Source organism: Orcinus orca, chromosome 19 (genome assembly GCF_937001465.1).
Source record: "Orcinus orca chromosome 19, mOrcOrc1.1, whole genome shotgun sequence".
In the NCBI taxonomy this organism is placed as follows: domain Eukaryota; kingdom Metazoa; phylum Chordata; class Mammalia; order Artiodactyla; family Delphinidae; genus Orcinus; species Orcinus orca.
In genome coordinates, this window is record NC_064577.1 from 46,647,375 (window position 1) to 46,719,463 (window position 72,089).

General features: G+C 41.1%; 2 protein-coding genes and 1 long non-coding RNA gene across 3 annotated transcripts; 1 reads left to right on the plus strand and 2 right to left on the minus strand.

Moving 5' to 3' along the window:
• Positions 1–14,127: 14,127 nt before the first annotated feature.
• LOC101271066 (leucine-rich repeat-containing protein 37A2) lies at positions 14,128–55,109 on the minus strand. The gene is made up of 13 exons (XM_049702353.1): positions 53,450–55,109; positions 51,003–51,074; positions 44,017–44,088; positions 40,705–40,776; positions 39,994–40,074; positions 33,997–34,068; positions 33,382–33,456; positions 24,672–24,790; positions 20,850–22,660; positions 20,337–20,441; positions 15,727–15,776; positions 14,297–14,351; positions 14,128–14,215 (listed from the first exon to the last, which is right to left on the minus strand). Exons 1-13 carry the CDS (start codon positions 54,964–54,966, stop codon positions 14,165–14,167), a joined length of 4,152 nt encoding a protein of 1,383 aa, XP_049558310.1. The 5' UTR covers positions 54,967–55,109; the 3' UTR covers positions 14,128–14,164.
• A 140-nt stretch (positions 55,110–55,249) lies between these two features.
• On the plus strand, positions 55,250–55,986 carry LOC125962140 (uncharacterized). Its single transcript, XR_007473615.1, has 3 exons — positions 55,250–55,361; positions 55,782–55,901; positions 55,962–55,986. It is a non-coding gene; the product is annotated as an uncharacterized LOC125962140 (long non-coding RNA).
• Positions 55,987–55,988: 2 nt separating this feature from the next.
• Positions 55,989–57,222, minus strand: LOC125962188 (leucine-rich repeat-containing protein 37B-like). The gene is made up of 2 exons (XM_049702524.1): positions 56,059–57,222; positions 55,989–56,000 (listed from the first exon to the last, which is right to left on the minus strand). The coding sequence occupies exons 1-2, from the start codon at positions 57,220–57,222 to the stop codon at positions 55,989–55,991; spliced, it is 1,176 nt and encodes a 391-aa protein (XP_049558481.1).
• Positions 57,223–72,089: the final 14,867 nt, after the last annotated feature.

Consider the following 72,089-nt stretch of genomic DNA (forward strand, 5'->3'; position numbering starts at 1 on the left):
TTTCTTATCCTATTGGGAAGACTCCCTGTGCATTCTCTGACTGCTTCTCTTTATTTCGAACCCTGGGTTCTCCCTGAAGATCCTGGGTCTCCAGTGGACCTCTGTCTCCTCTTTGATGGATCTGTCCATCCACCTCGTTCCCCCTCTCAGTTTGGGGAGAGAGAATGCTACAGCTTCTCTTTTTTCTTAGACAATGCTCTAATAAAGGGATGGAGAAATCACTTTGTCTTATTTCCAAGTTTTGGATCACTTTTCTTATCATAACATAAAGCAGTTTAGCAGTGGGTCAAGCACAGAGTAAATTCTTGATATATGTCATATTAATGCTATTACTATTTTATTTTATTTTTTATTTTTTATTTTTTTGCTATTACTATTTTAAAAAGACTCTGACAGTACATTGCCCATAATAAGGACTTCATAAGTAATGAGTCCCTTCCTCCATCCAAGGGCGCCATGGCCCAGGCAGAGCAGAGAAGATAGGGCTGTAGGAATCAAGCTTGGTAGGGACCTTAGAGGTCATCTGGTCTTGACAGTGGAGTGATTTATCCAAGGGCACACAACCTGTCAGTGTTGGAGCTAGACTTAGGATCCAAGTTTTGATACTCCAACCCAAGTGTCCTGACTTGTACTTTAATGCTGTTTCTACTACAGTACCCCATGCTCTTCATTCTCCGTGGGGATGCTCAGTGGGGCTCCCTTGTCTGTTTTCACCGGAAGACCTTGAGTCTGTGCTCTCAGAAGCCTCCTCTTGTCTCCTCTACAAAAAGAGGACTGTCCTGTGCAACCTTGGAAACTCCCAGGACCTCTCTCCAGTGCGGGGAGCACCTCTGGCTGTCTCACAGGGATGGGGGTGGGGTAGGAGAGGCTACAACACCCCCTCCTGCTATTTCCAAGTCTCTCTTGTCTTGAGGGTTTGAAGGACATATTCCTGAATCTCCCTACCTTCCTCAGTCTTCACTTGGAGGTGTCCTTGAAGCATCCCTTCTGCTTTGCTTGGGGAGATGTTGCATTATAGATGGCATTTGGTACCTACTGTGTGTCTTCCTGTTGTACAGTTTTAAGGACACAGGGTCCTTTTAGTTATGCTGTATGTACTCCAGGGGGCAGTACAGCATCACAGTTAAGAGCATAGAACCCAGAGTCAATCTACTTGCTTTAGAATGTCAGCCCCAACTGGGGCAAATTATTTACACTCTCCAAGTCTCAGTTTCTTCACCTGTAAAAGAGGGGCAGTAATAGAGGCCACTCCAGAGGCTTGATGGAGAATTAAGAAGTACTGAAGCATATAAAACGTGTGGCCTGTTGCCTGGCATATAGCAAGCAGTCAGTAAATGCCAGCTGTTATTATTGTCTCATCAGCCTGGGGAGGTAGGCAGGGCAGTTTTTATTAACCCTTTTATGCCCCTGGGAAGGCTGAGTTTCAGAAATGTTAAATGACTTGGTCTGAGGTCACAAATCCAGTAAATGACAGTCAGGACCCCAGGTGTCCTGACTCTGAGTCCAGTGCTCCTTCTGTTCTCAGAGTGGCCTCTGGAATGAGTGGTATTTCCCTTGGGGACCTGCCTTTCATGTCTGTGAATTCTCTCTCCTTCCTGCTGCTCCTCCTCTTACCAAAATTCTGCCTGGTGCTTTCTCCAGAAACCCCGGGGCCAAACTTCTGCCTGTCGCTCAGAGGCTCTGGGATGCAGGTCTCTCTCGGGAGGGACCAGGAAGGGCACTCAGCGGCTGTGAGGCTGGTGGGTTCATCCATGCAGTGTGAGCACTGAGCCTTCAGCTGGGTGTTCACCTAGATGTCTACTGAGTAGAATTACTTCAAGTCCCTCCAACTTGAAATAAGACCTATCATATGTTTATGCATTTGAAAACTGCAGAATCATTTAATTCTTTCTTTTTAAAAACACTTGTTTTTAAAAATTATTTTATTTTATTTTATTTATTTTTATTTTTGGCTGCGTTGGGTCTTCGTTGCTGCGCACGGGCCTTCTCTAGTTGCAGCAAGCGGGGTCTACTCTTCATTGCAGTGTGCAGGCTTCTCATTGTGGTGGCTTCTCTGTTGGGAGCACGGGCTCTAGGCACGCGGGCTTCAGTAGTCGTAGCACACGGGCTCAGTAGTTGTGGCTCGCGGCCTCTAGAGCGCAGGCTCAGTAGTTGTGGCGCACGGGCTTTGTTGCTCCGCGGCATGTGGGATCTTCCCGGACCAGGGCTCGAACCCGTGTCCCCTGCATTGGCAGGCGTACTCCCAACCACTGCGCCACCAGGGAAGCCCAGAATCATTTAATTCTTATAACAGGTATTGTAATATGATATTGCTGAAAAGATACTAATGTGTTTTTACACTGTTACTCTTTCTACAAAAGATTATTTCTCATCCAAGGCCTCTGGGCTTCTTGCTTTTATATATCAGCAAGAATATTCCATTTTCTTCAGTGAAAGCACTGGGTTTCATTCTTCTTTGATGTCCAATGAATTGTCAGGGTAGATGCTAGTGCTTCCCTATTCTCTTTCCTCTGGAGTAGTATTTCTGAAGTGAAAGCTCTTTCCCTTGTTGGCTAGGTAACTCTGGGTAGGTTACTAAACCTCTCTGAGCCTTCGTTGCCACATCTGAAATGATAATTATCTGACAGAGATTATAAAGGGTTCAATGAGATGATATGTATAAAGGACTTAGTATAGCACTCTCCCTGACATTTACGAGGTGCTTGATCAGCCTGAGTTTGTCTTTACCTTGTGTTTCTATAGTCCTTCACACTTATCCATCTGTAGTCACATTTATTATTTCATTTTCTTCTGACCCTGTGAAGCACATGGGACCAGTATTAATTTGAAATATGGATAGATATGGCTAAATTGCTTTACAAAACCCTTATCAGTTTATACTCCCATCACCCCTGTGTGAAAAACCCAATTTACTATCTTTACTTAAGCATATCACACATATTTATTTATTTTTCTTTTTGCTGTACGCGGGCCTCTCACTGTCGTGGCCTCTCCCGTTGTGGAACACAGGCTCCGGACGCGCAGGCTCAGCGGTCATGGCTCACAGGCCCAGCTGCTCCGCGGCACATGGGATCTTCCCGGTCCGGGGCACGAACCCGTGTCCCCTGCATCGGCAGGCAGACTCTCAACCACTGCGCCACCAGGGAAGCCTGAACTAGCATATTAATGAATGATGCCCTCGTAACCATTGGGGACTTTAGTCCTGGACCCCAAGCCTTTTCCTCTACCACAATACTTGCTATGCCAACAACCCACAGATTTTCCCGGGCACAAAATTCCTCAACCTCCTACTGTGCAAATATACAGTAGGGTTTTATTGTTCGGGGGCGGGGGGAACTTAGAAGCAGAGCAATAACGGAGTGCACTCAATCCCCCAAGCTTTCAGAGAAGGGGATTAGATCAGACTTAGCCGGATTGTGTGTCCCATGACCTGTAGAGTTCCCGTAGAGGAGGAGACAGCCAGGAGTGCGTCACAGTCACAGGGATGGTGAGGCAGGGAACGTCTATACTACTAACAGTGGCAACTGCTTGGTGACAGAAATGGTTGCAGTAGGAGGGGGAGCCTATTTTTTCCATCGAGCTCGCTGGTAGCTGCTGAGCTAGCTTTTTGCTGAGCTACTGAAACGGGAAAGGGATGAGTGTCCAGGACTATCTGAATTATTTCTCATCACCTCCTGGATTCGTAACACCTCACTGATCTCCATTCCCAGGTTACATTTGGACTTTATCATCATCTGGAATTTGTCATAAAAAGTCTTAAAAGTACAATCTTTCATTCTCTGAACGTAAGCTCTTGTCCTTTCAGTTCTCACTCACGTGTATCCACCGTACATGCTCTTCAGTTGCATCAAAACCTCTGGTCTGGTGCCCCATTTTCTCCCAGTTCCTACTTGGTCTAAACACCAAGTTGACCTCTCGGCCTCTCTATTTTTAGGCCACCATCAAAGTACTCTTTGTAAAACTCAAGCTTGGTCATGTCTCTTCGCTGTTGAAAACGTTGTAGTTTGTGCTCTGTTCGCTCGAGGCCATGTGCCTTGACCAGGCCCTTTGGGATCGGTTCTCTGCTCGCCCGCTCAGCCTCACCTGCTGCCCTTTCCTCCTTGTGCGTCATGCTTGGGAACACCAGACTGCACACGCTTCAAGCCCACCCAAGGCTTCTTGCCTCTTGCCTCTGTACTGTCCTCCGTCTAGAATCCTTTCCTTCATCTCGTCCTCCCAAGAAACTTCTGTTTGGCTTTCTTCTTCTTCCCCTCCTCTAAGCCATCCCTCACATTTACTCCTTTCCAGCGAACCAAGAGCTGAACCACTTCTTGGTACACTGCCATTGTCATGTCAACACACTGTCTTCTATGTATAATATGTCTTCAGGTGTCTGTGCCTCCTCTCAGTCTCAGGGCTCCGCAAGAGCAGGGACTTTGTCCTAATCATCTCTTTCTCCAGCACCAGGCACATTGTCTGGCATATAATCGAGGCCCAGAACAAGTTCTACATTCTTCATGGACCCTCCCCAGTTTCCTAACCTTCCCTCCTCTGAATCCTACATTTTTGTATCATTTTTGCCCTAATCATATATTGTCTCATTTCATTATCTTTCAAAAAGTGGCTCATTTCTCTGATAGATTTCATCAGAATCAGAATTTTCATTCATTTAGTAGCTGTTGGCCTTGTATCTCCCTCTCTCCTTCTATCTCTCAGGTCTCAGTAAGGATTTGGGCTCTGAGCTAGTTTGTCCATCATAAGATGGCGACAGAGGCAGCCCCAGGCAGCCATGTTTTGTACTACCTGACCCTGGGCACCCCTCCTGCTTCTGGGCCACAGCCAGGGATGAGTCCCTGATCCAAGGAGAGACAGCTCACTCACAGGCTGGCCAGGTGAAGTCTCTGGCAAAAACACTGCCCAATCTAGGTCAAGCTGGGCAATGCAGAATCTTACTCTTGGGAATTTTAATTTACAAATACGGTAGGGTAGCATTTGAGACTAATAAAAAATTGTACAAATCTGAGGTAGTAAGATACCCAAAATATTATCTAAGCCTCATTTATGTACCAACTTTGAAATAATGGAAATCTCCCAAAATAGGAACCTGGAGCTACCTGGAATGCTGGTCCACACTTTGGGAAGCCCAGCAGTACAAGGATCTCTACCCCTGGCTTCTCGTCAGCTCCCTGTCTTTGTGACCACCTCTCTTATTGAAATCAGACCCCCACTCATTACACAGTTTGAGCGGGCAGGGGGACCTTCCGCTCTTGTGACCTAATAGTGTAACCAAAGTGCCTAGTACTGTACCTGGCCCATAGCAGGTGCTCAATACACAGCAGCTGCCTCCTTCTCCTCATTATTACCGTTGTTATCAACTCTTTGGTGGCAAACACAGCTTATACTTCTCTGCATCCCTGTTGGAGTCTAACAGTTCTGGGCTCCAACCTTAACTCACACTTTTGGATGTGGGGCCTTGGGCCCTTGAGCAGGTTACCTACATTCTTTAAACCCTGTTTCCTATCTGTCAAACGAGGATAACAAGATATGCTTCCATGGACTGTTGGCCTAAATTAGACCATAAGATGCCTAACCCAGGGCTTGGCACCAAGCAAGCAAGTGGTAAATGTTAGCTGCTGCTGCTTCCTATTGTTACTAGTATTAGTCATGCGCCTTAAACACAGTAAATACTTGTTGCCTCACTGAAGTCACCGCCCAGAGAAAAACACTTGTTTTTCATTCTCAGTAAGAAACTTTGGGAGGTGACTTGGGCAGGCGCTGAGAGAACAGATATCTCTCATGCAGCATCAGCAAACTAATAAATCAGAAGAACCGATGGGCCGTTCACTTTGCTTGGAACCCCACCCAACCGGCAGAACCTTCTGGGCTGTCTCCCAGGCCCACTGATCCTCTGGGGACCGTGTGCTATCACCCCATGGCTTGCACCGTTCTTCACCTCACATTACTAAACCACCAGCACTATCTGTGGTCATTTAGGTACATTATCATATCTTGTTCATCCAGAATTTCTTTTACTCATTACTGTATTTAACTCTCACTGACTTAATAAATGTGATTAATGACTTAATAAATGTGATTAATGACTTTCTTGGCAGGAGTGGAAGAGCCTTTGCACCTTCTGCAGGTGGCACTGTCATTATAGAATCACTTGGAATCGTGCAGCCCGGGGCCTGTGCTGGCTGAGGCAGGAGGTGGTAGGTTTGGTGCTGGGCTGAGCTGGAGGGAGCCGAGCGGCACACAGCTGACCCGCAGCGGGGTCAGGAGAGGCCAGGGCCTGAGGAGGGCCGTCTTGGGCAATGGCTGCTCTCACACGTTCTTCTTTACCCTGTCTTTCTGGCACCTCCCTGCTAGTTATCCAAGGGTTGGGATTTTTTTTTAAAGGAAAAAAACAACTCAAGGGGAATTTTCCACCAGCTTGAAATGGTGGAGAACCCCCTACCAAGACAGGGTACACATTTGTACCTGAGTTTGAGAACCTGGAATAAAAGTCAGGCCTTGGCTCCACAGTGGAGGGAGGCCCAGTGATGCAAGTATTCTCGCAACCCCAATGACCGTACGTGAGGGGCCAGAAGTAGATGATCCTCTATGGGCAGGAGGTCGAGCATGTTGTAAATAACTGGTACTTGATGAACCAGGAGAGAGAGGGCACCAGAATAAATTGTTATTTGATTTAATGATCTATGCCCCTTGCGGATGGTATGTTTTCCAGTTCCCAGGGACGGATGATGCTGGGGAAACAAGGGAGGGAAGCCCCTCTTCATCCTTCTACTCATCCTCCTTTGCCCACATTTCCTCTTGTGGAAGTACTGGCTACATGAGGGATTCTAGTTTCAGCCCTGCTTCTTCTTGCAGGCCCTTGATATTGGTATATAAATATTCAACTATTTACATTTTAATTCCTTTACCACATGGTTAAACTTGGTTATGAATTTATACATTTTAATATGAGAAAAATAAGTATTTTACAAGCAATGCTGAGGAGCCAATATTAGAAAATAACATTTGCAGGTGGCCTGAGGCAGAACAGGGCTCACTCTATGGCAGTCTCGTGTGCTGTCTCACTTTCTTCACCCGCCTCTTCATCAATCCAATATGCAGCCAGAAGCTTCTCTGCGGGGGCTTTGATGACTTCCCTGGGGTAAGAAGACTAATGCCAAGGCTTTTACTTTTGAAAGGAACAATTATAGTTTCATTATTTCCTCATTTTAGATGAGAAATTTAAATTGTATCCTATCATTCACGTTGCATCCTTATAGAATATCTCATCCTCATCAGAAGACTCCCCGTCATGTAGCTTTTGTGCCATGTTTTCCTTGCGTGTGGCGTTGAGAGGTCTATACATAACCCTAAGCCAAAGTTGTGGGAAACGTTCAGCCTTGAGAGCCAGCTGCGGACATGCCAGGCATGCCGCCGCTGCTCGAAGGGACCATCCCTACTTGTTCCCCTCCTTGTTCCGTTCCACGGGAGATAAACCACCAGGGCCCAGGGATCAGAAAGAATGGAAACTGAGACGAGCAAAGCTGTCTCCCCCCTGCACACGCAGGTTATTCTGCATGATTCTGGGCTTATGGGTTTCCTCCCAGGGAAGTTAACCTTGAAGCCGAGACAGTCTCTAGATGATGTAAACCACCATCTGGCAACCAACCTCCCTTTTTCTAGCCTATATAATCTGCAACTGTAGCATAATAAAATTTGCCTTGCCACCATCAGTTGTCTTGGTCCTTCTGACCCCATTCGTAGGTGCTACCTCAGTTCCTTACCCCTTCTCTTCTGACCCTGGGCGGTGAAACCCTCTTTCTCCGGCTGGTCCAGCGGCGCCTGAACGGGGACCTGAAGCGTGAAGGCAATTAAAAGAAAGTGCAGGTAAGAGAATCCTTATGCAAAGTATGTGTGGCCACGAGTAAAAGTGAAACTAATAGAGGCATAAGGCAACAGTCAGAAGTAAAAGAAGATGGGACAAAAGTGCTCAAAGGAGCATGAATTATTTGCTCAGGTTTTACTTTCGATGCTTAAAGCTCGGGGTAGTAAGGTTTCTACCTCACAGTTGACTGAATTTTTGCAGCATATCCATGATGTATCTCCCTGGTTTCCTGATGGCGGCTCTGTTGTTATAGAAATCTGGCAGAAAGTTGAAGAAGATTTAAAAAATTACTATGAGTCTCGAGGGCCTACTCATACTCCTGTTGTTACATTTAGTTTGTGGAATCTGATAAAAGAATGTTTAAATTCTTCTCATGATAGTGGTGATTTGCATGTAAAGTCAGAAGAGCCAAAGCCTTCTTCAGGAGATAAAACTGCCTTAATGGCTTCTACACCGCCACTTCCTAAATCTAGGGAACTTATTAATTTTGACAAATCAGATGAAGAGGAACATTTCGATTTAACAGATGAGGCTTTTAAACACGAAAGAGAAAAATACCTTGAGGATGGTTTTCTAATGGCTGTGACAGATAAGTCAGCGAAAAAGCTGCAGGTTAATAAGGACTGTCTTCCTCAAAAATCTACATCTGTGAAAACGCTCAGTCCCTTGCAGCGCGCTGTACAGGAGCCATAAAACGAGGAGAAGATCCTATTTTCTGTTATCCCGTCATAGAAAGACCTGGTCCTAATAATCCTCAACAAGCTACTAGGGAGCATCGGGCTCTTCCTTTTAAAGTTTTGAAAGATTGAAAATCTGCCTGTGCTCGATATGGGCCCACTGCTCCTTTTACTACTGCTACGGTTGACACTATTGCAGGAGAAGCTCTTCCCCCCGCTGATTGGAAGTCTATTGCATGAGCTTGTTTAAATGGTGGAGATTATTTGATGTGGAAATCTGATTTTTATGAACGGGCTGCTGAACAAGCAGAAAAGAATGCTGCCCATAATATTCCAGTTGATTATCATATGCTGGTTGGGGAAGGACAATATATTTATTTACAAGATCAATTAACTTCTCCCTTTGTTGCTTCTCCTCAAATAAATCATTTGGCATTACAAGCCTGGAGGAAATGACCTTCTACACACAAAACTGAGGATCTTTCAAAAATTAGACACGGACCTGATGAACCATAGGCTGATTTTGTAGATAGACTGTTACAGGCAGTGGGGAGACTCATTGTGGATGGACCCACTGGTACAATTGTAGTTAAGCAACTTGCTTTTGAAAATGCTAATAATGCGTGTCAGGCTGCGATTTGACCTTGGAGAAAACGGGGAACATTGGAGGACTATATTCGCCTTTGTGCGGACATTGGACCTGCTTATATACCGGGTGCTGCTGTGGCTGCAGCATTAACTAAAGTGGGATTTAGAAGCAATCAAAAGAAAACAAAGACTTGTTTTAAATGCGGAAAGGCAGGTCATTTTGCTAGAGAATGTAGATCTTTTAATCCTAACCCTAGTCCTTCCTTCCCTACTCAAAAACCTCCAGATGGTCGAAAAATCCCTGGTTTATGCCCTAAATGCAATAGGGGAAAACATTGGGCACGAGACTGTCGCTCACTGGCCCACAAGGATGGGACACCACTGTCGGGAAACTCCTCCTGGGGCCTTCCCTGGCCCCAACAAATAATAAGGGCAATGTCTGTGTATCCTCCTCAAATTATCAATCAGACATTAACCAAAAACAAAAACATACAATATCCTCGCTCTCCAGAGCAACACCAGGAAGCGCAAGACTGGAGCTCAGTACCTCCGCCGGGCATCTGTGGACCTTTACCCAAGGGTTTGATGGGACTATTATTGGGAAAAAGTAGTGTCACCATGAAGGGTTTAACTATTATGCCAGGAGTCATAGATTCTGACTACGAAGGAGAAATAAAAGTCATGGCACAAACTATTAAAAATATAATAACTATTTCTCCTGGTGATAAAATTGCACAATTGCTACTTTTGCCCTTTGTACCTCATGGACAAATTTTACAACATCAAAAGAGAGGAACAAAGGCTTTTGGATCATCTAATGCTGCCTACTGGATTCAGAAGATAGAGAAAGAACGTCCAGAAATGAAATGAACCATTAATGGAAAGGTTTTTTCAGGTTTGTTAGACACTGGAGCTGATGTCTCTGTTATGATGCAGATGCACTGGCCTAAACATTGGCCCGTTAGTCCTACTATTACAGAACTTCAAGGAATAGGACAAAGTTCTTCTCCTGTGCAAAGTAGTCAGTTATTATGGCAAAATACTGAGGGCCATTCAGGATACTTCCAGCCTTATGTTTTGCCTGGGCTGCCTTTAAACCTCTGGGGCCGAGAAATATTAAAAGAAATGGGAGTATTGCTTTATAGTCCAAATTCTCAAGTCTCTAATATGATGTTGGATCAGGGATTTCTTCCCACAAAAGGGCTGGGAACAAATCAACAAGGAACTGTCTATCCTATTGATGTGAAAATAAAAAATGATAGACAAGGTTTGGGTTTTTCTTAGGGGCCTTGGATTCTCTTCCACTCACTGCTGATCCAATTACTTGGCTGACTGATGACCCTGTATGGGTGGACCAATGGCCCCTCACTAAGGACAAATTAGAGGCTGCAGAGTAGTTAGTTATAGAACAATTAAAGTTAGGACGCTTAGAGTCTTCCAATAGTCCTTGGAATACTCCTATTTTTATTATCAGGAAAAAATCTGGAAAATATAGGTTATTACAGGATCTAAGAGCTGTTAATAAAACTATGCTAATAATGGGAGCTCTTCAACCAGGCCTACCCTCTCCAACAGCCATACCACACAATTACCATCTTTTAACTGTAGATTTAAAAGGTTGTCTTTTCACTATTCCTTTGTTTCCTGAAGATAGAAAATATTTTGCTTTTAGCTTGCCTTCCTTAAATTTTAAGGAACCCATGAGGAGATTTCAGTGGAAAGTATTGCCTCAGGGCATGGCAAATAGTCCTACATTATGCCAAAAATATGTGGCTCAGGCCTTGACTCCTGTGAGAAAAAGGTTTCCAACGTTATATCTCATACATTATATGGATGATATACTTTTAGCCACTGATAATATATCTTTATTAGAGACTGCTTTTCAATTTTTACAACAATCCTTACAATCATTTGGCTTGGTCATTGCCTCAGAAAAAATTCAAAGACAATCTCCACTTTTATATTTGGGAAAATATATTGATAACACTACTATTAGGCCTCAAAAACTGCAAATTCGAGTTGATAATTTAAAAACATTAAATGATTTTCAAAAACGACTTGGAGATATTAATTGGCTAAGGCCTTCCTTAAAACTTACTACTGCTCAATTACAGCCTTTGTTAGATATTCTTTTTTTTTGGTTGTGCCGGGTCTTAGTTGCTGCATGTGGGCTTCTTAATTGTGGCATGTGCACTGTTAGTTGCAGCATGCATATGGGATCTAGTTCCCTGGCCAGGGATCGAACCCGGGTCCCCGGCATTGGGGGCACGGAGTCTTAGCCACTGCACCACCACTGTTAGATATTCTTAAAGGTGACTCAGATCCTTCTTCTTCACGCTCTATGACTCCAGAAGGATTTCAAGCTTTACAAATAGTTAATAGAGCTATCAGCTCTGCACAATTAACTCGAATATATACTCACCTGCCAATTTCTTTAATTGTTTGTCCAACACCTCATGTACCTACAGCTGTTTTATGACAAACTGTTGGGATTATTGAATGGATTCATATGAAAACTACACCCTCTAAAGTTATTAACCCTTATTATGAACTTATTAGTAATTCAATAATGCAAGGGAGAACTAGATGCTTACAACATATAGGAATAGAACCTTCTCAAATTATTATCCCTTATTCAGTTAGTCAGCAAAATTGGCATTTTCAACATAGTAATGAATGGGGACTTGCTCTTGCAGGATTTCCAGGAAACCTAGAATGTCATTATCCTGCTGATAATTCAATTTAGTAAAAATAATCTTTACATTTTTCCTTCTATAATCCAACGACACCCTATTCCACATGTACCTTTGGTTTTTCCCAGCGGGTCCTCCTCAGGAATGGCTATTGTACTCATTGACGACGGGACAAAATTGATTGAACAAATTCCATTGACTTCAGCTCAGCGTGTTGAACTACAGGCTGTTATTATGGCTGTTGAGCATTTTCCTTCTGTGTCTCTTAATCTGTTTTCTGATAGTAAATACCTTATTGATCTATTACTTCTTTTGCAAACTGCTACCGTAGGACATACTAATGACCCTGAATTATCATCCTCTTTTCGTTTGCTTCAACAGCTTACTCGTTCCCACGATGGTCCTGTCGCAGCTCTACTATCCGTGCTCATTCTAACTTGCCTGGTCCATTGTCTAAACTTAATGCGACTGCAGGTGTTTTAACTTGATCTAAACATAATCTTTATCCTGTGCTTTTTCCTCTCAAAAATAAAGTTAAAGTTACTCTTCCTCCTCAATCTCTTTTCCCTAAAGCAGGACATATCCCAATTTACCGTACTCCTCCTTTCCGTTCGTCATGCTATCAAGAATGGCTAATGTATTGCATTCGCTACTGGCATACTGTAAATAAACATGGTTTATATCCAGGACGCCCTTGCGTTATGGTGAGTTATGATCAAACTCCTTTACAAGCAGCACAACACTCCCATGCTTTACATCATCAATCAGCTACCACCTTACGCAAACAATTTTCCCTTACTCGTGAAGCCGTCCGACAAATTGTTAAGCAATGCCCACAATGCTTACCTCACCTTCCTGTTCCACATTATGGTGTTAATCCTCGTGGATTATTACCTAGTCATTTATGGCAAATGGATGTTACTCACATCCCCTCTTTTGGAAATCACAGTTTGTTCATGTCACTATTGATACTTATTCTGGTTTCCTCTGTGCTACAGCACAGACCGGAGAGGCTACCAAACATGTTATTACTCATTTATTACATTGTTTTGCATTTATGAATATTCCTAAAATTATTAAAACAGATAATGGGCCCGCTTACACTAGTGCTGCTTTTGCAACATTTTGTAGTTCATTACAAATTACCCATATTACAGGCATTCCATATAACCCTCAAGGACAAGGTATTATAGAACGTGCAAATAGATCTTTAAAGCTAACTATTGAAAAAATAAAAAAGGGGGAATTACACAGAACAACACCACATAACCTTATAAATCATGCTTTCTTTATTTAAAATTTTCTCACTGTTGATAAATTTGGCCATTCTGCAGGGGAGAGGTTGATGGCTAGCAAATAGATGGCTCGCCACAGCTCACAACAAGTTTAGAAGTTGAAGAAGCTCTGCATCTCTCACGAAAATTTGACAGTGTTGATTCAGAAAAAGAAGAAGAAGGAGAGGAGATCAGATGGCAGCGTTAAAATTGAGGATGTGTTTAGCTTGTCATGCAAAGTATACATGGATTTGTGTTACTCCTTATAAGTATAATGACTCTATTTGGGAATTAGAGAAAGTAAAAATGCATCTGCTGAGGGTTTGGTCAGATAATAATATTAGTCTTGATCTTAAAAAGTTAAATGCTGAAATTCAGGATATGCAAAATGCACATCTTGACATTTCGCCAAAAGATGTAATTCAAACTTTACTGGATCATTTAAAGTGGTTAAACCCTCAGTCTTGGATTACTGGAGGGTGGTCAGGATTTATTACCCTGGCCATAATTTGCCTATTATTGATAATAATCTTCTCATGTCTGTTTCGTATCCTCATGCAACAATATACTACTCTCGGCACTAAGCTTCATGGAATTATTTTGCAACAAAAATTAAAAAATAAAAAAGGGGGACCTGTGGGAAACGTTCAGCCTTGAGAGCCAGCTGCGGACATGCCAGGCATGCCGCCGCTGCTCGAAGGGACTGTGCCTACTTGTTCCCTTCCTTGCTGCATTCCACGGGAGATAAACCACCAGGGCCCAGGGATCAGAAAGAATGGAAACTGAGACGAGCAAAGCTGTCTCCCTCCTGCACACGCAGGTTATTCTGCATGATTCTGGGCTTATGGGTTTCCTCCCAGGGAAGTTAACCTTGAAGCCAAGACAGTCCCTAGATGATGTAAACCACCATCTGACGACCAACCTCCCTTTTTCTAGTCTATATAATCTGCAACTGTAGCATAATAAAATTTGCCTTGCCACCATCAGTTGTCTTGGTCCTTCTGACCTCATTCGTCGGTGCTACTTCAGTTCCTTACCCCTTCCATTCTGACCCTGGGCGGTGAAACCCTCTTTCTACGGCAGGCCCGTGGCATGAAGTGGCCCCCTTGCCCCGAAAATGCCCTCCTAGAACACAGAAAGGGAAATATTAATTCTGCATCTCCCCTGCTTTCTCTGGCCACAGTACTTTACCCTCCTCAAATTTACCTGACTCTCACTTTCCCCTGAGCTTCTCTTACGCCGCAGAAATCGAAAAAAGCCCCTTGGAGGAAAACACACACAGTTAGTGTTACATGTCATTTTTCACCTCTCGCACAATGTGTTATCTCTGGTCTTATTAGGACTAAACGGGTACCTCAGTCCATAATCACAATGAGCAAAATCACCAAAGCCCCGGGATCTTGAAATTCATTCCATGCACGCTGGCCTTCCAGAAGTTCTCTGTGTCTGTCCAAAATGGACCCCCAGTGTCTCCGGGGAGACCACTGCATGTGGTTTAGCATGGAGTATAGGCAGGATTTTCAGCCCCGTTCACCTTTCCTGGCCCTTGGCCAAGTGCCCTCGTGTGGTGAAAACACTGCACAAGGGCGCTGGGCAGAAACACGTTACTCTCTAGATGCGCTTCACACCAGGCCGCTTCGGACTTAGTCGCACATGCAGCATTTGCTGGGGGTGTGGGTGTGGGGAGAAGGTGCTTTTATTTTCCTGGCTGCTCTATCCTATAAGTTGAATCACACCAAGTAAACACGTGAACCCAACAAGCAAAGTTATCTATAGCTCTATGACTTTCATACTGCACGGTATCAGTGAGGTGTCAGTGAAAAGTGGAATCAGTTTAAAGGCCATGACCAGCAGGGAAGCACAAAATACTCTTTTTGAATACAAATAGAATAGAACAAAAATCAGTGCACAATAAGTGTGTTTCAGAAACTACTTCTGTCCATATAGTATGTGTCTACTGAATTGTGACATAAAATCTAGCTCACAGCCCAAGCACAGTGGGATCAGGAGAGAAGTCCTCAGTGGAAAGGGACCATCTTCTTTTTGATAATCACTAGCAGTATGACCATGGGACAAGATATTTTCCCTTTCTCTTTCTCCAGTTCCTTATTATAAAAGGATGAGACAAACTACTGTCTAAAGTTTCTCCCAGTTAAAATTCCATGAGGTTTGGATAAAGGGAATAGAGAGTAGGGGCCTGAAAAACAGTAGGATGAGAAGGGAAGTTTTCTTGCCACTTTACAGAAGGGACTCATATGTTCTACCTTTCGTCAGCTTTGAGTGAGGCCAGCCCCTAAATCCCCAACCATGTGGCCCTCCCGACCCCAGAGCCTCCTAGAAGGCGTCTGGTCTGGCCTGATGCCTAGGAACCAGGCGTCAGGCCAGCAGGAACAGGTACAACCAAAACCCCTCCCCGTCCACCCTCTTTCCTTAAAGGACTAGTGAAAGCAGATGAATCTGTGCCAGTCCTGTTCTAACTCAGCTTGGGCTGGGGAGCTAATTCTGCTGATACATAAATTAGGGTAAACCATTAAGGTAATTAAACATTCTTGCGGCCTTTGGTGAGGAAATGGAAACAGATGAGTTCTAAGTTCTCCTCTAGTTGAAAAATTCTGCTTTCAGAGACCAATATTTACCTTCTGCTGCTTTTTCTATCTTCGTCTTTTGCGATTCTGTGAGAATAAGTCTGTTTTGAAAGAAAACGTGATCATGATTATCCATTACAACTATTTCCAAATCCTTATTCAATCCTTTTTACTTTAAATCTTATCTACCCAGTGAGATGATAACTTTTTAAGGCAAGGAATTCTACCCTGTTTAAAAATCCTTTGACTCTTCCACAGTACCTAACTTAGGGTCTTGCATGCAGCCAGCGATATATTTTATTGACTGTTTTAGATAACGTTCAACAGATAATTCCTAATAAAAACTCTTAGAAGTAGGAAAAGAAAATAAAAGTATCTAGCAGAAACCTAAGCTTTGTTTTTGTTTTTTGTTTGTTTGTTTTTGCGGTACGGGGGCCTACTCACTGTTGTGGCCTCTCCCGTTGCGGAGCATAGGCTCCGGACGCGCAGGCTCAGCGGCCATGGCTCACCGGCCCGGCAGGCGGACTCTCAACCACTGTGCCACCAGGGAAGCCCCTAAGCTTTGTTTTAAAGTCAAGAACAAGAGTAGGATGCCCATGATCACTGCTACTATTGATCATTGTGGAGGAGGTCTTAAACAGTAAGATAAGAAAAACGAAGTATTGGAAAGGAAGAGACAAATATATTTGCATATGAAATGAGGGACCTAAAAAGACCAAAAGAATCAACCGAAATTTTATTGGAAGTAACATGAGGAAGATGACTCCATACAAAATCAAGAGATCCACATATAAGCCTCAATAGCTTTCCCATATAACACAAATAACTAACGAAACAACAGAAGAAACATCCCACTTACTATATCCATAACAATGCATAAAGTACCTAGGAATAAACTTAACCACAAATTTGTAAGACCTATGTGATGAAAATATTAAATCTTTTCTGAAGGACCTTAAGAAGAAGTACTTACATGGCATGAGATACCATCCTCTTAGGATGTTGTCAAGAGGTCAGTTCTCCTCAAATTAACCTACAAATTCAATGCAATCCATTTATATCCAAAATAATTTTTAAATAAAACCTAGCCAGCTGACACTTAGTAGGGAATATATGTAAGAATAGTTATGAAATGTATGAAAAAGAAGGTCAAAGAGTAGGACCTTGTCCTACCAGATATAAAATATGTTATAGATCAACTAGAATTAAGCAGTGTGATACTGGTACTGGTACAGGACAAGATAACTGGATCACAGAATAGAGTCCAGATGAAGATAGTATATTAGACCAGGGGAGAAAGAATAAACCATTCAGTGAAAGATTTGAAAACAACTAGATCTTCATGTAGGGGGAAGAAGTTAGATCCCTTACCTCAACCACACTAAAAAAGAAATACAACAAATTCTAGACAGATTACAAAAGTACTTGAAGAAAATATTAGAGATGATTTTTACGTCATGAGGTGACAAAGACCTCGCTAACAAAACCCACCCCACATGAGCCATGAGGAGAGGACGGGCAGATATGGTGGCAGACTGTCAACACACCTCCTACTCTTCACAGCCCTTGCCCCCTTTTCCCCTTGACTCTTTGTCTTCTTCTTGTTGACTTATGAAACTCTTGGGAGTTCCCTAGTAGACCAGTGGTAAGGGCTTTGCGTTTTCACTGCTGTGGCCTGAGGTTCAATCCCTGGTCAGGGAACTAAGATCCTGCGAGCTGCAGAGCATGGTCAAACCCCACCACCCCCAAACAAACAAACAACTCTTCATAGTAAAGAAATACTGGCTTTCATTGAATTTCAGGGTTTCGAATCTTACCAGTGTTTTTGTCTCTAAGGAGACACGACAAAAGAGTGGAGTAGGGAGCACAAGCTTTGCAGTCGGGTGAAACTGGCTTCTGCTTTTGGTTTGGCCACTGGGCCCTCACATTGATCTCCTTCATCTATGCAGGAGGGATAGTAATATCATCCTCACAGGACTGTGGGCATTAAATCAGACAATATATGGAAAACTCTTCCTCTTACGCTTGGCATGAATCAGTGCTAAGCTGGTGTCACAGACAAGATGGTGGAATATATCAAAGGCTCTGCTTGTGGCATCAGGCTCTGAAGGCTCTTTCCCACCATAAGATTATAAAAATATTGCTTTCATTTTCTTCTAATACCTTTATGTGGTCTTTCTTCACATTTATGGAAATATGTTTATTTAAGATGAAAAATGGGGATCTGCTATTATTTACCCCCAAAGAGTCAGGCAGCTATTCTATCACCATTCATTTTTTTCCACTGATTCGAATATTAAAACATGACATTTCAAAAGTCTTAAGAACACATGGGTCTATTGCTGGACTCTATGCTACTTCAAATAAATATTCAGCTGCATTATTCCTCACTGTGGAATTGACATAATGCCTCACCTCTCTTCCGTTGAACCCCATTATTGGCTACCATAGGAAGAACACTGCATGGCCCCTGTCCTCAAACACTTATCATATAAGTGGGGAGAGGAAATAATGGTTAGGACTCCTCGCTTTCACTGCCGAGGGTAGAGGTTCAATCCCTACTTGGGGAATGAAGATCCCACAGGCCAAAACAAAACAAATGCAAGGTTAAACTACATAGAAGTTAAAAACAATAAAAAGGGGACTTTCCAGAAATTCTAAAAAAGCAAAAGGCCATATGCCACCTGGAGATGTAGAGGGCACAGTCTGGGCAATGGCCAAGGACTAGCAAGCTGACCCCATGCCAGTCCCCAGCCTCCTAGGCTCAGAAATCATACTCTTCCTCACCAAGAGAGAACTCACGTCTTCCTGTTGTGGCGGTCGCACTTTATCAATATCACAGGATTGATCAAAAATCAGAATGCCAAATTATTACTTGACAATGAGAAATACATCTGTTCTACACACAGGGCATCCGTGTCTACACAATGAGAGAATTACCTTCTGTGGGACAGGCCTCCGTGGCACACTAAAGCACAATCACACAATCGAAGGCTACTTGGTGAGAACAGAATTAGAAAAGGAATCAGCTGAATCGAGAATTTAATGGGAAGGCCTGAGGTAGCTGGATCCGTCCATCTCCTCAACAGGCGCAGCCTGGCTAGTGGGCCTGACTCTTCAGTTATGCTGCCTAAGGTGCCCTCTCTACTCTCGGGCAATGTGAGGATGGGCACTGTCCATGCTGGTCTCTCCTCACCTTTTCTATGCTTTCACTACTGACCAATCCTTCTGCAGACAGACACATTTCTCTTTAGAAGTTTGTATATCATGTCAGGTTTTATTCAAGTCTGCTAGGCCAGGAAGCCATTGGTCCTTACGCATCTCTGCTCAGCTCCACGATGTGCTAACCTTGGTGTTTCTCTCTTGGGGGGCTGCCTTTTAAGAAACTGCTTACCACTTTTGTGAGTTCTGAGGGGAGGGGACTGCTTTGCTATGGCCCCTAAGAAATGGTGACAAACCTCCCAGGACTAGGATCAGGAGGGCTGCAGTATTCGGGGAAGGCTTTACGAAGAAAGATATCTGAACTTGAGTTGGCTTTTCAGAGATTCATAGGACTTCCACAGGCAAAGCAAAATAAAGGAACTTTAGATGGGCAAAGGCACAGACCAAAGTAGGAATGGGTATGGTGTAACGAGCGTATAGTGAGGAGCTGCTTTGGCTGGAATGGAGGGAGGCCCTTACAAGAGAAAAGGTAAATAAAGTAGGTTGGATTGGTAGGGTAGAATGTAGATTGTCAGCTTATTAAAACCACTCTTTTAATGTTAGCAACTGCCTGTGGGGAAAAGTAATAAACCATTGTGTAACTGAACAAAAGGTAAACAGGCTACCTCCAGGAATAGGCTACTATAAATATGACATACTTTAGGGTAGCCTGCTGCAGGATTTTACTTGCAGTGGTTTAATGGAACCTATCTACACAATTCCTAATACACCGGAGAAGAAAGATGCTAAGTAAACCTAAGGAATTGAAAAGATCCCACTTTTATCGTTTAGGCATGTCCTTTTATCTCTCCCAGGGTGACTAATAGCTCCATGACTTTGGAGATCGTATACCTCTCATCATTTCAGCCAACAAGGAAAGAAATCAAAAGTAGAATGAGAGTGACTGGTGAGTACATCAAATCAGCATAGTGTTTTGAGTTGAAGGAATTTTACTATCACGTCAACTCTGGCCTTCCTATAAACTTAACTTGTCAAAATAGTCCAATGGCTTGTTATCATGGATCCAATTCCATAGAGATTTCCTGGGAGTGGAGTTCCTTTAAAAATCCTGTGGGGACTTCTCTGGTGGCGCAGTGATTAAGAATCCGCCTGCCAGCGCAGGGGACACGGGTTCGATCCCTGGTCTGGGAAGGACCCACACGCTGCGGAGGAACTAAGTCCGTGCGCCACAACTCCTGAGCCTACGCGCCAAGAGCCCGTACTCCACAACAAGAGAAGCCACCTCAATGAGAAGCCCGTGCACCGCAATGAAGCCCCAAACGCAGCCCCCCCACCAAAAAAAAACCCACAAAAAAGATCTAGGAATATACTTTTCAGGAAAAGAACAAAGTGTATGTCAGTCCTCGTGACTAGAGAGAAGAGTCAAGCAGTAGTAGGTGGAAGGGTGGATTTCATTCTCAGGTTGTGGGTTCTGGATCTGAATTAAGTATTGTCCTTACCTCAACGAGACAGAGAATTGTAACCCAAATCGTCACTACTATAGTTACGGACATTGCCAAGATGAGTTTGTTGTTATAGCCATATCCTGGAACTTCTTTTGTGAGCTAAAAAAATAAATAACAATTTTTAAAAAACAAGGAGATAGAAGGGATGAAAACTTACTATTCTTAAACCTATTCTAAACAATAACTAACTATTCTTAAACTACTATAAAACCCAATCCTTTCAGGCTAGTAGCTTCTATAAGAACAAGCCAGATTTAATGTTATTCATCTTATCATTAGCATTTTCTTCTACAATTTATTTATCTTGTGTTATGCCTTTTCTCGTCTACCCTAGGAAGAGTGGCACACTGTCTAAATGAGCAAAGTGGGAGATCACTGTCTTAGCCCGTTTCATGGCTGAAGATAAGATAGAGACTAGGAGCCCGTGGCATTCCTGCTTGGGCACGTTAATGGCGTGTCCTAAACTGAGTAAAAGTCCAGGTCCCACGTGTCAGGGGTTACCCTCACCTCACTTGACTCCTGCCCTTTCTGCTCACTCTGGGCTTCTGTGCTCTCACTGATATAGTTGTCAGCTTTCCACTGGTCCGTATACCATTCCGCTTTGGACACATTTGCTTCTTGCTGCTTGCTGAGAAGCTTCATCAGGAGGCCTGTTCTAGAGATGAGGTTGGCACAGGCCAGCTGCACATGGGTCTCCGAGCAGTTCGTTTTTAAAGTCTGGATAACATGAGAAATGAGCCTTCGCACGTCATTGTTGGGGATGAGGGACTGTAGCTGCTGGTTTAGCTGAGTTTCAACTTGATCACCCGGGGATGTGAGCCCTGGGAAAGCGAAGCCTGTGGGCTTGGAGGATAATTCAGTGCCCGTGTTGTGGTACTCCCATCGTGTTGCGTTGGTGTGTTGAACAGTTGGCATACTGTTGTCTGCAGCAACAGTAGAATGTGCAGTGGAGACGTTTCTATGGGTGGTGTTTCCAGGGCCGGTTACTCCTGGCAGAGTAGAGTTTCCTGTAGAAATAATTTGTTCAGAAACATTTTGTGCAGTATTGTTTCCTGAAGTAGTGTTTTCTGTAGAAGGGTCTGAAGGAGAAAATAATTCTGGAAAGGGCTTTTCCTGAGAAGTCACTTCTCCTGAAGACGAAACAGCCTCTCGTGGAGGGGAATTTATGAGACTCCTCAGTACAGAGAACGGAGGGCTTGCAAGCATCATTCTGGTGAGTGAACTTTTCTTTCTGAACTTTCGACTCCTTTTGCCTTTGGGTTTTCTTTGGACCCGATGAGACCTAATTTTATGGAAGATGTATTTTTTTCCAGTATGTGAGATTAGTTCAAAGTCCTTAATACTTCTAATTCTAGCCTTCGCATCCTCTAAAACATCAATAGTGTCGGATAAGTCTTTCGATCTGCTTTTAACCTCAGATGAGGATTTTGGAGGGATGGAGGCAGAAGGCCTGCCCTTGAAGTACTGTTTCTGGGAAGAGGAGCCTGCTGCCTTGTGTTCCTTTATGAATGCAGACTCTGCATTGGAGGACTTTCCCACCAGCTTCCTGGGACTCTGCACCATGAGAAGCTGTTTCAGGTTTCTTGGGGATGGCCTCCTGAGCCTTCTTTCTTCAGCAGTGTTCACCTCAGATGGCTGGGCATTCTGTTTCCCGCTGACACTCTCATCTCCCACTGCTTTGAGGTGCATTTTCTGTATGCCCCTTGGGCCCTTGAGGACCCTGTTCACTCTCAGCAGGCTTTCCTCTGTACTCTCAGGGTTTGCTAGGCTGTCTTTCTGTGGTTGGGCAGTTTGTAATTTCTTTTGAAAGATGTAGCGTTTAAACGTGGCACTTGAAATGTTGGAACGCGTACGCGTGGCAGGTTTTTCTTCCTTTTTAACCTCATCAACTTTTTCTTGAGTTTCTGCAGCTAACAAATTTTCCGCAAAATGGAGTTTCCTCAGTTTGTTTTTATTAGTTGAATTCTTGGCTACAGGTTTAACAGAAGGGCTCCTTGTATCGCCTTTCAAAAGGCCCTGCGGCATATCTCCATCTGGTGTATTTGAGAAAAGAAGTTGAATGAATGGTAATAATGTTGATTCCACATCTCCTAGATTTTCCTCTGAGGTATAAGGCTGTATGTGGGTTAGTGTACTGATAATATCACTTTTATTATTAAAGTCCAGCTGCTCATTCATGAAGCCTGACAAGCTGACAGCACTTTTATCTGACGACGCCCTCTCTGACTCAATAGTCAGCTCAGTGGTGGTGTTCTTCTTGCGGGCTTGTAACACCTTCATCAACGATCCTTCTGCATTCTCTATAGATGTTTCTTCATCTGTCAAAAAAGAAGGGACTGTTTTTGATCATTGAACACTGATGGGACAGCTTTTTGTCAGTCCACAGCCAAATAAATTAGGAATCAGTCAAAGTTTGAGTGCCACTGAGGAGAAAAAGAAACCCACACTTAAGCCTATGACTGGCAACAACAAAATGTGAAAAAGATGTCTCTTGAAAAAGGGGCTATGTACTCAGAAAATTCTGTAGCGTGAAATATAGTAACTATGTTCAGGATTACTCCACTGGTTCCCAGGGGCCAGTACTGAAGAAAAGGCAAGGCTGGAAGACAAATATTCCCCTACTCAGCTGGACTCTCTGCAGATCTACTGTGACTCCTCACATTCATATACCCCATCCTGTCCTGCCTCAGAGGCAGAGGAGTGTGAGGCTTCCCCTCTCCACCCCCTCAGTGTGCTTGTGTTCTTGCTGCTATCACAGATGACCACGACAGCAACCGCCGCTAACAGGTCGTCATCTGGACATGTCCTTCTCCACCCGCCCACCGAGTCCTTTGCTCAGTCCCTGCTTCCACATATCCCAGCGCCCATAACAGAAGGATCTATACAGAAAAGAACACTATGTCCGCCCTGGCTCTTTGCTAAAATTTGGGCGGGATCTGGGGTATAAGTTAAGAGATTTGCCAGATTATATGCCAATGTGGAATGTTCAACAAATCAATGGAATAATACTTGAGGTCTTCAACTGCAGAAGGGAACAAGCAACTTCTCTCAGCTGGCTACTTTGCTTTCATTTCATTTTACTTCTAATATTTCCAGCTTTACTTGGGGAACCGTCCAAAGCTTCTGACTGTGTGAAGGCAATGTGTACCATTGTGCAGGTGGGCTTCTCTTCCAAAAGGATTAAAAGTAGTTTTGGTGAGGGTCAGAGGAGGAGGGGAGGGTCATGAGAAAGGAGGAGAATGGGCTTGCAGAGAGCCCCAAACTGGAGACAGGAGATCGGGGCACGAGGGTCATAGCACTTAACACCTCTGATCTTGTTTTTTCTCACCTGTAAAAGGAGATTAAAAATGCCTTTTCTGCCCACATCTGGGGGAGAAGGGAGTAATAATAACTAGTAAAGTTGTCTGGGGGAGTTCCCTGGTGGTCTGGTGGTTAGGACCCGGCACTTTCCCTGCTGTGGCCCGGGTTCAATCCCTGGTTGGGGAACTAAGGTCCCACAAGCTGTGTGGCACGGCCAGAAAAAAAAAAACCGTGTTGAAAAATCAGCAATATTGTCTTTATATAAGTAGCAGAGTGTTATTTGTAGGATGTGCTCTAGATCACTGAAAGAGACTTGTATTCAAGCTACCTGGGCATGAAAGTACATTTTGGAAGTCATCAAGTTAGTGCCAATAAATCTAATATATAGAAAAATAGTTGAACCCCCCTGAGTGTTTTGTGGATAGAAAAGCTTGAGATTCAGAGCAAGCTCAGAGCTAGACAGTCTAAGAATAAACTAGCTCTCCCATCCATTAGAAGGGCTAGGTAGCAGCTTCTGGTTATGGAACCAGAAAATCCCAGGCTCCAAATAGGACATAAAACAGCATCACCTGTACTCTTTATAAAATTGCAGAAACACACAAAATAAACAAAAGTATATTTACTCCTCTCCTATGAGACAAAGAGTGCCTGAGACTTAATGTATATAAATCAGTTTACAAAATGTGATGTGCTATATGAATAAGTTCTCATTTGCAGAGAGCACAGCATAGGATATGTGGTCATTAATGTGAATTCCCTTCCCCCTTCCATTCCTTTCTCTCGTTCCTTTATGTATGCGGATCAGTTACATTACTAAGCTAACAATTTACCTGAGCTATTATTAGCTTAATAATGTAACCAAGAATCTGATTTTTAGCAAGGGGGTGGTCCTTAGAAACTTAGGGATCTGGAACTCTGAATGAATGAATTAAAATAATGCAATTACATCATTAATTTTAAAATTTATCATCCTTGATTAAAAATTAAAAAATTAAATTAAAAATTTATTATTCCACAATTGAGACTCACCACAGCGTGTCATGTCTGTCAGGCATTCACTGTCACAATGCAGCTTGACTGTCTTACAGACAACCTCAATAGTACCTTTAAATTGGCAGAGGCAGCAGGCCATACGGCTAGGTAAGATCCTATAAATGGAAACATTGGTAATTAAATTTGTGATAAAAGAGTTACTTGAGTAGGTAGAAGGGGGAGTCCAAGGCCACCACAGACCAGTGCAAAAAGGAGTTCTTGGGGCATATGGACTGGAGAACAGGATAGGGGCCGGTTGGCCAACTGCTGCTCTTGACTGTTGTAAATAAATATAGAGGAGGAGAGAGGTGCCCAACAGAAGGATTAGGATGGCAGTAGGTGTGGTATTCCTAGAAAAAAGGGAATAGGGATTAGAATTGGGTGACATTGATCTGTAATTTGATTCAGAAGTATCTCCTTCCAACCCCAAAGCCTCACTTTGGGTTGAGAGTACACAGGAAGAAGGCAGACTTCTAAGAAGAGTCTGAATAAGGCCGCACCTTCTGGAGTCCCTTTCTCAGGTCCTATTTGTCAGTAGTAATATATTAGAAATTATTCTCATAATAAAAAAGCATCATTTGGTTAAACAATAAGAGAGATCACATTGGCCAAATCTAGACAAAAGGAACATTCCAAAGAATAACATGATCATTATAATAAGGTAAAACATAGTTAATTTAAAAAAAAGCACATGAGCTCATAATGATACTCCAAATGAAAAGTGGGGGAGCTCTTCTTTATAGAATCATGTCAGCTAATAAATGCAAAAGGAATGATAGATTAGGAAAGTGTCATTTTGCAACTATCAATGTACTAATCGATTCAGACAAGGATTATCATTGATGCACAGCTGGGTGAAGAGTTGTTTGAAAGTAGGATCTCCACTGATCCCAAAGTATGGGACCTCATATTATTTATCAATTACCAAGGGGAAAATTAACTTCACAATGGAGAGATATGGAAGATACCACCTTAATCAAGGGATCAGACTTAGCACTGGGCCACCTGAAGTGATGAAGCATGAAGAATACATCCCCTATATAGTGTTCTTCCCCAAAACGTTTACTTTGAATCAAATGAGGAAACAGACAAATCCAGATTGTGGGGCAATTTACAAGACAACTGGCTTAGACTCTTCAAAAATGCCAATGTCATAAAAGACCAAAAAAAAAAATAGTAGGGAAATATTCTAGATTAAAGGAAAGAAAGACATGACATGCAATGCCTAATCTTTAATTGGACCCTGTATCAAAATAAAACAGACTTAAAGAATGTTATTGGCTACTGGCCAAGATGAAGTAACAAGGACCAATTTAACCTCCCACCTGAAACAATGAAAGCATCAGGCAGAACATATGAAACAACAGTTTTCAAGAAACTGGACCTCAGGCAATACAGTTCAGTGATCCCCAGGAGATGGAAAATGAATGAAGTGATACCTATAATAGCCCTAACTTACTTCTCTGAGAGAGTTTCCAGGTCATGGTACAGGGAAGAGAAGTCCAGGCCGAGACTGGTGGACTCCCTGACTGAGGAAATAGAGCTGAGGGTCTGGGAAAACCAAGGTAACTAGAGTTCACAAAGCAGAGTATGAGAGAGAAAAGAAGTACACAGACAAAGAACTCTGGAGATATGCAGAGGGATCTCTTGAGAATTCAACACAGTATTGGTCAGTACATTGGTGTGAGGAATTACTTGATGCCAGGAAAAGAACCACATGAAAGGATTAATAATAAGAATAACTGGATATCACACAAGGTTGTAGGAATAGTACCTGTTCTTACAAGTCAGACTGGAAAACCTCATGATACTCAGAAAAGACCTGTCTCAGTAGTTGCAAATAATGTGCGCCAGACTAAAGGCTACTTGGACTCCTACCCAACGAATCTTAACAGCTAGACGTAAAAGAATAAAATTGTTTTGAGTAACTTAATTTCACACAAAACAAAACCCAAGCCTTTTACAGGAATATAAATATATATAGCACACAATAAACTAAACTCACATCTGTTATCATATGAAAAATCGCCAAGCATGCAAAGAAGTAGGAAAATATGACCCATACTGAGGAGAAAAGGCAACCAATCAAAACTAACCCATAATCTACACAGATGTTAGAATTGGTAGAAAAGAACATTTAAAAAGGTATTACACATGGGGCTCTCCTGAGCCTGCGCATCCGGAGTCTGTGGTCCGCCACAAGAAAGTCCACAACAGTGAGCAGCCCGCGTACCACACACACACACACAAAAGTTATTATACATGAAAAAAAGTTATTATAACTGTATTTCAGTTGTTAAGAAACCCAGACACTGAACTGAAACACTGAAAGTGTTAAGTAGAGGCACGGAAAATGTAAAACAGACCCCAATTGAGCTTCTAGAGATTACAAACAAAGTCTAAATGAAAAAGACATTGAATGAGGTTAATGACAGATTAGACACTGCAGAAGAAAGGGTCAGTGAACATTAAGGCATAGTAATAGAAACTATTCAAAATGAAACAAAACGTGTAACAAAACAAAACAACAACACAAATGAATAGAGCATCAGCAAATTGTGCAACAACTTCAAGTGGTCTAATACATGTGTACTTAGAGTCCATGAAGGAGAGGAGAAATACAAACATTTGAAGAAATAATACCCAAAATTTTTCTACATTGGTAAACACTATAAACACACAAAGTGGGCTTCCCTGGTGGCGCAGTGGTTGAGAGTCTGCCTGCCGATGCAGGGGACATGGGTTCGCGCCCCGGTCCGGGAAGATCCCACATGCCGCAGAGCGGCTGGGCCCATGAGCCATGGCCGCTGGGTCTGCACGTCCGGAGCCTGTGCTCCGCAACGGGAGAGGCCGCAGCGGTGAGAGGCCCGCGTACCGCAAAAAAAAAAAAAAAAAAAACCACACAAAGTCAAGAAGATCAATGAACTTTAAGCATAAGAAACATGGACAAAACTACACCAAGGCACAAAAAATAATCAAATTGCTCAAAACCAACAATAAAGAGAAAAATTTAAAAGCAGCCAGAGGAAAAAACTATACACTACATACAGAGGAATAAAGATAAAAATGACAGCAGAATTCTTGTTGGAAACAATGTAAACAAGAACTCAGAGGAATAACATCTTTAAAGTAGTGAATTGAATTCTATCAAACTAGAATTCTATACCCACATCTGTCAAAACAAAAGCAAAATAAAGACTATCTCAGACATACAAAAGCTGAAAGAATTCATTACTAGTAGACTTTCACTATAAGAAATGTTAAAAGAAGTATTTTTAAGCAGAAGGAAAATGACACCAGATTGGAATATGGATCTACACAAAAGATTAAGAATATTGGAATTGGGACTTCCCTGGTGGTTCAGTGGTTAAGAATCTGCCTGCCAACGCAGGGGACATGGGTTCAATCCCTGGTCAGGGAAGATCCCACATGCTGCAGAACAACTAAGCCTGTACACCACAACTACTGAGCCTGCACTCTAGAGCCTGTGTGCCACAACTACTGACGCCCACGCACGTAGAGACTGTGCTCTGCAACAAGAGAAGCCATCCAATGAGAAGCTGGTGCACCACAACGAAGGGTAGCCCCTGCTCGCCGCAACTAGAGAAAGCCCAGGCAAAGCAAAAAAGACCCAACGCAGCAAAAAAATAACTTAAAAAAATACTTAAAAAAAATTTTTAAAGGATTTTAGTCAATCAATATATGTCTCTGACCACAATGGAATTAAATTAGAAATTAAAAATGCTGAAAAAGCTCCAAATATTTGGAAACTAAACACACTTCTGAGTAACTTTGTGGTCAAAGAAGAAATCAAAAGGGAAATCAAAAACTATTTTGAACTCACTGAAACTGAAAACATATTATGTCAACATGTGGGATATTGCTAATGCTGTACTCAGCTTCCTCAACTTCCGCCTTAAACTGGAAAAACGAGAGCAAATTAATCACAGAGTAAGAGAAGAAAGAACACAATAAAAATCAAAGTAGAAATAAATAAACTGCAAAATAGAAAAGTACTATAGATATTAAAAGGATAATAAGAGAATATTATAGAATACTTTATACCAATAAATTCAAGATGAAATGGACAAATTCCTTGAAAGACATGCACTACTAAAGTTTATTCAAGAGTAAAGATATTAAAGAAATTGGATGTGCAGTTTAAAACCTTCCAACAAAGAAAGCTTCAAGTCCAGGTGGCTTAACTGATAAATTCTACCGAACATTTAAGGAATAAAATAATGCCAATTCTACACAAACTCTACCAGAAAGTTGAAGAGAAGGGAATACTTCCCAACTTATTTATAAGGCCAACTTTCACTATACCAAGATTAGACAATGACATTACAAGAAAACTATAGACCAATATCTCTCATGAACTCAGAGGCAAAAATTCTTGACAAAATTTTAGCATATCAAATCCAATAATACATAAAAAGATGATACATCATGACCAAGTGGGGTTTATCTCAAGAATGAAAGGTTGCTTTAATATTTGAAAATCAACTTACCCAACTTAGTACACTAAAAAAGAAAAATCAGGACATCTCTGGTGGGGCAGTGGTTGAGAATCCACCTGCCGGTGCAGGGGACATGGGTTTGAACCCTGGTCTGGGAAGATCCCACATGCCATGGAGCAACTAAGCCTGTGCACCACAGCTACTGAGCCTGCGCTCTAGAGCCCGTGACCCACAACTACTGAGCCCATGTGCCACAACTAGTGAAGAGCCCGTGCTCTGCAACAAGGGAAGCCACCGCAATGAGAAGCCTGCATACTGCAACGAAGAGTAGTCCCTGCTCGCCACAACTAGAGAAAGCCTGCGTGCAGCAAAGAAGACCCAATGCAGCCAAAAATAAGTAAACAAATTAAGAAAAGAAAAGAAGGGAAAAATCACATAGTCATTGCAATAGATGCAGGAAAAGAATGAAAGAATCTAACATCCATTCCAGATTAAAGAAAAGAACAGCCCTCATTAGACTAGGAAAGGAAGGAGACTTCCTCAACTTGATAAATGACTTCTACAAAATACCTAACATCATATTTAATGGTGAAGGACAAAGTACTTTCTCTCTAGGATCAGGACAAAGGCAAGGATGTCTGCTCTCATTACTTCTATTTGATATTGCACTGAAGGTTCTAGCCAGTGCAATAGGGCAACAAAAAGAAAAGAGATATTCAGAATGGAAAGGAAGGAGTAAATCTATCTTTATTTCAGATAACATGATTATGTAGAAAACCTGATAGAATCTACAAAAATACTACTGGAACTAACAAATGAGTTTATCAAGTTTGCAGGGTACACGATCAACATAAAAAAAGATTAATTTATATCAACAAACAATCAGAGATCAAAGTTTTAAAATACTATGTATAATAGAATCAAACATATAAAATATTTAGAATAAATCTGACGAAAGATGTAAAAGACTTGCACACTGAAAACTGTAAAATGTTGCTGGGGGAAATTAAGGAAGACCTAAATAAATGGAGAGATATAATGTATTCCTGGATCAGAAGATTCAATATTGTTGAGACATCAATTCTCCCCAAATCGATTTATAGATCAAAATCCCAGTAGGCTTTTCTATAGAAATTGACAAGCTAATTCTAAAATTCATATGGAAATAAAATTTAGAATAACTAAAACAACTTTGAAAAAGAACAAAGTTGAAGAACTAACAGTAACTGATTTCAAGGCTTATGACCTTGACCTTGAGTTAGGCAAGATTTCTTAGATACAACACCAAAAGCATAATCCATAAAAGAATAAAATAGATAAATTAGACACCATCAAAATTAAGAATTTCTGCCCTGCAAAAGACACTCCTGAGAGAACGAAAAGATGAGTCACAGAATGGGAGAAAATACTTAGCAACTTACATATTGGATAAAGGACTAATTTCCAGAATATATAAAGAACTCTCAAAACTTGAGAAAAATATAGATAAAAGATTCAAAGATATACAGATGGAAAATAAGCATATGAAAAGATGTTTGACATGATTAATCATTAGGGATGCTACAGTGAGATACAACTACACACCTATTAAACTATGTAAAATTAAAAATACTGAGCATAGCAAATGTTGGCCACAACGTGAAGAAAATGCAGCTCTCATACACTGCTGGTAGAGATGTAAAATGATCAAACCACTATGGAAAATGGGTATTCTTTAAAAACTTAAACATGCACTTACCAATGATCCAACCACTCTACTTGCAGGTATTTACCCAAGAGAAATGGAAGTATACATCTATACAAAGACTTGTACACAAATATTCATAGCAACTTTATCTGTAATAGACAAAGACTGAAACAACCCAAATGTCCATCAATGGTGAATAGATAAATGGTGGTACATCCATATAATGGAATACTATTCGGCAATAAACAGAAATGGATTACTGATATATACAACAATATGGATGAAGATTAAAATAATCATGCTGAGTTAGAAGCCAGTTAGAAAAAAGTATGCCCTGTATGATTCCATTTCCATAAAATTCTAGAAAATGCAGACAGAAAGCAGATCAATGGTTGCATGGCAACTGGGAAGGGCAAAGAACCATGGGAAGGAAGAATTACAAAGAGACATTAAGAAACTTTCTGAGGTGATGGACATTTTGATTTTGGTGATGTCTTCATGGTGTGTATGTATGTGTGTGTGTGAACACAGATTATTGTATGCCAATTATACCTCAAAAAGCTGTTAAAAGAAATGATATTATATGAGAGCCAATTGGGGAAATTTGAATAGCAAATCTTTATTAAGTAATATTATTGTGTAGGAATTTAATTTATTTAGTACTGTGTGTTAACAGTATTGTCATTACATAGGGAAATACTTTTTAATATCCAGAGAGGAGGGCATCTAGCTGACAAGAGAGGGATCGCAATTGTGGCAGATTCTGTGGGAGGCTGAGGAAGATGAGGCTAGAGCAGTGACCAATGTGTGACGGCGTGGTGAAGACAGTCATTTGTCAGCTGACCTGACAAAGACGGTTGGAACAGACTGCTAAATGCAGGGCCCTTTCCGCATACTAATGTCATGCAATCCCCTCACCTAGCCTTGGCATAACAGAAGGTTTCTATTAGCTTCCCATATTGTAAGGGGGATGGCACAATTTAAGGTGCAGTAAGTTGTGTAATAAACTGTCGCAATAGGGTCCTACAGAAATAGTTTTTTAAACTGCAAAAAAAAAAAAATTAAACTTGACCCTTTCCTCACAACATATATGAAAATTAACACAAAATGAATCATAGACCTAAATGTAACTATACAACTTCTGGAAGAAAACATAGGAGAAAATCTTTGTCATTATGGGTTAGACAATGGGGTCTCAGAGAAAGATTTCTTAGATAAGACACAAAAAAGTACAAACCATCTAAGAAAAATTGCTAAGGGACTTCCCTGGTGGTTAAGACTCCGAGTTCCCAATGCAGGGGGCCTGGGTTTGATCCCTGGCCAGGGAACTAGATCCCACATGCATGCCGCAACTAAGAGTTCACATGCCACAACTAAGAAGCCCATGAGCCACAACTAAGGAGCCCATCTGCCGCAACTAAGACCCAGCACAAACAAATAAATTAAATAAATATGAAAAAAAAGAAAAATTGCTAAATTAGATTTCTTCAAAAACTTAACACTTCTAGTCTTCAGAGACACTTTAATATAATGAAGATAAGTCACAATCTGGGAGAAGATATTTACTAAACACATATTTGAGAGAAAGGACTTTTTCCATTGCTTTTTATATAAAGCACTCCTAAATCTCAATAACAATATCCAATTAAAAATGGATTTGAACAGACACTTCATTTTAAAATATATTTGCACATGAATAGACACTCAACATCATCAGCTATTACAGAAACGCAAAATGTGGCAAAAACCATGAGATGCAACTACACACCTACTAGAAAGGCTAAATTTTTTTTTTTTTAAATATAAGAATCAGGTGAAGATGTGGAGCAACTGGAACACTCATAGACTGCCAGTGGGGAAGCAAACTGGCACAGGCACTTTAGAAAACGGTCTAGCAGTTTCTTAAAAAGTTAAATATGCAGTTAGCATATGATGAAGCAATCCCACCCTTAGGGATTTTACCCCAAAGAAATGAAAACATATGCTCGCACAAAACATATGTTCAGACACACATGTGACTGTTTTCAGAGGCTTTGTTCATAATAGCCAAAAAACGAGAAAAAACTCAAATGTTCATCGAACGATGAATGCATAAACAAACTGTGTATCCACTCAACTAGAATACTGCTCAGCAATAAGAAGGAATGAACTACTGACAGGGCCAACAAAACAGATGAATCTCCAAAGAGACTGGCTCAGTGAAAGAAGCCAAAACCAAAAAGCTACATACCACATGCTTTCAGTTATAAGATATTCTGGAAAAGGCAACATTATACGGACAAAAATCAGATCGGTGGTTGCCAGGGGCTGGTAGAGAGAGAGGATGGATTGACTACAGAGGGACATGAGCGGTCTTTTGGGAGTGCAGACGTTTTCTTTACCTCAGATGTGGTGGTGGCTACAGAACTATACGTTTGTCAAAACACATCACACTGTATATTTAAAAACAGCGAATTTGGTTAAATGAAAATTATACATAAATAAACCTGACTTAAGAAAATAATAAAACAAACCTAAAAAAACAACTGAGTGAAAATAAATGTAAGAAAAATCGACTTACAGTTTTTCCAATTCAAGGGTCATCATGAGGATGCTTTCAACTGTTGTAAGTGACACTTGTGTTGTTCCCATGTCTCTGAAGGAGAAGCCCAAACATGCATGATAGAAAACCCAAAGACAAAAGTTCTAAACGTAAAAAGATACTTAACATGTGATTACTTCAATGCTGGCTTCTTACTTGCCATGGATGATAATCCAAAACAGCTCTTATTGAAGAAATTTAAATTTGCGTCATCAAATTAATGACCTTGGTGCTGAACAGTACAATCATTTTCTATTATCCTAACTTCTCATTTTCAATTGCATCTACCTCTTTTGATCACTCTTTAAAAAAAATAATGTACCCCTTATTCCTTTTTTCTTTCTGGGATAAATAATATTCCTATATACATCTACATGTTCCATATCTATATGTGTTCTTCAACACTGTTTTCATACTCTGGGGGCTGTCTTATCCATACATATTCTTTCTTAATCCTTTTCTTTGCCAATAACTCTTATTTTCAATAACCCAGTTAAAATCTAAATTATGACTTTTTAGCCAAAGTACTCAATCTTTGACGAAAGTAAAAAGGAGAAATTATCTCATGAGCCATGAAACTGTTACAATACTTACAAATACTTTAATGCTGGCAATTTAAAAAGATGAGAATCTTCAACTGTTGTCAAAGGATTACGATTGAGAATTCTGAAAAATGGAATGGAATTAAAATTATCTGCATTTTCAATTACTTCCATGAAAGCTTATATTCATTTTTTTTTTGGTATGGAACTGGAAGGTTAAAAAAAAAATCATTTTCTGTCTTTACCTATAAATCACCCTTAGAATCTGTAAAACACTCTTTCACTGGGAACTGCCCAGGTCTCTAGATGATAAAGTGGAGAAGAGAAACAAGCAAAGAAACAATAAGATAGACAAAAAGTGGCTAGCAAAGAAAAAATATGCCAAAGGACTCTCCAGGTTAAAAACCCTTGAAGTGGGCTTCCCTGGTGGCGCAGTGGTTGAGAGTCCGCCTGCCGATGCAGGGGACACGGGTTCATGCCCCGGTCCGGGAAGATCCCACGTGCCGCGGAGCGGCTGCGCCCGTGAGCCATGGCCACTGAGCCTGCACGTCTGGAGCCTGTGCTCCGCAACGGGAGAGGCCACAACAGTGAGAGGCCCGCGTACCGCAAAAAAAAAAAAAAAAAAAAAAAAAACCCTTGAAGTGACTATGCTGGTAGGAAGCCCTTGCTCTGTAAAAAAGTACTATTTCTAGTGTCTTCCATAATTCAAGGTGTTTTTCTTTCATCTCTACAAATTTTTTAAAATTTCATGATTTAAACTACCCAGCTAAAGACAAAAATAGGGCTAATTCCTTGGTTCTGGAGCCAAAGAAGAAAAGATAAATCCAAGAGGAACTGGTGAAAGCCATACTCCCATCACATAGTCCCGTGTGTATTCTTGTATCATAGCCTTTGTTACTGTGTATGCAATCAACTGTTTACTTGTCACTCTCCTAGATTGTCAGCAACTTGAGAGCCGAGGCCACACTTTATTGTCATTATTATTCTTGTGACTGACATAGTGCCTAATATTTACTAGGTATTTAATAAATGTTTGCTGAATAAATAAATAACATTTTGTTTATATATCAATAAAATAAACAAATTAATTTTGGGGAACAAAATTTTATTCCAAAATCCTGGAATAGATTTTCTTCTTAGTTTTTTCTTTCTTTCTTTCTTTTTTTTCTTAGTTCTTTAAAACAAATAAGGGGGGGAAAAAACCCAAAAGAAGCAGGAAGAAAGAAAAGAATATCTGACTTTAGGTTAACTCTACTCAAGAATTATTAGCGTATTTTTGCAGAATATTATAAAGATAATTATCAAAACTAATATCTTTTGGGTTGCCAGGCATCTGTGATCAGCATTTAACATTTAATCCTCACAGTAACCTTATGTGATATATATATTACACCATTGTACAAATGAGGAAACTGAGGCACAGAGAAGTTACATAACTTGTCGTAAGTCATCAAGCTAGTAAGAAGCCGAGCTAGAATTTGAACTTAGTTCTGACTCCAAAGGCTGTGTTTAACCTGAATGAAAAGAAAAGGGGGGTGTGTGTGTGTGTGTTAAAACATCTGTTACTTTAACCTTAATTTGCAGAGCACTAAATATAGAAATACCTTTTCAAACTTCATCTACCCATCTGGGAAAGCCTCTATGAGAATTATATTTTCTCTTTTTATTTATTTATTTATTTCTCTTTTTATTTATTTTTTCCTTAATCATCTCTCATGATAAATATTTAATTAGCATACGGACATTGAGACTTTATAGATTTTTTTTAAAAAATCTATATTGCAGGAAAATCAGTAAAAATGTTGGAGGAAGGACATCTGAAAATTCATCCCTCCATAGAAGCAAAAATAACAACAACAACAAAACTGGCAAAAATGGTCAGAATCAACTTCTGAACTCTGGAAATTTAACCAACATGCTGGCAGCCAATTGGGGAGCAATTTATTCAAGGAAAACAAATTAATTTCTGTAAGAAAAATGAGATCTGTGTTGCTTTAACTTGTCCTTGAACTTTGCTCTCCATGCCAGTGGTAGCCTTGAGAAACAGCCCACATCCCTGGTACCAGAAGGAGCAGCATGGACTGGGAGGTCCTTCAAAGCCTCATTCCCAAAGAACTGTCATTGTTTTACATGTCTGGTGGTCCCCTGGGAGACCTCACTTGAAAGGCTTGCCTTTGACCTGACTGAGAGCTGTCTAGTGAGAAAAGCCTCTCCTCAGGTGGCATTTCTGGAAAACATTTTCAAGCAAATATTTTAACATGGCGGTTGCATGAGGCAATGGATAAGAGTTGGGGGCAAAAAACAGCCCAACCGAAAAGCTTAAAAAGAAAAGCTGAGGAATGAGATGTCCACAGAGACTTTGAAATGTTCCAACGTATTCCTGGGAAACTGGAAGACCACAAGACATATTCCTGGGAATCTAGGAAAATAACTGTTAGCATTAATAAATGAGTTCAGCAAGGTTGTAGGATATAAGATCAATATTATTTCTACACACCAGCAATGAGTAATCCAAAAATAAAATTAAGAAAACAATTCCACGTGTAACAGCATCAAAACAAATATAATACTTATGGAAAAATTTACCCGAGTGCAAGATTCACACTGAAAAGTACAAAGCTGTTGAAAGAAATTGAAGAAGATCTAAATAAATATAAAGATATGCTGGATTCATGGACTGGAAGATAATCTTTTTAAAATTTCACTACTTCCCAAATCGACCTATGGTTCCATTGCAATTCCTATCAAAATCCCAGCTGACTTCTTTCCAGAAATTGCCAAGCTAATTCTAAAATTCATATAGCAATTTAAGGAAACAGAATAAACCAAAACAATGTTGGTAAAGTACACAGTAGGAGGACTCACACATCCTGGTTTCAAAACTCAGTTCAAAGCTACTGCAATCACAGTGTGGTACTGGAATAAGAACAGACATGTAAATCAATGGAACAGAACTGACAGTATAGAAATAAACCATCATATTTATGGTCTATTGATTTTCAACAAGGGTGCCAAAACAATTCAATGTGGAAAGAACAGTCTTTTCAAATGATGCTGGGACAACTGTACATCCACACACAAAATAATGAAGCTGGACTCCTACACTTCACACAGTACATGAAAATTAACTCCAAATGGATCAAATATCCAAATGTAAGAGCTAAGGCTATAAAACTCTTAGAAGAAAACACAGGAGTAAATCTTTATGACCTTGCATTAGACGACAGTTTCTTAGATATGACACCAGAAGCACAAACAACCAAAGGAATAATAGATGAATTGGATTTTATAAAAATTAAAAAGTTTGTGCTTCCAAGGACACTATCAAGAAAGTGAGAAAACATACAGAATGGGAGAAAATACTACAGGTGGGAAGAATAAGATGCAGTTGGGAGAAGAAAAGTATAGTAGTTGCTAGGTGTGACAATCTCAAAATTTTGAAGTATTACAAATAAAACAGCCACCATGAATCACCCCAAAGGGCAGACCCAAGTTATTTTTGTTTTTAGCGTTTATGCCTTTGTAAATCTGAGAAGCAGCCAGGATTCTAGTACATAGCAAAAAGCGATGACAACACCCTGAAGTGTGTAAGAATTTTTAAATTCTTAATAAAAGAATTTTTAAAAATAAAAGAATTTTTAAAAATAAGCCATCAGTCTGCACCTGCATAGGTGAATGAAGGAGAAACACTTTAAAGTCAGAAAAAAAAAGTATACTTAACATTTAGGATTATCAACCACTGCTGGTTTTCCATAATATATTTCATTCCTGATTTTATCTGAAAGAGATATGATTACTACCACCATTCAAAGAGTGATATTTTATTAATGAATAAGCTCTTGGCTCATCTGTGAGGTAGATTTCGGATTTAAAATAGACTACCACACGGCTAACTACTTCACCTTATGCTTGTCAATAACATCGAGGCTTCATTCAAGAAACCTACTGTCTTACAATTACCTGAAACCCAGTGATGAATCAAGGTTTTGTGGGGCCTGAACCTCATCTACTTTGGGAAATCATATCTAATAAAAACATGCAAAGTTATGAATACAAAAATCGCTAGGACCCCTCTGAAGACCTTGCAAGGGAGCTATGCAAGTGAGGAGCCCTGAAACCTAAGCTTCATTGAATTCATAAATCCACCTCAGCTGGGGCCCTTTTCCAAACTTATTTAATGCAGGCAACTTATAAACACCCCAGTAATATGTCATTATAGGGTAGTAAAATGACCTAACTCGAGGGTGGCATCTTCCCTTGGTGGCTTGCCTTTGGAAAGAGATGCAATAAAGTTTATATCTCATCATGGCAAATGTTTCCTGAAGCAAATTAGCTTTTTCTATTAGAAAGACTTAGCCCCAAACAAAGACTTACTACACTGTGACAATCTTTTGAGAGTAACTGTGAACGAGTTTCAGGAGTACAGTACTAATTTATTTCCAACACCAGATAGTTCTGATTCTTTCACTACCTTTTTCTGTCATTTAAGAGGAACACAAATTCAAAAGGAACAAGTTGGTGCCTCTTCCATTACAAATTTTTTCTAACTTACCACCCATTTTCTACTTCATCACTCCCCTCCCTCACCTTGTTACCCTGCTGCATAGATGCTAGAAGACCACAAGAGCCATATATGGCTCTCATATATGTTTTCCCATCAACATCCATCTTTCTCCTTCCAGTATGAAAGCTTCTTGGGGACAAAGTCCCTGCCCTGTGCATCTTTGTATCCCCAGCAGTTAGTACAGTGCTGACACACAGTGGGCATGGCACTCAGTGAATGTTTTTGAATGAATTCATTAATTTTTAAACAGTGATTGATTGATTGATTGATTTCCACAATGTATTTTCCTGGGTTGCCTACATAACTGTAGTGAAACTCAGATTCTTATAAGGAACTCTTGGTGTTATAGGATGTTTAGGAAAGGTGGTGAGTTTAAGAGGTTGTATTGACGCTACTAAAACCTCCTGGTAAAGGCGTGTCATGAGCCTGCTCTCCGTTGTGCTGGCAAAAGAAAACCTGACCCTGATGCTCTCTCCCCAAGGCAGGCATCAGCAAACTAACAAGGGAAAGGAAGGAGGCCGCTAAAGATACGCATCTGCAGGAATTGCTAATCCAGCTCCAGACACAGCCTCAACACCTTCATTAACCCAAGTGTGTGAACTGTGTGAAACGGGATTTCTGAACCACAAGACAGGGAAGAGAGTCTTTTCCAAAGCCAGGTGTAGAAGAGCTCTTTACCTTGAGTCTAAAATCGCCTTCGGGCCACTGAACGTACCCACTATCATTTCCTGTGTCATGAGAAATCACAGCATTTTTGAGCTGAAAGGGTGTAAAACCCACACTTCTTATTGAAGAGTAGTCAGCAAAGGAAGTATATTGAATTAGGCTACAGCAGTGTATTTTCCTTATATTTTTCACACTACAGCTGAACACAACGTCTTTTTCCATACCGCAAAGGTTCCTATTGGCAACAGATATTTCACTTCAGAGATATATGCTTTTTGAAAAATAATGTTCTGGGTGGCTGGGGAGAGCCCTGTGGTGTGTGTTCAGGAATTCTTTCTGCTTTACCATTTAAAAGAGCTAATAATGGTTGGGGAAGCACCCACACCTTTTGCTCCCTGAAGAATTGGGTGCTAAACTTAGTTCTTTGCAGCTCTGGGTTGCATACATTTTAAGCAGTTAGGAACTTTGCTCATGAGCAGGAATCAAAGTTAAATTCAAAAGCGGAACTTCATGGACCACTCGCATAGTGGAGAGGCATCAGTGGGTTTCCATGACAACGCTAATCTGAGCGTTTTTGCTTGGTGCCTTTTATTGCTCGTGCCAAAGATCAGTACTATGGAAAGCATAGCGTTTCATATATATGAGTTAAACAAGTCTCTTGGCCTCTTTGTACCTTAGTTTCCTCATTTGAAAAGAAAATAAATGGCTCTCAAGACATCCTTTCCAGAATTCAAACTGGGCTTACACCCAGCTAACCAATAACTTCACGGTGTTTTTACACACAGTTTTTTACATGTATTCATCTTCTATTTCACTTACAACGTGTGTAAAAAGCGCATTCCATGCCAGGCCTGAAACGTTCCAAAGCTCAGTTCTGTGAGTAAATTGCAACCAAGATTTCTACAAAAAAAGACACATGCAAAAGAAGAAGAAAAACATATATTCTTTCAGAACAGTTATCGTTTGGCAATAATTCTAATTTATATATGATGAAACATAACATCACTACTCCCTCCATACACTAATGAAATCTCACTGTGGAAGATATTATGATTTATACTTACATGATTTTATATGTGGTGCATTAGATACAAAATAGTAAATGCTCATTAAATACTTGTGTTAAGTGATCTTTATTTCTCTAGAAAGGCAGCACTATTGACATTTTGGGCTGGATAATTCTTTGCTGTGGGAGGCTCTCCTGTACACTGTTGGATGTTTAGTAGCATCTGTGGCCTCTGTCCACTAGATGCCAGGAGCATATACAGTTCTGACAAGCAAAAATATCTCCAGACACTACCAAGTGTCACCTGCGTGCAAAATCACCCTGGTTGAGAACCAATGCTCTACAATGATTCACTCTGATCTGTGTAATAACTCTCACACTAATCTTTGCTAGAGACAAAAAGGATTTGCTACAAAATTTTAGTAGGAATTTTAATCATATTTCAAAATGAGTAACAAATGAATTTTATAAAAATTAAGCTTTATAAAAATTCCAAATATAATGAAGTTATAGTTGTAACTTACATAAACTGCAAAAAAGGTAGTGGTTCAAATGTACGTCTTTCGATAGACTGTATTTTATTGCAGGATAAATCTCTAGGAAAAGTAAAAGGAGAATATTGCCTCAATTAGCTGTTAGATATCTAATTAGTAGGAATAACTAGTAGAGGTTAGAATGATAATAATAAATAAGAAGCTTTGGTCTAAACTCCAAACCTTAGGAATTATTATTTGAACCTTCCAGAGCCCCTAACCCTGCCTTCACCTCTCTTAAGAGTCTCACCTTGAGGATCTTCATAAATTAAATATACAACTATAGATCTTGATAGATTTTGGAGGTAATCTTTCCTGAGAGCAGAAGCATTGATTAGATTCCACCTTTTGTGGTCTTAGCAAATTCTAGATTATGAGCTCAAAGTTTTTATCTCTATATATCATTATAATTTCTAATATTCAAAGGAATATTCTTATATTTACACACTTCCCAGTATAGTTCTGTTTTTCTAGGCCAATTCATTACCAGAAGAAATAAAAGATACCCTTTCACACAACTTGAAAGGAAGTTACTCCTCTCAATTAATATGTAACTTTAATTCAGTATTACACTTTCTATCATATTGACTTTTATTCGAAAATACCTAGTCTTGACTATAGCTGACTATGTTATTTCCATTGATTCCAGCTTAGTCTCTCATTTCACCTGGATGGGTATAACTGTCTTCTGACTGGTGTTTCCATCCCTTTGCTATCCGTTTCTAAGCCATCCTCCACGCGATCCCCAGATTAACTCTCCGGAAGTTGTTCTCAAATACCAGCATCACTTGTGAATTTATTGAAGATACAAATATTCAGCCCTACTGGGGACCTCTTGAATCAGTAACTATGGGGGTGGAGCTTGTGTTTTCACAAGCCCTCCCAGTGGTTGGTTCTGTTGCAGGCTCAAGCTTGTCCTAAAGCCCTGCTGTGGTAACATGGTAGCTTGGCGTGTTATCCTTGGCTTGGCCTCCAAAGCCCTAGATGATCTGGCTGTCATCTCCTACTCTTCCCACTTGTACTCTACAGGTACTCAGAGTATTTTTCCTGTGTTCTGCCTTTCTCCCACTTTCCTTTTGCAAGCTTATTCTTCCCAAGATGTCTGTCATTGATACCCAATGGCCCTTCGAGGTCCCATTTAAACAGCATTGCTCTAGTAACATCTTCCCTGATGCAATTTGAAGTCTTCTTTCCCTCTTTTGTGCTCCAATACCAATTTATAACTCTCATTGCCCATATTCATTTCTTTCTTTAAATATAGCTATTTTTGCAACCCATTTCCTCTGAGCATAAACTCCTTCAAAGTATGGACTAGATCCTGCTTAAGTGCATCGTCTATCATGTTTAAAGCCAACGCGTGGACATAAAGCAAAGTCAAATATTTATAAAATCAAAATATAGCTGGGGAGTGGATAGAAGGAGGAAATGACTGTTTTAAAAGCAATGTGATTTTATTACTTCATGGTGCCTCCACAGCACTTTGTCATTATGGTTTGACCTTGTATGTTTATTTTCCCTGTGAGATCATGAGTTGCTAAAAGGAAACCTGTCTTACCCATCGTCGTGTTTACAACACTAGGCATAGTGCTTATTAGCATATGCTTTTTTTGCTTTTTTATTGATTGGCTTTTTTTTTTTTAAGAATGAGAATACTTATGCTAACGTGAAATAATCAGATTATAAAGTATTTCATAGTAGAAGTAATGAAGGGCCTAGTCCATTGAGCACTTACCTTATTTGTTTTTCTCCAAACTGTGTTTGTAAGATTTGGAGCCCAGATGGCAGAGAAGAGATTAATATAAAGGTGATTGCCCCTTAAGGCTTGGAAGGTTTGATAATTAAAAGAACTATTTTTAGGGTCATGTGAGTCTCTTTATACCCACTTCCCTTGAGCCTTTTATATTTGCAAGAAGAATCTATTTGCTAAAGAGGATCATTAATTGGCTTAATAAGGATTAATGACATACACAGCTTTGGAGGCCATGGACAAAGGGCAAGAACTGAGCTTTTATAGCAAAAAACAGTTAGCTCCTTATCCCTAAATAAAAAGAAATACTAGGCAAGCATTTCCTCTTTGATAAAGAAGCTGGAGAGGGAATTCCCTGGCCGTCCAGGGGTTAGGGGTCGGCGCTTCCACTGCTGGGGACCTGGGTTCAATCCCTGGTCTGGGAACTAAGATCCCACAAGTCCTGTGGTATGGCCCCAAAACCAAAACAAACAAACAAAAAACAAGAAAAAAAAAGGCTGGGGAGATTTTTGTTAGGGGCATTATTGATATGCTTATTTAGTGTAAACATTTCTAAATATACCATTTAACCGTCATCTTAAACATTCTTAATATTGGTATCACAATTCCTGCATTGAAATCCTCAACAACAGCTTGTTCTTTTGGTAACTTAATGTGTTCTTAACAATACTGATTTTTTTTTAAGATTTTTTTTTTGATGTGGACCATTTTTAAGGTCTTTATTGAATGTGTTACAATATTGCTTCTTTTTTTTACGTTTTGGTTTTGTGGCCATGAGGCATGTGGGATCTTAGCTCCCTGATCAGGGATCGAACCCGCACCCCCTGCATTGGAAGGCAAAGTCTTAACCACTAGACCACCAGGGAAGTCCCTTGACAATACTGTTTACATAATTCATCTGCTTAAATATTTAATATTTAAATGTTAATTCAATTTAGATTAAATTATCAAAGTTATGAGTTAATGGCATTCATATTAAAGTAAGGGGTCTGTATTTTCTTGTCCTGTAGGTGACAATTTGAGGTTCACTTTAATTCCTCTCATTTCACTAAACCAACATTTTCAACCTTTGCTGTACAGGCCAGATAAGTCAATAGTTTAGGCTTTGCAGGCCACATACAGTGTGTGTCACTTATTTTTCTTCATTTCTTTTTTTTCTCATTTACAGCCCTTTAAAAATCACTTTTAACTTATGGGCTGTATAAAAACGGACTGTGGGCCACATTTGATCCATAGGTCATAAACAAAATATAAATACAGATGGAGAGTATATGAACACTTATATAACAAGGTTCATATGGGAGTCTATAATTGCTCAGACCTCATTACCTCTTTTCCTCTACAACTAAAGGGTATTTTTCTATCTATACCTTGCCTATATAATTAAAAACTTAAAAATGAATAGGAGATATTTAGGGCTAGTGATGGGCTGGGGCCCTACACAGACTTACAGAGCTATAGAAGTTTATTGCTAGAAGAAATTGAAGAGATTATCTAACTTGAACCCCTTAATTACTTTATAGATAAGAACTCATAAATAAATATGATTAACTTACAAATATCGGAGGGATAGCAAGTCTTCAAATGAGTCCTTATGCAATTCAATCAAATCATTTTCACTGAGATTTCTGAAAAATGAAAAGGTTATTTCTGGATCAAAATGCAAAATAACTACAACTATATACTACATAGGACTAACTCCAATATGTGGAGGAAAGCTGGGTAATGGTGCCTCCTAAACAACCTAATTCTTATTTAATTTAGGGATGGTGATTTCTGCTCTGTTTCCATTTATACCTTCTTTTCACGTCCTCCTTTGTGTCCATCTCTCTCCACCACGCATGTGTGCATGCGCGCACACACACACACCACCCACTCTTCCCACCGAATCATATAGTTAATGTCTACTCTCTAGATCACAAAGTCTCTGTTAGAACCCAGCTCTGGGTGGCACCAACGTTGCAGAGCTGCCCTTCCCTCCTCTCTTTCCCCAAACCTTATTGGGAAGCCCCACCCAGAACTGTATCAGGGCAAATGAAGCCATCTGAATTTTTCCCCCATTAAAATTTTTTTGAAAACTAATATGTGCATAAAATATACATAACTTCAATAATTCAATTGAACAACTGTTTAATAATTACAAAACAGATCCCCACGTAACACCATTCATATCAAGAAAGAATCCTGCCAGCATCCCAGAAGCCCCCCGTGTGCCCTTTTCCAATCACAGCCCTCTCTGTGACTTCCTAGAGGTAACCACTATCCTGACTTTAATAATAATTTCCTTGCTTTTTAAATGTAGTTTTGCCTTTTCAGCCATAAACAACACAGTTTAGTCTTGCTTGTTCTTGAACTTTATATAAGTGGAATCATATTATATGTATTATTTGCCACATTGCTTCTTTCATTCAACATTATTTTGTAAAATTATTTTATGTTTGCCTGTAGTATGTAGTGTTGCATGTCCAACTCCATGAGGCTTCTGAGTATTTGAAAGTGGCTAATGTGACTAAGGAGTTGAATTTTTAATTTAATTAACTTTAATTATTCTAAAATTAAAAAAAACTGATACTCAATGTAATTATTGGAAAATGTTTATTTTAGCAACAATTTGCATATGTGATATTACTTTTTCGACTGTAAATTTTATGAAATATAAACACCGATCAAGTATTTGTAGTAAAATTTAGAAACCAAATTGTGATTTCAAAGAGTTAGTATGGGAAAGAAATGTAGATTCTCTCATTAACTTTTTTTTTTTTTAACATCTTTATTGGAGTATAATTGCTTTACAATGGTGTGTTAATTTCTGCTTTATAACAAAGTGAATCAGTTATACATATACATATGTTCCCATATGTCTTCCCTCTTGCGTCTCCCTCCCTCCCACCCTCCCTATCCCACCCCTCCAGGCTGTCACAAAGCACCCAGCCAATATCCCTGTGCCATGCGGCTGCTTCCCACTAGCTATCTACCTTACTACATTTGTTAGTGTGTATATGTCCATGACTCTCTCTCTCATTAACTTTTATATTGAGACATGTAGATATGATATTACTTTGGATATTTTTAAGTACTTAGTATGAAAACAACGTAGAATATATTATTAATAATGTATAAAATGAGTACATGTTAAAATGATAATATTTTGGATATAAGGGTTAAGTAAAAGAAATTAACATATATTTCATCTGTTTCATTTTACTTTTATTTTTAAGTGGCTATCAGAAAACTTAAGATTACTTATGTGGCTTGCATTGTTTCTGATGAAGTGTATGACTTCTAAGTATGATTATACCACACTGTATTCATTCAACTGTTGGTGTAGACTGAGATTTTTCTAGTTTTTATTTATTAAAAACAGTACTGCTTTGAACATTCTTGTATTTGTATCCTGATACATATTTGTCTGAGTTTGTCTAGGATGTATTAGGGATACAAAATTGTTTCCTAAGAAGTTGTGCTATTTCAAGCTGGCAGGTTGAAACATGTCAGGTCTCCACCCCTTCAACTTCCACCAAAATCGCTAAGAATGATACAAAAGATATAAAATTCACAACCTTAGTTCAATGTGTGGGAGCAGCTGCACAAATGCCCCCCTACCAGAAATGTCCCGGAGCTACCTACAGGGTGATCAGTTGGAATAGTGTGGTAGGAGCAGCCTACAGCACACATCAACCCCACATCTTCCCTCCTTGGTCCAGGCAGCAAAAGGTGTCTTCCTCTAGGCAGGAGCAATTGGTGTTATAAAGGGGACAAGGTCCCAGAACCCTGGAAGAAAGGTATGCACTCCCTGACTAGCCACCAGAAGGCACCTTCCACCTCTGTCTTATTCTCAGGGGAACCCATTGGGAGTAATAAGCCCCAACAGCTCATTTCACTTCTCCCCTAAAGCTGGGAAACAAACGCAGTAGAATCTCAACTACAAAGATGAATTACACTCAGGAATGACCAAACAATGTGACAAAGCCAACTCCGTTAAGGACAGAAAACAAAAACAAACATAAGAGCTTATAGCCAATGAATCAGAGTTAACAAAGCACAAGAGAACCTTAGGACAGCACAATTATTACACTCAGACAGATGTAAGCAGATAGTGCATCCATTAATCAACTCAGGAATATACGAATGAAAAGTGTTAGCAATAATAAAAAAAGAACTCAGTATATGAGCAGCAGAAATGACAGTTAAAGAATAAATTAGGACACTGAAAGATCCAGCCAATGACTTCTCAAGAATGCAGAACGATGGGAGCAGGAAGGATTCACAGTCAGGCCTGACCCCTGGGTCTGCCCGAGGAATGTTAAGCACTTTGCTTCCCCTGGTCTCACAATAAAGGCTAGGAACATGCTGTGGGGAGGTGGGAGGGCGGGAGGTTTGCACCAGTTTCTTATATCTGATAAGCAGGAAGGCATATAGCCTGTATCCCAAGAGTGGAGTGAGGGAGTGGTAGAGAGAGCCAGTACGGAAGAAACTCTATAAGATGTCAAAGGTAGGTTTCTCTTGCCTGGAAGAATTCCCTTCCTTGCAGGTGATATTAACAGTGGTACATCCTTCAGGAGCCTTGGGGATCTGAGCACAGGTTATGTTGCCTTGTGAAACTATCTCCACTGAATTCTGCATTTAAAACGTTCTGCTTTTCACTCACAGTGTCTCTTGGTCACATATTTATATTAATTCCATCTCATAGCTTAATTTCAGCTCTTAAATTAATTCTTTACTCATAGCTTATGAGAATTAAAATATTACTACCTGGAAACTCTGCAACTCAGTTATTAAGGTGGTTCATATTATAGAGAATATAGTCACACACATTTTTAAAAGATCACTAAAACAAAAACACAAAAGACTTCAATTCCCACAAAGAACTCTTGGAGACCTGAGCATGATTCAAAGACCCTGACCTCAATTTGAAATTCACCATTTTAGGAGGAATCGCAGTGATTGTCAGAATATATGTTAGGGGGAATGGTCAACAGATGGTGTTAAGATTGATTGTTTTCTCACCTCTAAGTAGTGGTTTCATATTTCCATGGAAATGATTCAAAAAGAAAAAAACCAAATCAATATGTCCAACGACATGTATGGTAACCCTTTTCATACCATCAAAGGTAGGAAAAAACTCTACCTCCCCATATCGCGTAACAAAACTGTATGCATATACCATAAATGATATACAAACATCACAGGAAATGATGGTGTATGAAGAAAGCCTACACAAAAGTGGAGCTCATATATACTAATTATAATTTTGAACGTTGACAAGGATTCAGTAAGTACAGCAAAGAGATGGGGCTGGTCCTCAACTCTCTCTGGCACTGTCTTCTCTGATTGGCTGATGCCCATATCAGACTGGTTAGAGTTTGAATATCATGGTTGGACAGGGGCTAACCAAACAGTATGTATTTCAGATTAATTGGGTTTCTTTCTGTGAAGATGTTTACATGACAGGACAGTAGAAATTTTAAAACTAACAATGGTAAATTCAGCCTGGAAGTAAAGTTTAGACTGAGAATGAGTCAGTCACCAAAAAATTACCCAAAAAGGGGCTTCAAATAAGCAATAACTGAATAACTGAAACAAAATACATTAATCTGTAGAACTTCAAATATTCATCTTGACTGAAGAAAAAATTTTAAAACTATGGGGAATCAGAGTTAAAGCCAGATCTAAAACTTTCTCACACCAGGAAAATATCAAAACTAGGCATGAAGTAACATTTAAGAAAGACCAGGGTTCAGGTCTAAGGCAATCTTCTGAACTTCACATTCATTCTTGATTCTGTAATACTGACAATTACCCTTCTCTCCACCTCTGAAACTTCTAGGAAATTGAGAGGGCTCAGGGTTGGTTGGTTTGATTGATTTAACTATATATATAATGCAAACAATCGGCCTTTCTGGAACTGATTTACTCTCCTTCCCCTGCTTTCTTTCTCTCCAAAGTACTTAGCAATGCTTGAAATTATATCTATCTATTTATTATACTTATATACTTATTTCTATTTATTTGTAAACCCCCTGAGAACTGGGATACTTGGGCTGTTTCATTCTTGGGCCTGAAACCCTAGCATGTAAAACAGTTCGTGGCATATAGTACATACTCGAAAAATATTTATTGAGTGAATTCAGAAAGTGACAAATTATCAACTATCAGATACTTTTATTTAAAACAAATTATCCATTTATCATCACTCATGAGGATAATTACAGGAAAAGAAATGTCTTTTTTCTCCCCTACATTTGTGACTCAATCTTTTGAGGCAAGAATCCTTTGAGAATTTCATAAATGCAATGGTGCTTTCCCCTAAAAAACTGCACTTTCTTGAACACACGCAAAAGTGTGCATGCAATTTCAACTTGTGGATCATCCTTTTAGGGCAGAGGTCTGTGAATCGAGAGGACTGAATCCAGAGAGCCAACCTTGGATGGGAAATAAAATTACATCTCAGTTTTCACAAATCTCTAACTAAAATCAGCACCTCCTTCCATTATGAATGTAGGCAACGAACCACAGTAGACCAGCAGTATAGTTAATTTGGTCCCCAATAGAAATCACAGGTCATTTCATATCACGTATATGCTGCAGATACCTCGAAATATCATTTATTCTCATCACTACCCTGGAGTTATAATATTTATTAGACCTACCACTATATCTTGTTATTTAAAGTGTTAAGAGAAGCATATTTATTACTATTTCACTAATTTTAAAAATATTCTGAAAACCATTTCAATATAGTTGGTTTCCTTTGTTTTTGTATATATTTTGACTTATTATACATTTTAAAACATTATCCCAAGAACATAAGCTTCTGCAGCTTGCCAAAGAGTTATACACGGGGGAGCAGGAGGGAGGTTAAGAAATTCTGCTTTGGGGAACCACTGACCTCAAGTTAGGAACCTCTGCTTATTAGGTATAAACCTCAAGCTGAATTAGAAATCTTCAAACCTTACCAGACTCATGTTATAGTGTACCGCCTCCCAAACACACCTTTTTAAAAATTAATTTTTAATTTGAATTTATCTTTTAAAAATATGTAATATATATTCACATCTCAAAATTCCAAAAATATGTAGCACGCAATTCAAACTTTTTCTCTTACCTCTGTCCCTCAGTCTACCACCCACCTCCACTCCCAGAGGAAATTAAGTTATCTATTTCTTGTGCCAAATGACTTTCATTTTTCTTACAAGATTGGGAAATAAAATCTCCAAGTTAGGTACTATCATGGGAAATATAAACTACATATAGTATTTAGGAAATCTGTAAATTTAAAAAAGTGCTTGGTTCTAGCATTTTTTTCATTACCAGTAAGATATCAGACTAAGGGGGCATATCTTTAAGGGTGGTCATAATACCAGTTTTTAGATTGACTGTTATGTCTTTTATTATTAATTCAGAAGTCATTTATGACGTCTATTCAAGTTGAACTAAGGATATGACCACAGACTGTCATGAAAATTACTTTGAATGCTTTTTTTTCCAAAATAACTTATGTGTCTAAACTGACTTGTTCTACAAATCAATAAAAAAATAGTAACAGAAAAATGGGCAAAGGACAGACAATTCAGGGATAAAATACAAATGTTCAGTAAACATATAAAGATATTTAATTTCACAAATGATAAGAAAATTCAAATTCAGACGGGACCCCTTTTATTCATCTGTCAGATTAGCAAAAAAAAAAAAACAAAAAGTGAGAATCTCCAGTGGTGAAAGGGTGTGGGGAAATGAATGTCATCACAGCATGGTGACTGGAGGGTAAGCTGGCACAACTTTTTTTTTTTTTTCTGGCACAAATTTTTTGAGGGCAATTAAAATTTTACATCTAAATAGTCTTCACCCCAACAATCCCATTTCTAGATAACTATTCTATAGAAATAAACGACCAGGCTCACAAAAATGCATGTACAAGGATATTCATGGCAGCAATGCAAGTAACAAGAAAACTGGACATAATCTAAACCTCCTTAAATAGGGGCATTATTAAACTGTAACACATTCATACTATGGAATATTATGCAGGAGTTCAAAGGAATGGGGTAACCCTCTATGTACTGGGAAGGAAAGAAATCTAAGACATATCATGAAATGAAGGAATCAAGTTTCAGGATATTAATTATGTAAAAACAGATAAGAAAAACACACAAACCTCTTTTGCTATCTGTAAATATGTATGTACTCAAACATATGGAAAAGAGTCTGGAAGGATTAATACTAAACTCAAAGTAGCGGGTGTGGGATTAGGGCAAAAGGAGGGTTTTCACTATACCTGTTATTTCACTGTTATATATTGAGAATATAATCGTGTCTTACTTGTATAATGGAAAATAAGTTTAAATTGTCTCTTACTGATTTTAAAGAGGTCCCGCCAAATTTAATTTTTAAAATAAACACAGAATTTCAATCATTAGGTTGCTTTGGGATATGGAAGGGGAAATACCTTTGCTCACAGGTATTGACCTCAAAATTCTGGACCAAGAAGGATCTTATAATGCAGTTAGGTTTTTGTATTCATATTTGGGGAGAGTATACTCACAGCTTCTCAGCCCAGGGGTATGCCTTCCATATACTTTCATCAATGTAAGAAATAGAGTTTCCTTGGAAATTTCTGTGAAGAAACACAGTTCATATGCTTGAATAGGTAGGAAAAGAATGTAGAGAATAAGGAAAAGAATCATGGCTACCATGTAGGGAATATTCAAATGCAGAAAAGACCAGCTTTCTAATTCCGACAGCTTCCCAGTGTGCACAATTAATAAAAACATACTGTGAGGCCACTGGCACAAACAATGAGGCATCTCCTCAGAACCTGAACTTCCTATCTGTCCAAATTCTTGGATACATAATGCCAATTACTTTTTTTCCAAAATCACTTATGTGTCTAAAATGACTCCTACAAATCAATGAGAAAAATGGCAAACATTTATCAATATCAGCAAATAAATATTAAGAAATCCTATGGCAACACCAAAGCTTTGGCTCAGTGCCCTCAGAATCTCTCCAGGTGTTAGAAGGATACGGGCAATTAGAAATTAGAGGGACTAATACGAAAATAGCTCTTAAACATATTGCGTATGGAAAAGCACAAGTCACTGAGCAAGGAATAAAGTTATTACCTCATTAGGGGAACAAAATGCAAAGGAAAGAGATCGGAAGGAAGGACACACATCAAAACAGTAACAGGAGTTACCTTATTGGTGGTAGGGAAGGTGGGGTGGAATTTTCACATTTTACCCTATATACTTCTGTGGCATTTCTTTTTTTAAACAGTGAGAATGTATCCATGAATTAGACATGTTTAAAAGAAGCTGTTAAATGCCTGAGGTTCAGTTTGAACCACTAACTCAGTGGATGACTGAATCTTTCGCTTTAGCTTTGCCCTCTTCCCTCAGCAACAATGGAACTATTCAGTTTATATGCGCATTTTTCACGGGAGTCAGAAAGAAGTCAAAACGGATACCTGTCTGCCCATCTGCCTGAGGGACATTTCCACTCAAACAGAGCCTTCTGGTTGCTTTATGCTCACCAATAAAAGATGCCTAAGACTGAACTCATCTCCCTCAAACTGACTCTGCTTCCCAACTGCTGTATTTCCACCTGTTATACCATCATCATTCTGCCCATCAACACATGTGATTTTTCTCTTTCCTGTACTACAATCCCCCAACTCTAGTCAATTACTACATCTTGTCAGGTTTTCCTCTGTAGTACTCTAAGGATTTTCTTTCTACTTCCATCACAACTACTCTAATTCGGTCCCTTCTCACTTTACTCCTAGATTTTGATAAACCATTCTATTTGGTCTCCCTTAACCAAGCTTTCCTCTCTAGATCGCTCTACATATGAAATCTAAAATCAGCCTCTTGGTTTAATCATTTGTCTCTCTTGCTTGACTACTTGCAGTAGCTCCCCATATCTCACAGCATAACTTTCAAACCCCCATTGCCGATAGTCAAGATATTTTATAATCCTATCTTTCATTGTTGCCTAACCCAATTCTTTACAGCCAGACTAATCTATTAAATTCTGATCATCCCTGCAGTCACACCTTTGCCTACACTGTACTGCCTATTATTTTTCTGACAAATCACAGCCAATCTTTAAGTCCCAGCTAAAGATTTAGCTTATCCATGCAGCCTTCTGTGACCTCCACACCTCTGTGATTACAGGTTCTGGTGAATTACAGCACGTATCTGTATTTCTCTTAATACTTAATTATATATTACCTCCCTTTTAAGGCATATCCCCTTTCTTCCCACTTGTCATTGTCATATTCTGGAGACAATGACATGTACTTCTGTGGCTCCCACAGTACTTAGCCCTGGGTTGGGCACAAAATAGGTGCTACATATAGAAAGCCAGGGGACAAAGATGAGTTCTAGGTATAACTGAGGGATTGATAATAATAATAGCTAACACTAAAATATATGCTAGGCACTGATAGAAGAGCTTTACGTATATTAACTCATCTAAATCTCCCAATGAGATTAGAGTCATTGGGAGATTTAGCAGCCATAGGAGTCATCCTATGAGACGATGACTACCATAATCCCCATTTTACAGATGAGGAAATTGAGTCATAAAGCTAATAAATGACAGACCTGGGTTCAAACCCAGGTAGTCTGGCTCCGGAATCTCTACTCTTAACCACATTGTTGTATTACCACCAAAGAGATGGGGAGAGGGACATGTTGCTGTAAAGAGGATGGAGTAAAGATGGGAGAAGAGTAGATGTTAAGGAATTAAATAATGGGGTAAAAAATAGAGACGGAAAAAATAAGGGCAATTAAAAGTAAAAGACTGGAGGAGAGGGAATAATAGTTAAGAAGGAGAATGAAGATAAGGAATCATTGACAAACAAAAGGTGGAAACAGAAAGTCAGTCAATGTGGATTGGGGAGATAAGGAGGACCCAGGAAGACCTGAAGAAAGGCAGCCATGTCAGGCAGGATGCAGAGAACAAATGAGGAAAGGGGATTCTTACAGGATGGTGAAGGTGCCGTTGTAGGCGTTAGGCTCTGGCTCAGGCACTCTGTGGAGCGTCTGCTTTGGGCTGAGACCAACACACGACAGCGTCTCATTTTTGCAGGTACAGAGCTCACATATGCTGATGTTTGTGGTGGCATTCTGTTCTGGCTGCTTCTTTTCTGGGGTATATCTTACACCAGGAAGACCTGTGGATACTGAATACTGACTTGAAGGAAAAGGAACTGTCTCAGATGGCCTTGGTTGCTGAGATACGTTAACTCCCAGGTCCACAGGTGAAACTGTGACTTGAGACAGGTTTGGTTGTTCAAGTGTCACCTCAGGGTGTTTTGGAGGGGGAGCTGTAGTCTGCTGCCGGGCTGTAGAATGTTCAGACTCTGTAGTAGGTTCTGGAGTTGTGGTAAGCTCCAGGTTCAAAGGTTTAACTGTGATACTGGGTGATGTTGGAGGCTCAGTGTGATCCTGATGTGGTGTTGGAACTATTGGATTGTGATATACTGGAGGCTGAGCTACAAAAACCTCCTTAGGTGTTTCTGCAGGCTGGGTTAAGGTCTCCTGCATGACTGGAGAAGGTTCGTCCTCCTTAGTGGGTTCTGGCCTTCTGGTCAGTCCAAGGTCCAATGGTTGAATTGTGACCTCAATCAAGGTTGGGTGGCGAGCCTGAACTTGCTCTGGATTTGGAAATGTCACCTCGGGGTACGGTGGTTGAATTGGGGGTCCTTGGCGAACTGGAAAAAAATCAACATTTTCAGAGTAGATTGGATGCTGATCTGAAAATTGCTGCCAGACTAACAAAGGTTCCAACTGCTCAGAGGACACTGTAGACTGAGCCGAGGTTTCTTGTTGGGGTGGAGAAGTTTCAACCTCATTAGTGAACGCTGGAGTTACGATCAGTGCAAGACCCACAGGTTTAACAGTGACATCGGGCCGCTGCAGAAGCTGAGCTTGATCCTGACCTGGAGGAGAAACTGTCGGCACAGGATGCTCTGGAGAGAAAACTACAGTCACATTAGAGAGCTCTGGAGACTGAGTTGGAGAGGATTCCACCTCACCAGGAGGCTCTGGAGGCTGAGCTGTGGCTTCCTGCTGAGGTGGAGAAGGTACAACCTCAGGAGCCTGTGGACGCTGATCTGGAGTCGCCTGCTGGCTTGTGGCAGGTGTAACCTCTTCTCCAGGATGCTCTGGATACTCAGCTGGGGGCTCCGCTTGTACTGAAGGTGTATTACGTGTACCGGCTTCTGGAGATTGGGCTGGAGCCTCCTGTTGAACTGGCAAAGGTTCAACCTCCTCAGGTGGCTCTGAAGGCAGCGTGGGGGCCTCATGCTGGGTTGTAGAAAATTCTGCATTAGTAAGGGGCCCTGAGGGCTGAGCTGAAGGCTTGCGCTGATTTGGAGAAGGGCCCACCTCTGGAGTGGGTTCTTTTGTTATGGTAAGCTCCACATCTGCAGGTTTGACAGGGACACGGGATAAGTTTGAATGCTGAGCCTGAGGGTGACTTGGAGGTGAAACTGTCATTTCATCATGCTCTGGAGGTTGAGCTGGCTGTTCCTGTTGAGTTGGCGAAGGTTCCACCTCCCCTGAAGAAGGCTCTGGAGGCTGAGCTGGTTGCTCCTGCAGGGTTGCAGAAGGTTCTATCTCCGCTGGAGATAGAGCTGGGATCTCCTGCTGGGTTGGAGAAGATTCTGCCTCATTAGGGGGCTCTGGAGACTGAGCTGAGGCTTTCTCCTGGGTTGCAGAAATTTCAGCTTCTCCAAGAGACTCTGAAAGCTGAGCTGGGGTCTCCTGCTGGGTTGCTGGAGGCTCTGTAGGCTCAGAAGGCTGAGTCGGTTGTTCCTTTTCACTTGGAGAAGGCTCAGCTTCCACAGGAGGCTCTGGAGGCTGACCTGTGGTCCCCTGCTGGGTTGGAGAAGGTTCAACCTCCTCAGCATACTCTGGAGGCTGAGATGGGGTCTCCTGCTGGACTGGAGAAGGTTCAACCTCCTCGGGGCTCTCTGGAGGCTGAGATGGGGTCTCCTGCTGGACTGGAGAAGGTTCAACCTCCTCGGGGCTCTCTGGAGGCTGAGATGGGGTCTCCTGCTGGACTGGAGAAGGTTCAACCTCCTCGGGGCTCTCTGGAGGCTGAGATGGGGTCTCCTGCTGGACTGGAGAAGGTTCAACCTCCTCGGGGCTCTCTGGAGGCTGAGATGGGGTCTCCTGCTGGACTGGAGAAGGTTCAACCTCCTCGGGGCTCTCTGGAGGCTGAGATGGGGTCTCCTGCTGGACTGGAGAAGGTTCAACCTCCTCGGGGCTCTCTGGAGGCTGAGATGGGGTCTCCTGCTGGACTGGAGAAGGTTCAACCTCCTCGGGGCTCTCTGGAGGCTGAGATGGGGTCTCCTGCTGGACTGGAGAAGGTTCAACCTCCTCGGGGCTCTCTGGAGGCTGAGATGGGGTCTCCTGCTGGACTGGAGAAGGTTCAACCTCCTCGGGGCTCTCTGGAGGCTGAGATGGGGTCTCCTGCTGGACTGGAGGAGGCTCAACCTCTTTGGTGACCTGTGGAGTTACGGTAAGTGCTAGATCCAGAGGTTTAACAGTGACATTGTACAAGTTTGACTGCTGAGCTTCATTTACCCCATGATGTGCTACTATTTGAACTACAACCTCCTTACGTGTCTCCAAAACCTGGGTTAGGGCCTCCTGAGGACGTGGAGTTTCTAGTTCCTCAGGGGCCTCTGAAGGCTGAGATGGAGCCTCCTGCTGAAGTGGAGGTGGTTCTACCTCTTCAGTGGGCTCTGGTTGCTGAGCCTGGGTCTCTGCCTGGGGTGGAAGACATTCAACCTCCTCAGGGGTCTGTGGATGCTGAGCGGGGGCCTCTTGCTGGGGTAAAGATTCAGCCTCCTCAGTGAGCTCTGGAGGACGAGTTTGGGCCTCCTGCTGGGATGGAGAAATTTCAGCTTCCTCTGGGGGCTCTGGAGGTTCATCTGGGCTACCCAGAAAAGCCCTAGATAGGCTCTCCTCAAGATGAAAGGCATCCATACTGGGATCTAAATAATCAGCCTGCAACTGTCGTTCTAAACCCTGAGTGGTTTTTTCAAATTGGCCTGTAGTTCCAACAACAACTTTGGCAAGCCATTGGTGCTGAACTCGATCTTTCTTCAGGTTTGGGGGAGAAACAATAAACTTCATTGGTTTTGAGCTCTTACTACCTAGAGGTGGAACAGGTATTTCAACTGATTGGTGACCTTCAGCCTGACCTAGACCTATGTGTGTAGTCTTACTTTTGTGTCGAGAAGGCAGAACCAAGGGCTGATTCTGACCCCAGTCTGGCACTGGAACCGCCTCTGGGATCTTTTGATGTTGGGTTTGCTTGTTATTCAGATCCTGATGTGGAACAGCAAACCGATCTGGCCCTGTAGGCAGCTCTGCAACTGAATCCGTGTCCGGGTATGGAAACTCAGTCTCAGTCAACTCCCGATGAGGCGGGGCCACCATCAGGACTGGAGACGAGGTCGTCAAGTAATTAAAGCCCCCGGCTTCTGCCAGGGGTGTAAGGGCATGGGGCAATTTGGGAGGGGGGTCTGAGGCGTATGAAGACCAAGCCTCTGTCAGCCGCGGGGAGTTGGGGGTCACCTGGACGGGGCCCAGGGCCCACTCCGGAGGCTGAACTGCTTGGACTTGAAGCCACAGTTGTAGCCACGTGAGGAAGAGCCGTGGCAACCAAAGGCGCAGCCGGGACATAACGTGCAGCGGCTCCCAGGCGCAGTGACCCAGGCCAGTGAGGAGCTGGAGCCACATCCTGCATCCGAGCTGAACCGCTATGCCAGTGCCGACGCCAGCGCTCACGTTAGCAGCCGCGCGCCCCTCCCCCGCCTAACGTTCCACCCGTTATTTATGACATCTTTAGTTACGTCACCTTTATTAGGTTCGTGCGGAGATCCAATCCGCGCCACCAGAGTGGGCCTTTTTCCCAGAGTCCCCAGGGCGCAAGCCATCCTTCCCCTTGCAAAGGCGACAATTACCTCCTGCCGGGCCCTCTTCCCAACCCCTCCCTACTCTCCCTGGCCCCAAACAATAAGGCGGGATTTGGGCTGCAGACCCAAGTGGCCCCAACCTCCAGCAGCCCAGGGTCCGAGGGGGATTAGAAAGGATGCAGAGCTTCCCGAGGAAACCACATTACGTGGCATTCTGGGAAATTCAAAAGTGCCAGTCCAGTTCTGGAAATCTGAACTCTTCCTCATCAGAGCTGAAGTCTGAGAGACATTCTTCCTCCCTTTGGCCACACGGCTGACAAGAAAAGTAGCTGACCAGCAAAATGAGCACCAGTTGGGTGGCGGGAGGGGAACACACCTTACGAGTATTTGAAAATGTTGCATATATATGTCCATGCCAATCTCTCACTTTGTCACAGCAGCTCGGTGGTTTGTGACCACCTAGAGGGGTGGGATAGGGAGGGTGCGAGGGAGGGAGACGCAAGAGGGAAGAGATATGGGAACATATGTATATGTATAACTGATTTACTTTGTTATAAAACAGAAACTAACACACCATTGTAAAGCAAATATATTCCAATAAAGATGCTAAAAAAATAAAAAACAATAAAATAAAATAAAATGTTGCCATTTCCTCCAAACTCTCAGTATTCACGTCTCATTATTAATTCACCACTCTGTTATTAGGGGTTACCACTGAATCAGTGATGACTCCAGAACTTCTGTAGGAGGGGTTTGGGGCAGATGAGCAATTCATTCTGGGAAAGAGAGTCTAAAACCAAGTGAGTGGCCCTTTACATTAGCATGGGCAAACTTCCCACATCCCACCTCTTCTCAACAGAGCCATTAATCTAGAAAAAACTACAGTGTCACTTTTCAGAGGTCTTCCCTGTGAACACACATGGAGAAGACACTTAGAAAGTTAAAGTCAGCATGTTAAGTAATTTTCTTGAAATACTGTAACTAGCACCCAGTTTACCTTCTTCACAGTCCTTTTCATAATCTATTTAATTTTAGTCCTTTTTAATTGTCTGGTACAACTTTAACACCTAAACTCCAAGACGCTTTCATGTGAAGGGCGTGGTGGGGTGGGAATTTAAACTTTGAGGCTACTCAGATTTCAAACTTTCTATATAGAATAAGTTCCCTATTGTATATAGTGTAGGAGTGCCTCCAATTTCAGAAACTGAAGGGGGTTGGGTAAAGGGTTAAGGGGATCTTTCTTTCTTCATCTGTATATTCACGACACCATTTTATTATTATTATTATTATTATTAATTTATTTATTTTTCCGGTACGCAGGCCTCTCACCGCTGTGGCCTCTCTCATTGCGGAGCACAGGCTCCGGACGCGCAGGCTCAGCAGCCAAGGCTCACGGGCCCAGCCGCTCCGCGGCATGTGGGATCTTCCCGGACCGGGGCACGAACCCGTGTCCCCTGCATCGGCAGGCGGACTCTCAACCACTGCGCCACCAGGGAAGCCCCTATTTTATTATTAACAAAAGCTTTTCCTCCTTGTCTTCATCCTCTTTCCCTCTGCTCCCACTTCCTCTTCTGCCCTCTCTTTCCTCCTCTTCCTTCCTTCCCTTCCTTTTCCCTCCTCCCTTCCTGCTCTTTTGTCTTGAATACTGAGGCAGTTATCCAGCAGTGAAGGATTTCATAATTACAGCAGCAGGGTCAAGGGTCATTTGTAGTGACACCAGCTGTCCGGTGACTACTCTGGCTGCATGTCAGTGGTGGTCTTCAGACGCATCCTGCCAAATGACCTTGGCTGAGTTTTACTTTTATGCTGGCCTCGCTTGGTTCCTGCTCATTTTCCTAGTTCTGTTCTCTGCTTTCTGTTGATTCTATGAGGTATAATATATCCTTCCAATAAGATCTTTTTTGCATAAATTGTATATATTTGCATAGAATTTGCATATATTAAAAACCTGCCTGGTAGACTGAATAACAGCAGTTTCTGTTATTCAGGATACAGACTTATCCTATAAGAACTGATTTAAATTCCAGCTCTTGAGTACAGCCCCCCATGACTACTTCATTTCTGCATTGATCTTTTGTGCTTTTGGAGTGTGTGGGGTCCTTCCTATACTACTTAATATTTTATCATGTTATGCCTGGTAATTTTTTCTAACTGAATTAAGCTAATTTATTTCAAGTTCCTAATTCCATCAAAAGTTTCTCAAGGGCAGATTCTCTCTCCATCCCTCCCACTCCGATTTTTCTCCTTTTCCTCTCTCCCTGATAGAACTGTGTATGAAACTGAGCACACCGAAGGTTTGAAGGTCAGAAAATACTTGTCTTTCTTTAATTGATGTAGGTCATAGTGCTTTGTTGACTAACAAAGATTAAACCATGCCTGTGCAACCAGTGTTGAAAATACCTCTGTCTGTGTTTGTAGCTCACATGAACAAGAACAGTATAAGAAACTGGTGGGCTTGAGCATGAATTCTAGAGCAGACAAACCTGGATATGACCTTGGAAAGCTTTAACTTTTTCTAACTGTATAGCCACAGACTGGCTTAAATTAGCTCACTCATGAATGGTTTAAACAACACTTTCCAGGGTAGAAAAGAGGATTAAGTAAAGTAATAATAATAAAGTACCTGGGCTTCCCTGGTGGCGCAGTGGTTGAGAGTCCGCCTGCCGATGCAGGGGACGCGGGTTCGTGCCCTTGTCCGGGAAGATCCCACATGCCGCGGTGCGGCTGGGCTCCTGAGCCATGGCCGCTGAGCCTGCGCGTCCGGAGCCTGTGCTCTGCAACGGGAGAGGCCACAACAGTGAGAGGTCCGCGTACCGCAAAAAAAAAAAATAATAATAATAATAAAGTACCTAAAGCACATATCAAGAGCTCAATAAATTTTGAGTGTATTTATTCTCAATCTGTTGTGGCTTATCAGAAAACTAATGAGTGCATAGAATGAGTTAATGGAAGTAAAATATTAAAAGCGAGGGAGGGGAAAATTCCACTGTCCTTCAGCTCTTGTTATCTACTGAAAGTAAGCATTTCTGGGGTCCTTTAGGCAGAATGTTGACAAACCAGTACATTTTCAGGGATGAGGAACCAGGATCTTGGAGGGTTTCCCTGTGGAGAGTGAGTCTTCATTTACGTTGCCCTGGAAGTACGGTCTAAAAACAATGGGTTCTGATCACCGTGAAGAAGATTGCAGTCTGACCTTAGGAAGCACTTTACCATGTGACAGTTGGAACGCTGAATGGGCAACTGGAGATGCTCAGTTAGAAACTGCATTAACACTTGGCCAATGTGTGGTGGAGAGGACTGAGCACTGGAAGAGCAGGTTGTATTAAGTTATCCTTCAAGATTCCTTCCACAGATTCTCTAGTTATCCTTATAGCTGTTCATCATCTAGAATATATAATTGCCTAGAATCATAAAATCCTTATGGGCCAACCTACCTCTGGAAATTCTCCAGCACCAATATTCCAGATTGTCTCTCCTTTACTTCCAGCAACATTTTCCAGACTTTTCTGGTTGCATCCGGACACTTATTTGAATTATTCTGCAATGCCTTGTCCTCCCCTCCCTCCCTCAGCCATGTCAATTTACACAGCGATGCGCTCAGAATCCAGACTGCAGCTCAGAGAGGTGGGCTGTACTTGCTTTGGCATCACTTGGCATCACCTCACCTTGGAGTCTGCTCTTGTGCCTGCTCAGGGCACTTTGTGAAAATTGCCAATAAAATGGCTTCTACGTCTGCTGGTGTCACTTACCCTTGAACATGATGGAATAAAAATGTTGGAAGTACTGGAGATGCTTGTTACTCTACATTTGGAGCTGTCTGTGGATGTGGCCCTTGACCTGAAGCTTCTCTGTAGAGATGCTTTCTGCTTCTGCTAAAAGTTCCAGCTTTCTAAAGCAGTCTGACATCATTGCTAACTCCCCCCTGCTTCTTCAGGGTCAGACTTCCTTTGTCCACTGACAATGGGGACAGGGAAAGGAACTCACAATTATTGGACACTGTTTTGGTATTTTATATCGGTTATCAAATTCTGAGCTCACATCCACTCTATCTGGGAATCTCTGTGATCCCATTTTACAGAAGAGAAAGCTGAGTGTCCAAGGAGTTGAGTAAGTTGCCAAAGACACAGACATAGTCAAGAGTGGAGATGAATGCATGAATTTTATGATTAAACTCACAAGAGTCAGTTTTGCTTGGCATTAAGAACCCTGATACAGGAATCAAGTTCTTTTTTTTTTTTTTTTTTACAATGGCTATTAATTTATTTTAAATTGGCAATACTTAGTGCTGACAAGGATGTCAGCACTTCTCAATGCAGTGCTGGTCAGCATGTAAAATGGTACAGTCCTTTTGCGAAACAGTTTTGCAGTTTTTCTTTTTTTTTTTTTTACATCTTTATTGGAGTATAATTGCTTTACAATGGTGTGTTGTTAGTTTCTGCTTCATAACAAAGTGAATCAGTTATACATATACATATGTACCCATATCTCTTCCCTCTTCGTCTCCCTCCCTCCCATCCTCCCTATTCCACCCCTCTAGGTGGTCACAAAGCACCTAGCTGATCTCCCTGTGCTATGCGGCTGCTTCCTACTAGCTATCTACCTTACGTTTGGTAGTGTATATATGTCCATGCCTCTCTCTTGCTTTGTTACAGCTCACCCTTCCCGCTCCCCATATCCTCAAGTCCATTCTCTAGTAGGTCTGTGTCTTTATTCCTGTCTTACCCCTAGGTTCTTCATGACATTTTTTTCCTTAAATTCCATATATATGTGTTAGCATACGGTATTTGTCTTTCTCTTTCTGACTTACTTCACTCTGTATGACAGACTCTAGGTCTATCCACCTCATTACAAATAGCTCAATTTCGTTTCTTTTTATGGCTGAGTAATATTCCATTGTATATATGTGCCACATCTTCTTTATCCATTCATCCGATGATGGACACTTGGGTTGTTTCCATCTCCGGGCTACTGTAAATAGAGCTGCAACAAACATTTTGGTACATGAATCTTTTTGAATTATGGTTTTCTCAGGGTATATGCCCAGTAGTGGGATTGCTGGGTCATATGGTAGTTCTATTTGTAGTTTTTTAAGGACCCTCCATACTGTTCTCCATAGTGGCTGTACCAATTCACATTCCCACCTGCAGTGCAAGAGTGTCCCCTTTTCTCAACACCCTCTCCAGCATTTATTGTTTCTAGATTTTTTGATGATGGCCATTCTGACTTGTGTGAGATGATATCTCATTGTAGTTTTGATTTGCATTTCTCTAATGATTAGCGATGTTGAGCATTCTTTCATGTGTTTGTTGGCAGTCTGTATATTTTCTTTGGAGAAATGTCTATTTAGGTCTTCTGCCCATTTTTGGATTGGGTTGTTTGTTTTTTTGTTATTGAGCTGCATGAGCTGCTTATAAATTTTGGAGATTAATCCTTTGTCAGTTGCTTCACTTGTAAATATTTTCTCCCATTCTGAGGGTTGTCTTTTGGTCTTGCTTATAGTTTCCTTTGCTGTGCAAAAGCTTTGAAGTTTCATTAGGTCTCATTTGTTTATTTTTGTTTTTATTTCCATTTCTCTAGGAAGTGGGTCAAAAAGGATCTTGCTCTGATTTATGTCATAGAGTGTTCTGCCTATGTTTTCTTCTAAGTGTTTGATAGTTTCTGGCCTTACATTTAGGTCTTTAATCCATTTTGAGCTTATTTTTGTGTATGGTGTTAGGGAGTGATCTAATCTCATACTTTTATATGTACCTGTCCAGTTTTCCCAGCACCATTTATTGAAGAGGCTCTCCTTTCTCCACTGTACATTCCTGCCTCCTTTATCAAAGATAAGGTGACCATATGTGTGTGGGTTTATCTCTGGGCTTTCTATCCTGTTCCATTGATCTATCTTTCTGTTTTTGTGCCAGTACCATACTTTCTTGATTACTGTAGCTTTGTAGTATAGTCTGAGGTTAGTGAGCCTGATTCCTCCAGCTCCGTTTTTCATTCTCAAGATTGCTTTGGCTATTCGGGGTCTTCTGTGTTTCCATACAAATTGTGAAATTTTTTGTTCTACTTCTGTGAAAAATGCCAGTGGTAGTTTGATAGGGATTGCATTGAATCTGTAGATTGCTTTGGGTAGTAGAGTCATTTTCACAATGTTGATTCTTCCAATCCAAGAACATGGTATATCTCTCCATCTATTTGTATCATCTTTAATTTCTTTCATCAGTGTCTTATAATTTTCTGCATACAGGTCTTTTGTCTCCTTAGGTAGGTTTATTCCTAGACATTTTATTCTTTTTGTTGCAGTGGTAAATGGGAATGTTTTCTTGATTTCACTTTCAGATTTTTCATCATTAGTGTATAGGAATGCCAGAGATTTCTGTGCATTAATTTTGTATCCTGCAACTTTACCAAATTCATTGATTAGCTCTAGTAGTTTTCTGGTAGCATCTTTAGGATTCTCTATGTATAGTATCATGTCAACTGCAAACAGTGACAGCTTTACTTCTTCTTTTCCGATTTGGATTCCTTTCATTTCCTTTTCTTCTCTGATTGCTGTGGCTAAAACTTCCAAAATTATGTTGAATAAGAGTGTTGAGAGTGGGCAACCTTGTCTTGTTCCTGATCTTAGTGGAAATGCTTTCAGTTTTTCACCATTGAGGACGATGTTGGCTGTGGGTTTGTCATATATGGCCTTTATTATGTTGAGGAAAGTTCCCTCTATGCCTACTTTCTGCAGGGTTTTTATCATAAATGGGTGTTGACTTTTGACGAAAGCTTTCTCTGCATCTATTGAGATGATCATATGGTTTTTCTCCTTCAATTTGTTAATATGGTGTATCACGTTGATTGATTTGCATATATTGAAGAATCCTTGCATTCCTGGAATAAACCCCACTTGATCATGGGGTATGAACCTTTTAATGTGCTGTTGGATTCTGTTTGCTAGTATTTTGTTGAGGATTTTTGTATCTATGTTCATCACTGATATTGGCCTGTAGTTTTCTTTCTTTGTTACATCCTTGTCTGGTTTTGGTATCAGGGTGATGGTGGCCTCGTAGAATGAGTTTGGGAGTGGTCCTCCCTCTGCTGTATTTTGGAAGAGTTTGAGAAGGATAGGTGTTAGCTCTTCTCTACATGTTTGATAGAATTCACCTGTGAAGCCATCTGGTCCTGGGCTTTTGTTTGTTGGAAGATTTTTAATCACAGTTTCAATTTCAGTGCTTGTGATTGGTCTGTTCATATTTTCTATTTCTTCCTGATTCAGTTTTGGCAGGTTGTGCGTTTCTAAGAATTTGTCCATTTCTTCCAGGTTGTCCATTTTATTGGCATAGAGTTGCCTGTAGTAATCTCTCATGATCTTTTGTATTTCTGCAGTGTCAGTTGTTACTTCTCCTTTTTCATTTCTAATTCTATTGATTTGAGTCTTCTCCCTTTTTTTCTTGATGAGTCTCGCTAATGGTTTATCAATTTTGTTTATCTTCTCAAGGAACAAGCTTTTAGTTTTATTCACCTTTGCTATTGTTTCCTTCATTTCTTTTTCATTTATTTCTGATCTGATTTTTATGATTTCTTTCCTTCTGCTAACTTTGGGGTTTTTTGTTCTTCTTTCTCTAATTGCTTTAGGTGCAAGGTTAGGTTGTTTATTCGAGATGTTTCATGTTTCTTAAGGTAGGAGTGTATTGCTATAAACTTCCCTCTTAGAACTGCTTTTGCTGCATCCCATAGGTTTTGGGTCGTCGTGTCTCTATTGTCATTTGTTTCTAGGTATTTTTTGATTTCATCTTTGATCTCTTCAGTGATCACTTCGTTATTAAGTAGTGTATTGTTTAGCCTCCATGTGTTTGTATTTTTTACAGATCTTTTCCTGTAATTGATATCTAGTCTCATAGCATTGTGGTTGGAAAATATACTTGATACAATTTCAATTTTCTTAAATTTACCAAGGCTTGATTTGTGACCCATGATATGATCTATCCTGGAGAATGTTCCATGAGCACTTGAGAAAAATGTGTATTCTGTTGTTTTTGGATGGAATGTCCTATAAATATCAATTAAGTCCATGTTGCTTAATGTATCATTTAAAGCTTGTGCTTCCTTATTTATTTTCATTTTAGATGATCTGTCCATTGGTGAAAGTGGGGTGTTAAAGTCCCCTACTATGAATATGTTACTGTCGATTTCCCCTTGTATGGCTGTTAGTATTTGCCTTATGTATTGAGGTGCTCCTATGTTGGGTGCATAGATATTTACAATTGTTATATCTTCTTCTTTATATTAAAGTCTATTTTAAAGTCTTTATTTTAAAGTCTATTTTGTCTGATATGAGAATTGCTACTCCAGCTTTCTTTTGGTTTCCATTTGCATGGAATATCTCTTTCCATCCCCTTACTTTCAGTCTGTATGTGTCTCTAGGTCTGAAGTGGGTCTCTTGTAGACAGAATATATATGGATCTTGTTTTTGTATCCATTCAGCCAATCTGTGTCTTTTGGTGGGAACATTTAGTCCATTTACATTTAAGGTAATTATTGATATGTATGTTCCTATTCTCATTTTCTTAATTGTTTTGGGTTCGTTATTGTAGGTCTTTTCCTTCTCTTGTGTTTCTTGCCTAGAGAAGTTCCTTTAGCATTTGGTGTAAAGCTGGTTTGGTGGTGCTGAACTCTCTCAGCTTTTGCTTGTCTGTAAAGGTTTTAATTTCTCCATCAAATCTGAATGAGATCCTTGCTGGGGAGAGTAATCTTGGTTGCAGGTTTTTCTCCCTCATCACTTTAAATATGTCCTGCCAGTCCCTTCTGGCTTGCAGAGTCTCTGCTGAAAGATCAGCTGTTAACCTTATGGGGATTCCCTTGTGTGTTATTTGTTGTTTTACCCTTGCTGCTTTAAATATATTTTCTTTGTATTTAATTTTTGACAGTTTGATTAATATGTGTCTTGGTGTATTTCTGCTTAGATTTATCCTGTATGGGACTCTCTGTGCTTCCTGGACTTGATTAACTATTTCCTTTCCCATATTAGGGAAGTTTTCAACTATAATCTCTTCAAATATGTTCTCAGTCCCTTTCTTTTTCTCTTCTTCTTCTGGAACCCCTATAATTCGAATGTTGGTGCGTTTAATGTTGTCCCAGAGGTCTCTGCGGCTGTCCTCAGTTCTTTTCATTCCTTTTTCTTTATTCTGCTATGCAGTAGTTCTTTCCACTATTTTATCTTCCAGGTCACTTATCCGTCCTTCTGCCTCAGTTATTCTGCTATTGATCCCATCTAGAGTATTTTTCATTTCATTTATTGTGTTGTTCATCAATGTTTGTTTCATCTTTAGTTCTTCTAGGTCCTTGTTAAATGTTTCTTGCATTTTGTCTATTCTATTTCCAAGATTTTGGATCATCTTTACTATCATTATTCTGAATTCTTTTTCAGGTAGACTGCCTATTTCCTCTTCATTTGTTAGGTCTGGTGGGTTTTTATCCTGCTCCTTCAACTGCTGTGTTTTTCTGTCTTTTCATTTTGCTTATCTTTCTGTGTTTGGGGTCTCCTTTTTGCAAGCTGCAGGTTCATAGTTCCCGTTGTTTTTGGTGTCTGTCCCCAGTGGCTAAGGTTGGTTCAGTGGGTTCTGTAGGCTTCCTGGTGGAGGAGACTAGTGCCTGTGTTCTGGTGGATGAGGCTGGATCTTGTCTTTCTGGTGGGCAGGTCCATTTCTGTTGGTGTGTTTGGGGGTGTCTGTGGACTTATTATGATTTTAGGCAGCCTCTCTGCTAATAGGTGGTGTTGTGTTCCTGTCTTGCTAGTTGTTTGGCATAGGGTGTCCAGCACTGTAACTTGCTGGTCGTTGAGTGAAGCTGGGTGCTGGTGTTGAGGTGGAGATCTCTGGGAGATTTTCACTGTTTGATATTATGTGGAGCTGGGAGGTCTCTTGTGGACCAGTGTCCTGAAGTTGGCTCTCCCACCTCAGAGGCACAGCACTGACTCCTGGCTGCAGCACCAAGAGCCTTTCATCCACACGTCTCAGAATAAAAGGGAGAAAAAGTAGAAAGAAAGAATTAGTAGAAGTTGAAAGAAAGAAAGAAAGAAAGAAAGAAGGGAGGGAGAGAGGGAGGGAGGGAGGAAGGAAGGAAGGAAGGAAGGAGGGAAGGAAGGAAAAAAGAAAGAAAGAAGATAAAGTAAAATAAAATAAAGATAAAATAAAATAAAGTTATTAAAATAAAAAATAATTATTAAGAAAAAAAATTTTTTAAAAATGGACGGATAGAACCCTAGGACAAATGGTGGAAGCAAAGCTATACAGACAAAATCTCACACAGAAGCATACACATACACACTCACAAAAAGAGGAAAAGGGGAAAAATCATAAATCTTGCTCTCAAAATCCACCTCCTCAATTTGGGATGATTCGTTGTCTATTCATGTATTCCACAGATGCAGGGTACATCAAGTTGATTGTGGAGATTTAATCCGCTGCTTCTGAGGCTGCTGGGAGAGATTTCCCTTTCTCTCCTTCGTTCTCACAGCTCCCGGGGCTCAGCTTTGGATTTGGCCCCGCCTCTGCGTGTAGGTCGCCGGAGGGCGTCTGTTCTTCGCTGAGACAGGACGGGGTTAAAGGAGCCGCTGATTCGGGGGCTCTGGCTCACTCAGGCCGGGGAGAGGGAGGGGCACGGAGTGCTGGGCGGGCCTGCGGCGGCAGAGGCCGGCGTGACGTTGCACCGGCCTGAGGCGCGCCGTGCGTTCTCCCGAGGGAGTTGTCCCTGGATCCCGGGACCCTGGCAGTGGCGGGCTGCACAGGCTCCCCGGAAGTGGGGTGTGGAGAGTGACCTGTGCTCGCACAGAGGCTTCTTGGTGGCGACCGCAACAGCCTCAGCGTCTTATGCCCGTCTCTGGGGTCCGCGCTTTTAGCCGCGGCTCGCGCCCTTCTCTGGAGCTCGTTTAGGCGGTGCTCTGAATCCCCGCTCCTCGCGCACCAGGAAACAACGAGGTAAGAAAAAGTCTCTTGCCTCTTCGGCAGGTCCAGACTTTTCCCCGGACTCCCTCCCGGCCAGCCGTGGCGCACTAAGCCCCTGCAGGCTGTGTTCACGCCGCCAACCCCAGTCCTCTCCCTGCGCTCCAACCGAAGCCCGAGTCTCAGCTCCCAGCCCCGCCCGCCCCGGCGGGTGCGCAGACAAGCCTCACCGATCCTCTGTGCGGGAATCTCTCCGCTTTGCCCTCCGCACCCCTGTTGCTGCACTCTCCTCCGTGGCCCCGAGGCTCCCCCCCTCCGCCACCCGCAGTCTCCGCCCGCGAAGGGGCTTCCTAGTGTGTGGAAACTTTTCCTCCTTCACAGCTCCCTCCCACTGGTGCAGGTCCCGTCCCTATCCTTTTGTTTCTGTTTATTCTTTTTTCTTTTGCCCTACCCATGTACGTGGGGAGTTTCTTGCCTTTTGCGGGGTCTGAGGTCTTCTGCCAGCGTTCAGTGGGTGTTCTGTAGGAGTTCTTCCACGTGTATACGTATTTCTGGTGTATCTGTGGGGAGGAAGGTGATCTCCGCGTCTTACTCTTCCGCCATCTTCCCGGAAGCCTCCTGCAGTTTCTTCCAAGTCCTCTTTAAACCAAAGTTTCCATCCAATCATCAGCTCAAATTCATCACCTCTCTTTGAGATGAACTGTAGTAGATGAGTTGGCCTGCGTAAAAAGATCTGAAGAGAGATACTCTTGTTCCCTAGGGCCCTTGTGAGTCGTCATTTGTAGGGGAGGTAAAAGTGTGTGTGTGTGTGTGTGTATGATGTCAAATCCAGGTTTCATTCTTCATTAACTGTTTGAGGCTCGGGGAAGTTAAGCAGCAATGATCCAGGTGAGTTTTCTCAGGTGAACGATGGAGATAATATGCGTCTCATCCAGATTATGAAATGAGCAATTTGTTTCAAGCACTTCTCACATAATAGATGTTTAAAAATACGCATTAACATTCCTTTTTGTAACAGCCTTTAAGAACCTATGTTTTCCGGGAGTTCCCTGGCGGCCCAGTGGTTAGGACTTGGCGCTGTCACTGCCGGGGCCCAGGTGGAGAAGCTAAGGTCCTGCAAGCCGCTTGGCACAGCCAAAAAAAGAAAAAGCCAACCAAACAAAAAACCTATGTTTTTTCTGATGTAACATTACAAAGTCAACCAAACTAGAGAATCAAAGCCAACTGAAGTAGATACCTTTAGTTTCGTGGATTGAAAGTAGGTGGAAATCTTCAGCCAGTGGAAATCTGGCCACCCATTTGCAGAGTAGGGGCAGGACTGACAGAAAGTTAAATCCCTCAGGCGTGTTGGAGAGAGAGTCAAGCACTGGCAACAGTTATGTCCCAAATCAGTGATTTTCAAAGTGCTCTGGAGAGCCTTCGTGTTCTCTGGAGAGCCTCAGGGGGTGTCAGTGAGAGGAGGCGACAGGGGCGCAAGCCTGACTCTTGCTCCATGTGAACTCTTCATTATCTTTTAAACTTTTGCTTGAATCATGGCCTCCAAACAACACGGTGGGAATGACGATCAATGGACTCACTGATCACAGTTGATTTCTCTTCCTCCTTATTTGTAGAAAACCGGGGCTTCTACTTTCCTAGGTACTCATGTCTGTTGTGTGTCCCTTGAAAGGGACTGCGACTAGCCATTGGTGCCCCTCATGATGAGGCTCAGGCCTGTGTGGATTTACCATAGAGAGACTGGCACCCTGTCCTTAGCTCTGGCCTTGTGTTCATTCACAAGGGCATCTGCTCCATTTCCCTGCTTTGATGTTGACTCCCCCTCTCCACAGAGTTGGATGCTGGTGTCGCACAGGAGCTCAGCATGTGATTTTAAATTCAGATGGTCAGATAGCTAAGAAAGTGCTGATAGCTTATGCTGTGGTGAAATATGCTTTGTTTTGTTTTGTTTTCTGTACATAACTGCTTTTGTATTTTGCTCCCCTTATCCCCAGCTGACAATATTTTAATTAAAAGTTGAGGTGAGAGAACATGGGGAAGTTTGTGGAGAAACGTGCTTGCCTTTTGTTTAATCCTACCACTCCAAAAAATGCTTTAAGCCCTGTGGTAAGCAAATAGAGAATTGAAAAGTGAGAAAAAGCCAGACAATGTGTTTTTCAAAAATATCTTATTTTGTTTTTTCTTGTCTTTTAAGAAAAGGCTCAGAATTCAAATGCCTTTGCTCTCCCAACTCTATATTATTGCTTCAAGAAATGATCAAGATCACTGAATCCTTTCATTCCTAAAGCATATAAAAATAGACAAATCACATATCTATCTCTCTCTATATATGTCTATTTATGATTTTTAAATGGCAAATTCAGCACAGGACCTAGTCTAAATCAAATATGAATTCCAAATCTGAATGTCATTGATAAAATTAAAATCAATAATTGTTTCTAAAAGGGATGCTCCTATATATTACCACTCATAAGGTTACAGTGGGAAGAGTGCATTATTTTACTTCCATCAGATGGTTTTCTCTGTTCACTTCTGCAGAAAAACAGAAGTTGCAGGTAACAAGGAAATAAATTTATTTATGTTCTCGCTGTTATAGCCTTACTCAATTTCAGCTGCCCCCTCCCAGTTACATGTAGCCTCTCTCGAGTGTGGCCTTCTTCCTGACATTCTTCCTGAGCTTCGCTTCCAAGGGAAGAAGCAAACATCCTTGTAAGCTTCTCCTAGAAGCATAGTTGGTTGACTTTTGTCACCTTTTCTTTTTCATGATATAGTATCAGTAAAGCCGCCTTTAGCCTGGTTTATTTTCCCAGAGTTGGGCCAGTCCACAAATGATCTTTGTAAACAAGCTGATAAGAGGTGCCAGGAAAAACAAAAAAAAAAGCTATTTTAAGGATTTCTCCTTTCTTTAGATACAGATATTGTTGAAGGCTTCACTGGGTTTTGCTGTGTTCTATTTTGGAGACCCTGTAATTTACACAGGAATAGTTCTTTTAGCATCAGCCCTGCCAAAGACTGTTTGTGTCTCCCCCAAATTCACATATTGAAACCTAATTCCCAGTGTAATGGAACTTGGAGGTGGGGCCTTTGGAAGGTGATTAGATCATGAAAGCAGAACCCTCATAAATGGGATTAGTGTCCTTATACATCTCAGAGAACTCCCTTGCCCCTTCTACCATGTGAGGACACAGTGAGATGACAGCTGTCTATGAACCAGGAAGCAGGTCCTCACCACACACCAAATCCGATGGTGCCTTGATCTTGGATTTCCCAGCCTCTAGAATCCGGGGTGGGGAGTGGGGAGGTGGGGGAAATAGGTGAAGGTGGTCAAAGGGTGCAAACTTCCAGCTATAAGAGGGTTAAGTTCTAGAGATCTAATGTACAGTATGGTGACTGTAGTTAACAATATTGTTTTATATACTTGAAAATTGCTAAGAGAGTAGATCTTAAATGTTCTCACCAAAAAAAAAAAAGAAAAAAAGTAACTATGTAAGGTGATGGATGTGTTAACTAACTGTATTGTGTTAATCATTTCACGATATATACATATATCAAATCATCACAATGTACCTTAAACTTACATAATGTTATATGTCAGTTATATCTCAATAAAGCTGAAGAAGTTTTTAAAAAGGGACCAAAATATACATTTGTAAAAAATTTTACAGTTATGATTTCTGGACTTAGATATAGGGGGCTACATGTGACTTTTATAATAGTGCTTCTCATATTATATTGACATACTTGGTATAATAATAAATATTTGTTTTATTCATTTATC

Bases quoted from the DNA above. Each gene is read 5' to 3' on its own strand.
- LOC101271066 (XM_049702353.1), bottom strand. From the start codon at position 54,966: ATGACAGTTTCACCTCCAAGTCACCCTCAGGCTCAGCATTCAAACTTA. The intron at 34,069-39,993 runs GTAAGTGAAATA...TCCATTTTTCAG, and splicing joins ATGCGCTTTTTACACACGTT to AATTCTCAATCGTAATCCTT. The intron at 14,352-15,726 runs GTAAATATTGGT...TTTTCCTCCAAG, and splicing joins GATAGAAAAAGCAGCAGAAG to GGGCTTTTTTCGATTTCTGC.
- LOC125962188 (XM_049702524.1), bottom strand. From the start codon at position 57,222: ATGTGGCTCCAGCTCCTCACTGGCCTGGGTCACTGCGCCTGGGAGCCG.